The sequence below is a fragment of the Oryza sativa genome, chromosome 10, assembly GCF_034140825.1.
Source record: "Oryza sativa Japonica Group chromosome 10, ASM3414082v1".
In the NCBI taxonomy this organism is placed as follows: Eukaryota; Viridiplantae; Streptophyta; class Magnoliopsida; order Poales; family Poaceae; genus Oryza; species Oryza sativa.
Genome location: NC_089044.1, coordinates 11,888,400 through 11,959,398, shown reverse-complemented (window position 1 = coordinate 11,959,398; position 70,999 = coordinate 11,888,400). Strand labels below are relative to the sequence as shown.

The 70,999-nt window shown below is 41.3% G+C and overlaps 7 protein-coding genes across 9 annotated transcripts in view; 4 read left to right on the top strand and 3 right to left on the bottom strand.

Moving 5' to 3' along the window:
* The window catches only part of LOC136353528 (uncharacterized), a 5,954-nt gene extending 4,237 nt beyond the window's left edge, over positions 1 to 1,717 (top strand). The window contains exon 5 of the mRNA XM_066304534.1: positions 1 to 1,717. This exon is cut by the window's left edge and continues 11 nt beyond it. Coding sequence (XP_066160631.1) covers positions 1 to 1,717 — 1,717 coding nt within the window.
* A 7,204-nt stretch (positions 1,718 to 8,921) lies between these two features.
* Positions 8,922 to 9,509, bottom strand: LOC136353527 (disease resistance protein RGA5-like). The gene has a single exon (XM_066304533.1). The coding sequence runs from the start codon at positions 9,507 to 9,509 to the stop codon at positions 8,922 to 8,924; it is 588 nt and encodes a 195-aa protein (XP_066160630.1).
* An 11,671-nt stretch (positions 9,510 to 21,180) lies between these two features.
* Positions 21,181 to 22,945, bottom strand: LOC112936558 (uncharacterized). Its single transcript, XM_026020588.2, has 2 exons — positions 22,618 to 22,945; positions 21,181 to 21,843 (listed from the first exon to the last, which is right to left on the bottom strand). The coding sequence occupies exons 1-2, from the start codon at positions 22,838 to 22,840 to the stop codon at positions 21,317 to 21,319; spliced, it is 750 nt and encodes a 249-aa protein (XP_025876373.1). The 5' UTR covers positions 22,841 to 22,945; the 3' UTR covers positions 21,181 to 21,316.
* Positions 22,946 to 31,561: 8,616 nt separating this feature from the next.
* LOC136353526 (uncharacterized) lies at positions 31,562 to 36,861 on the top strand. The gene is made up of 4 exons (XM_066304532.1): positions 31,562 to 32,481; positions 33,214 to 33,540; positions 33,982 to 34,168; positions 36,450 to 36,861. The coding sequence occupies exons 1-4, from the start codon at positions 31,572 to 31,574 to the stop codon at positions 36,859 to 36,861; spliced, it is 1,836 nt and encodes a 611-aa protein (XP_066160629.1). The 5' UTR covers positions 31,562 to 31,571.
* An 81-nt stretch (positions 36,862 to 36,942) lies between these two features.
* Positions 36,943 to 40,337, top strand: LOC107279082 (disease resistance protein RGA4-like). Its single transcript, XM_026020629.1, has 4 exons — positions 36,943 to 37,241; positions 38,082 to 38,414; positions 38,747 to 39,482; positions 39,681 to 40,337. The coding sequence occupies exons 1-4, from the start codon at positions 36,943 to 36,945 to the stop codon at positions 40,335 to 40,337; spliced, it is 2,025 nt and encodes a 674-aa protein (XP_025876414.1).
* A 7,527-nt stretch (positions 40,338 to 47,864) lies between these two features.
* On the top strand, positions 47,865 to 60,613 carry LOC4348453 (uncharacterized). The gene is made up of 11 exons (XM_015758913.3): positions 47,865 to 48,069; positions 50,017 to 50,180; positions 50,295 to 50,495; positions 50,614 to 50,736; positions 51,765 to 51,802; positions 51,877 to 51,991; positions 52,652 to 57,205; positions 58,435 to 58,542; positions 58,909 to 59,016; positions 59,104 to 59,246; positions 59,989 to 60,613. Exons 2-11 carry the CDS (start codon positions 50,103 to 50,105, stop codon positions 60,218 to 60,220), a joined length of 5,700 nt encoding a protein of 1,899 aa, XP_015614399.1. The 5' UTR covers positions 47,865 to 48,069; positions 50,017 to 50,102; the 3' UTR covers positions 60,221 to 60,613.
* Positions 60,614 to 61,972: 1,359 nt separating this feature from the next.
* Positions 61,973 to 64,871, bottom strand: LOC4348452 (F-box/kelch-repeat protein At1g22040). Of its 3 annotated transcripts, XM_015759394.3 has the most exons (3): positions 64,745 to 64,871; positions 64,291 to 64,533; positions 61,973 to 63,721 (listed from the first exon to the last, which is right to left on the bottom strand). In XM_015759394.3, exon 3 carries the CDS (start codon positions 63,697 to 63,699, stop codon positions 62,272 to 62,274), a length of 1,428 nt encoding a protein of 475 aa, XP_015614880.1. In that variant the 5' UTR covers positions 63,700 to 63,721; positions 64,291 to 64,533; positions 64,745 to 64,871; the 3' UTR covers positions 61,973 to 62,271. The 3 variants fall into 3 exon arrangements, with proteins under 3 accessions (XP_015614880.1, XP_015614879.1, XP_015614878.1); XM_015759393.3 differs by lacking the exon at positions 64,291 to 64,533 and having other exon boundaries at positions 61,973 to 63,787; XM_015759392.3 differs by lacking the exon at positions 64,291 to 64,533.
* Between the last annotated feature and the right edge of the window lie 6,128 nt (positions 64,872 to 70,999).

Below are 70,999 nucleotides of genomic sequence, written 5' to 3'. Positions count from 1 at the left end.
CCGGCTCAGCAAGTGGGCGGCAGAGCTATCCCTGTTCGACTTACATTTTGTTGCACGCTCCGCCATCAAGTCTCAAGTGCTAGTCGACTTCGTAGCTGAATGGACACCGGTACTTGCCCCCGACCCCGAGCCCGCCGAACAATTCTGGGTGATGTGCTCTGACGGCTCGTGGTCGCACAAGGGAGCAGGCATTGCGGCAGTTCTATTTTCGCCGAATGGTGTGCCGATTCGGTACGTAGCAAGACTGCAGTTCGACACAACCAACAATGCAGCAGAATACGAAGCCGTTCTCCTGGGCCTAAGAAAGGCGAAAGCACTGGGAGTCCGGCGCCTGCTAATTCGAACTGACTCCAAGTTGGTAGCAGGCCATGTTGACAAATCCTTTGAGGCAAAAGAAGAGGGAATGAAGAGGTATCTGGAGGCTGTTCGGTCCATGGAAAAATGCTTCACCGGCATAACGGTCGAACACTTGCCTAGAGACCAGAACGAGGAAGCAGACGCCTTGGCGAAATCCGCTGCTTGTGGTGGCCCACATTCACCTGGCATCTTTTTCGAAGTCCTACATGCTCCAAGTGTGCCCATGGACAGCTCCGAAGTCATGGCAATCGACCAGGAGAAACTGGGCGAAGACCCATATGACTGGCGAACCCTATTTGTGAAACACCTTGAAACTGGCTGGCTTCCGGTAGACGAAGCAGAAGCGAAGCGTTTGCAACTCAGAGCCATGAAGTATAAGATGGTCTCGGGTCAGCTTTACCGCTCCGGGGTATTTCAACCCTTACTTCATTGCATCTCTTTTGCCGAAGGCGAAGAAATGGCAAAAGAGATACACCAGGGACTATGTGGTGCGCACCAGGTTGCAAGAACAGTGGCCTCCAAAGTATTTAGACAAGGAGTTTATTGGCCCACTGTGTTGAAAGTCTATGTTGAGCAAATAAAGAAGTGCGAAAGTTGCCAGCATCATGGCCGAAGCCAAGCCGCGCCCCAGTATGATTTGCAGCCCATTGCGCCAATATGGCCCTTCGCCAGATGGGGACTGGACATCATCGGGCCATTCCCGGTGGCGCGAAACGGGTATAAATTCACAATTGTAGCTGTGGAATATTTCTCTCGATGGATTGAAGCCGAACCCCTTGGGGCAATCACTTCGGCAGCAGTACAGAAGTTTGTATGGAAAAACATTGTTTGCCGTTTCAGAGTGCCAAAAGAGTTCATTACTGACAACGGCAAGCAGTTTGACTCTGATAAGTTCAGAGAAATGTGCGAAGGGCTTAACCTGGAAATCAGGTTTGCGTCGATCGCACACCCGCAGTCAAATAGGGCAGCCGAACGTACAAATGGCAAGATCCTAGAAGCACTAAAGAAAAGACTCGAGGGGGCAGCAAAAGGCAAATGGCCAGAGGAATTGCTATTGGTTCTCTGGGCCCTTCGGACGACCCCCACAAGACCAACCAAGTTTAGTCCGTTTATGCTTCTTTATGGCGATGAGGCAATGACCCCAGCAGAGCTAGGGGCTAACTCACCAAGGGTGATGTTCTCTGGGGGCGAAGAGGGACGCGAAGTATCGCTCGAACTCTTGGAAGGAGTAAGGGTCGAGGCGCTTGAGCACATGCACAAGTACGCCACAAGCACTTCGGCAACTTACAACAAAAAAGCTGATGCCTGGTCATCTCATCCTAAGGAAGAAGGCGAACCCAGTAGCGGTTGGCAAGCTTGAATCAAAGTGGGAAGGACCATACCTCATCAAACACAAGTCCAGGACGGGATCTTTTCGCATAGCGACACTCGGAGGCGAGGAGTTCGACCATTCCTAGAACGCCGCCTCTCTCAAGCGCTTCTATGTCTAGAATGGGTGGCACCCAAATTGCCAAATTGAAAAAATGTACATACTGTCATGTAAGCCCTTCGGCACTATGAAAGCCTTTCGGCAAGAAAAAAAAAGAAGAAAGAGAGAAAAAAGAAAAAAAAACTAAATGTAGGGCTATTATTCACCATGGAGGCCCGAACCAGTATAAAATCTCTTTGTCCGCCTTCTTTTTATTTTTCGTGTGATTGATAATTTGTGGAAAAACCCCAAGGCAAACGCCTGATCAGCGAAAAAGGCCAGGGGGGCGAAATGAATCGGCCGAAGCATTGCTCGCCGAACGTTGAAACCGCAACAGCTTGTCTCGGAAAATAAATAGCCGAACGATCAGCATAAAAGCAAAAGCGTTTCTCTCGACACAGAACGCTACAGATCGAAAACGAACGACGAAAAGCTAAAAAGTCAGTACACCTATTTCGCTAATATATGCAAAGGGGCCAGCATGTTCTGACCTAACAAAAGCACAAAATGTGACGATGCAAACAATAGCGAAAAGGAAATAAAACACGTCTTTATTAACTTCGAAAAAAATAATCGAAGAATAGAAGTTTCACAACACGATACAATTCACCTTACAAGTAAATTACATCTTTGTCCCCATAATCACTATCCCTCCCTAAGGAATGATCAGGCGAACTAGGTTCATCATCACTACTAATACCGTACACAACCTTAAGAGGAGTAGGGGGCGAAACACAGACTAAACTGTAACGACGCTGAAAGATCGTTTCCTGGCGTTTAGTCTTCTGATGGTTTCGCCAAAAGCGAGCCATATCCTCCAAATGTCTTGAATGAACAAGATCGTAATCTTCTAAGGTTCGCCCGGGGTGCGCCCGCAGCCAGTCGGCAACCTTGAAAGCCTTATAGTTGCGACCGTTTATCTCCATTTCGCGATAAACAGGCCGAAATGGACATCGCACTTTCGGCAGACCCTTCACTGCCACAAATTTCTCGTTTTGACTTCGCCAGCTCCCGGAAGAGGGCCGGATGCACGACTTTCGGCGAACCCCCTGATGGACAGTGCAGAAAAAGCAAAACACAGCTTACATAGTAAGAATAGGCGGAAGAAGGGGGAGGTATGGCATAATGCGAGATGAGCGAAATAATAATATGCCAAAGACTTCGATCATCAAAAAGTAATTAAGATTGTCATATATTCCAAATGTACAAAAAAGCCTTTTTTTAAGGTTTGGCGGTAGCCTGCCGAATGTACATCATTCGCCTCTCCAGGCAAACGCAAAAGAGGGAGGAAAACTACAAAAATCTAAGGAAAGGGCAGAGGGCCTCACACCTCTAGGTGATCCTGGGCAGCGCCTCCAACCTCTTCGCCCACCGCGCCCTCTTCTTCGCACCGATCTGCCGCCTCCGCCTTCGCCAGTTGCTCCAGAAGGCGCGCCTTGGCAGCGGACCGGCCGTCTTTCTGCCAGAACTGTTTTCGCCACGCGCGAAGAGCGGGCGAAATGTTCTGCGCACTAATCTCCCAGTCCCCCTTCGCATAGGTAGGGAACTCGGCAATGTGCTCGCAGCCGAACTGCTGCAAAAGGCCTAAGGTGAAGGCCGCCGATACACGTGCACAGCAATCGCCGTACACGGTGGCGCAGTCCGAAACCAATCCGCCAGCCTGCTGGGTCCACTCGGAGAAGTCGAAGGCTGAGGCATCCTCGGCAGGGACCCCTCGCACCTTCGTGCCTATGTCGGTAAGGGCGAGGCGGAGCGTTTGGCAAGCCATTCTCGCGGATTCGGTGGTCTTCGCCATCTCCCGCGAAAACCGCTGCGACTCCTCCGTGGCGCTCGCTTCGGCCCTGCTAGCCTTCTGGCGAAGAGCCTCCATCTTCGGCTCAGTAAGGTTGTAGTAATCGATGAGCACCGCCGAATGGGCCTTCTCCTTCTCCAGTTCGGCCTTGAGGCGATCAACCTCGGCCCTGGCCTCTTTCCCCTTATCTAATTCGGACTGAAGGCGTTTGACTTCAGTCTTCGCCTCCTTGAAGGTGTGGGCCAGGGCCTCCACCTCCAAGTTCTTGCGGCTTATTTCATCATCCTTGGCCCAAAGACGGTTTTTGAAACCGTCAAAACGGGCCCGCACGGTTCGCTCCATCGAACAGTGAGCCGCAAGAATCTAGATGAAAGATAGGAGCAGGCGAAAAGAACAAAAGGTTAATTGTGAGACGTAAAAAAAAGAGGGAAGAGGAAAACGAAGAAGGAAGAAAAGGCATACTCGAACCGCCAAACTTTTAATGGTGGAACACCCCTCGTCGAACTCATTAAGTTCGGTGAACAGGCTCGGGGTGCCGGCAGGCAAGACAAGGTTGCTCACACCCTCCACAAAGGGAATAAGGTCCGCCCGAGTCTCGAAATCACCAGGGGTAAAGTGGGGCGCCGCAAGGGAATACTCCGAGGCAGATGCTTCGGCGGCCGCACACTTCCCCTTCGCCTTGACCAGCGGCGAAATAGCTGGCTCACGCATAGGGCTCCCGAAAACCATCGCCGCGGCCGACACGATCCGTTTGGCGGAGGCGGAAGCCCTGGCGGCGGCACTACCGCCTGCACCAGCAACGCCGAGCGGAGCAAGGGGAGCAGTCGAGAGGTCCAAACTGCGGCCAGCAGGCGAGGTCGGAGTCTCGTCAGAAGACTCATCGTCGCTGAAAACGCGGGCGATGTCGACGAGTCCTTTCTTTTTGGAGATCTTCTTCACCGGACCTCCCTTCGCCACCGTGCCCGAGGAGAACGCAACTAGAGCCTTCGCTCCTTCCAAATCCTTCCGTCGAACGGGGGAGCTGTTCGACTCCACCCCAGTCTCGTTGTGACCGGGACTTGGGGTAGGAGTGTAGCTAGGGGTGTCGACGCGGTCTTCGATCGCCTCGTTCACGGCCTTATCGGCCATGGCCTCCTCCTCTTCCTCCTCCTCGCCGTCGCGTTCTTCGGCATCGTCCTCGTCGTCGGCGTCGGAGTCCGACGAAGCAGGAACCCTTCGCTTCCTAGGGGCAAGCTTCACTTGTCCGCGCATTCGTTTTCACGAAGGCCCTACATCGTCGTCAGCTTTGTGGGTGTTTACCCGAGGAGGCAATTCGCCGTTGTAAACCCGGTTCGCCCGTCCAGCCGCTTGTCGTGTTAACAACTGGCTATACTCGACGACCGACACGTCGCCGATCATCCTACGGGCCTCGTTTTCAGCCTGGTCGAGGGTCAACGCTGCAAAAGTGTGTAGATATGTTAACAGTCAGACAAGGCAAGATAACAAAGCACAACAGTGTATAGCAAGAGAACAGTCTTACTGTTCATCCCCTCAGGAAGAACCAGGTTTGGCAAACCGTCAACCTCTTCGCCTTGATCAACTCTGACTTGCCATGACTGGGAGAGGGGAAAGATACGAAGCATACAGAATTCCTCCACCAAGTCAAGGCAGCTAAGGCGGGAGCAAACCTTCCACAGAAGAACGAACCGCGCCTCCATAGCGCCGTCCACGGCGATCTTGGGTTTCTGGTTAGGCGCGATCGCCCTACGTCGGCAATAGAGGGCTTTCGCCGAGTCAGTGCCAGCCTCAAAGGGGATGGTGTGATAGAACCACCTAGCCATCCATTGGCGGTCCCACTTCGACATGCCAGCGTTCACCGGCCAGAGATCGGACCGCTCGGGACGAACGTTAAAGTTCACGCTCCCGAACACTGTCTTCTTCGTCCCAGCCGGGGTAATCACCTTCTTCGAGTTCACGGTGACGAAAAATATGGCGCCGAAGAGCTCGGCGTTAGGCTCAAACCCGGAAGTCCGGCACGCCCAGTCGAAGATAGCGATCTAAACAAGCGCCGACGGACTCAGCTGTGGAAGTTCCACCTGGAAGAGGCGAAGGATCTCCGGCAACAACACGTTGCAGGGAAACCGTAGCCCTGCCTCAAAAAAGACGGCGAATACCACCGTCCGATTGTCGATAGGTTTCGGCACCACGGCTTTCCCTGGGGCGAAAGCCTGCCCCGCGACCAACGCCCCAGAGCTGACCAGCTTCGCCAGCTCGACGTCGTCTACAAGAGAGACCCCCAAAAAGGCGGTGCTGTCGTCATCGACTCGGCCGGGATCCGGCCCTTTCGCCGAAGCAGGGTTTGGCTTGCGAGAGGCCATGGTGAATGGTGCGTTTGCGGTGGCGAAGAAAAAGAATGGGCGAAACGCTTGAGGGGTCGAGAGATGCTGTGGAAGAAAGAGACGGAGGAAGAGAGCGCACGCGGTAAAATGGCAAGTGTGGCGGTGAAAAGGAAAGAGCGGTGGGAATATATAGCTCACCCGGGCGACCGTTCGCCTACCCACCAATAATAAAGCGCCACGTGTCGCAAGGGTAGGCGAAACGGTAAATTCCCACCGACCGAGCGGCACAGTCAAAAGCCCACGAAGGGAAAGCCCAATACTGTTCGGTTCGGCCCGGGAAAAGAAAATAATAATAACCACCAATCGCAGGAGGCGAAGTGCGGCAAAATAATAATAGCCGCACAAGTAACAAACTTCATTCGCAGGAATAATATAGGTTTCAGCAGGAGCATCGGTCAAAAGGGGGTGCCGCATACCATACCACATGGTTTGCACGGTCTCGGCCAAAGCTCCAATCTCACCCTTGCCCGTGAGGGGCTTGTTGGCGGATGGCATGAGGCCCTTCGACCAAATCTGCCGAAACCCGTGGCGAAGGCTATGGAGCAAGAACGGCGTGAGGCGAAGAGTCGTACGAGTGCCTTGCCAGGCCAGAGGCGTCTCAGGCGAAGGGTTCAACGCAGAGACTATCTGCCGAAGGAAGACGACTTCGCCATGGCAAGTTCGCCCTCGCGAGGGCCGAAGAAGCCTTTCCGGCCCATCAAGCCTAGGGGCTATAGGGCCGGCGATCACCAGACGGCCCATCAGGGGCCCATGAGCCCCTATAACATTATGTACCTCTGTAAATGTCCCTTTCGTTAGGATAATCATGTAAATTCCCCTGTATAACCTAAACCCTAGTAGTAAGAACCTGTAATGGGGCTATAAATAGTCCCCTAGGGCCATGTAATGGGGGGAGAAAAAAAGGAAGAAATTCAAGATTCAATACACTTCGTTTCCTTCCAACCACTGTTGAGTAACCACGTCTTTCGACGTATGCAGTTGTCATTTCGATAACACTTAACCATAAACTTTGTTTCAAATAATTCGTGGTACTGCCATTGCTCTGCTTTCTACATTTGAGAACTTAGCACTTGTTGCACCCAAGTACTTTCATCACGTGCACCTTGTTGGTATCGCTGATTTTGAGCGCCACTCATACCTGTCATTGCAAACACAAAAACAATAACAAACAATGAAGGTTATCCCTAATAATCTGCTACGCGGTGTAGTGGTGCCCCTCAACAACTCAGCCAAATGGAGCACCTTACCAAGCTCTTACAAGTGTCTTACCAGCAATGCTGAGGACGGTACAACCGGTGGCTGGTTCGTGACACCTTGAAGAACGTGATGTGGCGATTGCAAGGATCAAAGCGGTGCTGACCAGAAGTATATATGTGTAGCTTGGGAGGCACAATATATAGTAGCAAAAAAACGCAATTGTGTTAATCAGAAAATGCAAAGTTGAATAATAGTTCAAAGTACTAGTCAATGTGCTGGCCTAGCCTAGACTCAACTCTAGCTCAAGCAAGCACCCGACACCACTAAAGACTAGATATGAATCAATGCACAACTCTGCACTCAGATAACATACTCAAAGGATGAATGATTTTTTTTTCTTTCTTGGTGCGGCTTTTTTTAAGCACCTTTCTGCCTTCTTTTTTCTTTTTTTAGGTGTGGCTTTTTTCTCTTTTTTTTCTTTGCACCTTTCTGCCTTTTCTTTCTTTCTTTATTCTTTTTTTTACTTTTTTTTTCAATAAAAACTGACCACTGACCTCGAATAGGGACTCAAATGTAAATATGAATATTACAGGGACTCAAACGCAAAGTGCAAAACTAAAATTGGATCATCTCAAAAATGGATTGCTCATATCATGTAGGTTCCGTTTTTATAAAAATATCTCAAATCCGCTACTTAACAATTCTATAAAGAGGGAAATACGGACAGCTACGGATAGATCTGATACGGAGTCTCTCCTCATGCGCACACAGTACTCCCCACACGCGCACAGTACACATGCACAGTACGGCAACTCTAAAACCATTTGATAAAAATTTCTCCAAATCACAAAAACGGAAACCCGACGACGAGACGATTCAATTTTTCAAGATCCCGGCAACAACTAACGAGATGAAAAACTGAACCCAAAACTGACGTACAACTCACACACTTGAGTGATGTACCCTAGACCTAAGTGATGAACAGATGCAATACTCAAAACTAAAAATTAAATCTAAAACTAAACCAGTACTCGACACGACGATGCAACCTAGAATTCAACAAAGTTTAGAGTCGGGTTCTTGACGGAATAATCTAAGCAAAACCCGACTCTAAACGATGACGGCTACTGAATAAATGTGATTAGGGACGTCCTAGGGTTGCCCTAGGGTGCACACCCTCTTGGGCTAAGCCCACAACACAATTACAAGGCCCAAAACCCAAGTCAGATTCGGACTGGATGAGATATATGGCTTGTTTTGTAGATTCCCGGCAACTCGGTAGGAATTTTGACATGGGACCAAAACCATCTGAAAGTAGACTCCATAAGCTTTCTAACAAGTACTCATGGGCCCCAAAATTCCTTCTAGATCAGCGGCTAGGTCCGTTTGAAGTTGATGCTGTCACGAGGCCCGAATCCGAATCCAAAACGTGTGGAACTTTATCTCTTGTCTTCTATGGACCAAAAGTGACGTGGTGAAATGAAAGAAGACTTGGAGAAGGTCTTGATATGGTCCCCAATCAACTTCTTTGATCATCCATGAATTCTTTACGCTCGGTCTCTTTTCCTTCGCCCAAGCAAGTACCTCTGCAAACAAAAACACATAAAACTCATTGTGTAGCAACGTTTGTTCAAATATATAGCATGTAAATCTAATGTAGAACATATGCACCTTTGGTTGATTAATACATAAGGTAGTCATAGTTATATCCGAGCTAGTTGTGTCCTCATCAGGCGAGCGCCATCTTACCGGTCCCACCGGCTCCGACGACGCCCGCCACCTTCAGCCCCCACTCCTCGCCGCCGACGTCCGTCGCCCACCTGGCGACCTCATCCGTCGCCGCGACTTCGACGTCGGCGCCGAACCGCGGTGGCGGCCGCCTGGTGGTGATGGACGTCGACGAGCATCTCCGGCGGCTGCTCCGCCTGCTCGTAGGATGGTGGCAGAGGCCGTACCTGGTGCGCCGCCGCCGCTGTCTCGCCTCCTGCGCGCGTTCCCGGAACTTGGATACCTTGCCGGCGATGAGTATGGCGTCGGCGTTGTCGGCGGCGGCGAGGGCGATCTCGTCCAAGAAGTCGTCGACGTCGTAGGACAGCTCGCGCACCTCCTTCATCCAGCACTTGTCCGCCATGGTCGTCTCCTCCAGCTGCGACAGCTTGCGGAGGAATCCATGGCTCTCTTCGATGTCGTCTCTGAACGAGTGGATCCCGTCGTAGGCCGCTTCCATGTGACCACCATCACCAGCCTGTGGCGGCGAATCGAGCTTCCGGAGAAGAGAGCCCATGGCCCCCGTCCAAGCACTGAACCCCATCTCCATGGCTGCGGCTGCCTGCCTCAAGCAAAGCACACCAAAAATACGTGCGACGAAAGGATACAGATACCGCTGGTTGGTTTGACTTCTTCTTACGAAACTTTTCAGAATTTAAGTTACGAGAAAATTCAAGAAATACCATCGACACACCAAAATCCAATACATGTCATCAATGAGTGCGAGTTATATAAAATATCATTGTACAAGCGATTTTATACTAGAAATGTCATCGCTGTTAGGGTTACATCCATCCCGCGTCGTTTAATGCACCACTTAAAACCCTAACAGTGATTATATTTCTGGGATAAAGTCGCTTGTATGAGAACTCGTATTTGTTGATGGTATTTTTTTTTGAAATTTGGTATTTGTCAATTGTATTTCTTGAATTTTTCTTTTTATAAGTTATCTTATGGTAGATAGTGTACTACTCCCTCCGTCTTAAAATATATCAACTTTTAACAATTAGGATTTGTTCCAAAATATAGCAACTTCTCCATCAACATTCTCTTCCCAACAATCGCAACCCTCCACCATTCACTTTTCCTACCTACCTCTCCTTCTCAACCGATCACAACTCCTTTTTATTTAGTTCTACCTACTTTCTTTGTCCAACTCTATAAACTTTTTATATTCTAGGCGGAGGGAGCAGTTGAAAGCGAAGCGCTTAGGATGACTTTATAACAAACTATGTCAGCTCAGCCCAATATCTTGTGCTTCCTCCGTCAAAAAAAAGACGAACCCTGGATTTCTGTGTCCAACGTTTAACTGTCCGTCTTATATGAATTTTTTTATAATTAGTATTTTCATTGTTGTTAGATGATAAAACATGATTAAGAGCAAGTACAATAGCAAGCTATTAGCCAGCTGTAAACATATTTTAATAAGATAAAGGATGAGAGAGAAGAGCAGCAGGCTACATATCTGTAGGTAGCTGCAGCGCGGACTCCAAGACAAGATGTGTGTATGACAGGTGGGACCATATATTAATAGTATAGTAAGTACCTTTTGTATGAATTGACTATTAGATTGGCTATAGATATATTGGAGCTAATAGTGGGCTATACTATTAAACTTGCTCTCATACTTTATGCGTGACTTGTCTTTTTAATTTTTTCCATATTTTTTTCAAATAAGACGGACGATCAAACATTGGATACGGAAACTCAGGGTTTGTCTTTTTTTGGACGGGGGAGTACGTGTTTTCCTAACTTTTCTACGATTAAAGGTCAGGGTGAGCATCTATATTTTTGCTGATTTTTCGTTAAAATAAACTATATTCTTGAGAGCAAATACTAGCTAGTTCAACAAAGGTTTCCGTAATTAAGCTTATTATAACACCTTCCCAAAAAAAGAAAAGCTTATTATCACACCTTACTGTCACAACTCAACAGCACTCAACTATTGTAAAAAAAATCCCTATGTCGCTAACAACAGCAACCGGTATATTCATATATCGTAAGACACACGGCGCACACATCGGTACATCAAATAATTAGGAATATTTGTCAACATACAAGACGAATATATTAAGAAGCCAGAAGATTGAGATAGCACCACACAACAAGCTACCGGCTCTAACAACAACAACGTCTAATTATTTTTCTTTCTTGCGTGTGTCGACACTTTGCTCAGAACCCAGACACTTTCTTTTGCATAATATAATCTCGATCACATTATATATCAAAGAAACGAGTTGTGCTGTGTACATCCGTTGTGAAAGTAGAGGCCGGATTTTAATCCATTTTCTGAAAAAAAATTGAAAGAAACGAGTTATTACTCAGTCTTAATTAATTATTTTTTTTTTGGGATTTGTAATCCAGCTACTACGCGTCTTGGCGAACTCAAGGAGCTCAAAGGCGAAGCGGACTACGTTCATTTGTGGATAGCATAGCTGAAGGACGAACTTTGCACTGCTACACAAAAAGATTTTACTGGACGCCGGCTCCGTTTGGTTCCAGGTGGGCCATAAGTCGCGCCGCCTAGAAAAACTGGAGGACCGGCTCCGGGCCGGCGCCCGCACGGGAAGATGCATTATCTCGTGCGGGCGTCTTAACCCAACCGCACAGGATAATGCGATTATCCCGTGCGGTTGAATTAAGAGGCCCGCACGGGATAATGCATCTTCCTGTGCAGGCCGTTTAATCCGACTGCGTGGCATTTTCTGTCTCCTAAACTTACAAAAATTAGGGGGGTTTCGACCTGACATGATCCATATAAAAGGTGTAATGCTTGTTCAACTCCTTCATTTGCTTCTATTTTTGTCGGTTCTTATCGGTGCAATATGAAGAAATTTGCACTTTTATAAATGGAGTAGTGTAGGCACTTTTTGTGTTTTGTGTCATTTTTGAGCTAACTAGAAAAATGCCTGTGCGTTGCAACGGGTGAAAGCTATTTTAATCTTATTATTGTTCACTCTGAAATCACTACTGGAGAAACGACTATTAACGACCAGAAATTTGGTCGTTAAAAGTCCAAATGTGGTCGTTAAAGGTCATTAACGACTACAGAAGTGTGGTCGTCAGTGGTCGTTAAAGGCTTTGTCGTTAATAGTATTAACGTCCGACCGATTTTTTTCCAGTCGTTAATTTTATTAACGACGGTGTTCTTCTGCCATCGTTGTTTTCATTAACGACGGTGATATCCTGCCATAGTTAATCTCATTAACGACCGTGATAATATGCCATCGTTTTTCATTTTTCTTTTAACGACCGTGCTTTTCCGTCGTCGCTATTTTTATTAACGACCGTGAAACTATACCATTGTTATTTTATAGACTACCGAGAAACTGTAGCCTCCTAATTTTTTTAGTGACCATGATAATGCATCATATAATTATTCACGATGGCATAATGTGTTACCATTAGCAATACATCAATAACACTCACGGATCAGTTTAAACAACCACACCTTGTAATATATTGATTCCCACAGTTGTCCTGTAGCAGCCACGTGTTTACTCGGTGCAAATACAAAATAATAATGTTCACTGCATCCAACTAGATAAATTATTCAGACAGCACCAACATGATGCCTAATTAAACAATCACTAGAACTTATGGTGAACAAAATTTCAATCTGAAATTGGAATTGCAATGGACTATTCTTTCATGTTTTACGAGGAATCAACCCTTCATCAGCAGGTACCATCTTCATTTGCATCATAGTCATCTCTTTCACTGTGGATCCTGCCATGAGCACATATATATTAGATACGCAAGTTAATGAGTACTATATTTCACATATCATATATGAAAGTCATTTTAGGTGCATGAATTTACCTCTCATGACGTCTTTGTGAGCCAGTGTCACTTCTATTTTCACAGTTAGCATAATAATCTCTCCTCATCTCAGCCCATTCATTCTGCATTTGATTTACAGACTCAACAACCTGACTATTTTCTTCTCGAAGCATTTTGTTTTCCCTCTCTGTTGCTCGAAGTCTAGCATGCAATTCAGCTTTGCTAAGTGCTGGGCCTCGTACATCTCTTGCTTTGACACCACCACCAAATCCAATTAAATGATCACGCCGCTTATTACCGTTGTAACATTTATCCATAACTTCAACATTGGAGAGATTAGGATTTGAGCTAACTACATCCACAAGTTCTGCCTGAAATGAACCAATAATAGTGTTGGACAAATGCTACTGTCAATACCAACTAGAAACCATAATGAAACTATGCATTATCTAAGAGGCGTTCACAGGATAGTTATTCTGCACAAAACCTGAATCTTACATGCATCCTAGAAGATTCAACATCCACCAAAGTGTCTCCCTTCTTGCGAGTCTCAAAGAATAACTCATCCAAAGTTGGTGGTCTGTTTTCCTTTCCTCCCTATTCGAGCAGAGAAATGTATATAGTAGAAAACAAGTGTGATTTAATGAAAAATTATGTACATAATTCTTTTATTTATACCATATTGTAGATTATCTCTATGAAGGGTTTGCTTCCAGTGCGATGAGGCATTTTTAAGCCTGCTCTGTTCTGAGAGTTTCTAAGGCTCATTGCCTGTATTTAGTTAACAAACGGACTCATTTTGGGCAAATATAAGTCAAGTAAAATGCATAGAACATACTGGAAAGAGAGGGGACATCATCACTTACAATAAAATCTTTGCTATAAAAATGCTCCTGGACGAGCCATTGCCAATCAGATGGGTCAAAATCCTTTGGCTTATTTTTTATAGCCTGCTGCATAGTTTTTGCCGGTTTCACAAAATGTCGATCCAAATCTCCACGCCAGTTAATCCAAAGAGACTTGGCATGTTCCATTATCTCATCTTTGTATACATCAATTTTAATATCTGGATCTTCATTTTCAAACTTGTCCTGCAAAATTATAAAAACAAATGATTTCAGTGCAAGCATAGTTTTATTGAAAACAAGAGAGAACATTTCATAGGAAGACAGATGCGTACCGTAATCGAGACAAATATGTGTTCCTGCTCTGTGTTACTAATGTCTGACCATTTCTTCACTTTGACCGGAGTAATGTTCCGATCACGAACAATTCTACCCAGATGACGTGAAAAACTATTCGAAAGAGCACGATTGTTGTAAAACTCAACTTTAATTTTTTGGTTCTCCTTGAGTTTGGCAACTTCCTTACATTTGTTCTTGCCACGGCCCTTGTGCTGAACCATTTTAGTACCTGGCAAATTAGATAAACATAAAAATATGAACTCTAGATATGAATTAAACAAATGATAGTTGAATTATCGTGCATACCATTTTGTAAGGTACCATTCAAACTCTGCACCTGGACTCGTTCAATTACATCTTGCTCAGTATCTAACAGATATGTCAAGAAAACAACTATTATAGTAAATTTATTTATTGAATGGAAAAACTTGTATTGAATGTTTTAATATACCTTGTTCTGTATCTTGCAAATTAGGTTGAGTAGAACGTCTTCTCTTTGCAGCAAGGATACTGTTATGTGCATCATCCGAAGCATGGGATCCATTATTGCTATTACTAATATCTACATGACACAACAAATTGATACGAGGACAAAATAAGTAACTTAACAATATTTCATTTTGTTACTAGTTTACTCCTTGAGACGATGCAGTCCTCACATTTGTTTTTGCCACAGCTACTGCGCTTAACTGATTGAGAACCTAAAACAATTGAAAAACAAATTATACTAAGTACTTTATGTAGAAAATAAAATAAATTCTTGTCGTACCATCACTTGGAGCACGTGAATTAGTTTGCGGACGAAGTCTTCTTTTAGCAGCTTGATTACTATTATGTACGCCATCCTCTTCGGTGGTATCATCATTTGCATCGCCCATGTCTACAATACATGTTAATGCTGTTGATATAAAAATATATATGGCATAAGTAGAGTAGATATTGAGAGGGGAATATTCTAACTTTTGGAATTGTTATATTCCCTAGCTCTCCGAAGCCATGTGTCTATTGACTCTTCGTCTGAATCATCCTCCTCTCCTAAGAAAACAAGAAATTAGTTTTAATAAGCATACTAGCTAGCTATTTGTTCAATATTATCAGAAAAGAAGCATATTAATTCTATTGTTACTTGGTAAATATTATTTAATTTTGAATATACATTCATGAAGGATAATTACCAGGTTGTGGCACAGCAGTGTGTTTCTGGTACTTTAGATTGCTCTGCCTTACATAGACATGCTTGCTCTTTCCTTCTTGCACAATAGCTGTAGCTGACACCATGTTCTCTGGTGACCCAAATAAATCATCAGCTGTTGAAGGTGCTGTCCGTCTTGCAACTTGTTGCTGAAGCAGTCCAGGACTAATGAACTTCGAGTTGTTGTTCTGCAGTGCAGACACTCTATTTCTTCCATACCTTCCAGAAATCATCACAACAACATACAAGGCTACACTAGTGTTAAAATAATTAACAATTGTTATCTGATAGCGATCAAAAGATAAAATAAAATGTTTATGTTGTATCAATAAAATTTGAAATGATAAAAGGAAATTATCATTATTATGGATCAATATAATTGTCAGATAAGAACACAGAAGGACTGCGAATGTTCCATCTTTATGCAAACAAGGAATGTAAGGACAAGCATCATCATGGTTTTCTCTTTCTTTTTAGTGATGCTGAGGGAGAATCATCTAGTATGTCTTCTTCATTGCCATCATCTTGCTCAACTTCAGTGCTTTCATCATCTGATTCTCCTGCTGGTACTTGGTAAGTGTCACGTGGTTGCATTTTCTCAATCAAGTGCCAACCTTTGATCTGATTGTCTTTCACAAAAAATACTTGAGCAGCTTGACTAGCTAAAACAAATGGCTCGTCTGTTTGAAGCAACCGCTGTAGGTTAACACTAGTAAGCCCATATTTATCTATCCGTATTCCACGGTCTTTATTAAATACATCAACCCAGTTGCAGCGAAATAACGGCACCCTCCTTCCACCTAAGTACTGAATCTCAAGTATTTCTGTCAAAACTCCATAATATTCCACATCATCACCAAGAACCATCACACCACTGTTTTGTGTACACCTGCGGCTGTCCCGTCTTTCTGTGCGATATCTGAACCCATTCATGTCATATCCAGTAAAGCATGTTATATTCTTCAGCGGACCACGCGACAATGACAAAAGGTCTTCCATGACCTCACTCTTATCATGCTGGTGCTGCTGATATATCTACAGGGCAAAAAGATTAAAAAAAATAACATCAACAAATATACATATTTGAAACAGTTTATTCCATATATGTAATTATATAAATATTACCTTCTCTTTAAACCAGTTGATGAATTTTTTGTTCCATGTTGAGGTAAATTGTACCATTGAAGAACCCTCTGTACTGTTGCAGTACTCACTGCAACATTTTAAATTAGAAATTACATAAGCTTGTGAAATGAATCGTAAGAAACATGACATAAATAAATGCCATTTTTATCAAGGGATACCTGATATATGCTTGGACTTCATCGCAATTCCGCAGAATATAAATATGAGCTTGTTCTGATTCAAGCATATCAAGATCTCGAGTTTTACGAGAACCAATGGGCCTTCCAGCACAGGAGAAGATTGATAAATTAAATTTGTTACCAATAGATGTGTCATGTATTCTTCCTGGACGATTGTGTTTTGTCTCGACATCATCCAAGTACCTAGAGCTTAATGTCATAAACTCATCTGCAATGTATCCCTCAGCAATTGAACCCTCTGGGCGAGCCATATTCCGAACTAGTGATTTTAGGTAGTGAATTTGTCTCTCAAATAAATACATCCATCGATACATGGTTGGTCCACCAATTAGAGCTTCTCTAGCCAAATGAACAGGCAAATGCATCATGACATCAAAGAAGGATGGTGGAAATTCCTTTTCAAGCTTACAAAGAATTACTGGTATTTGAGCATCCATTTCTTCAAGCTGTTCAACTGACAATGCCTTCGAATTTAATTTCTTAAAGAACTGGGATAGCTCCACAAGTGGTTCATAAATATTTTCAGGGAGCAGTCCACGCAGAGCAAGAGGGAGTATATGATTTAAAATAACATGACAGTCGTGGCTCTTCAATCCTGACATTTTCCGCTCTTTCATATTAACGCAACGACTTATATTTGAAGAAAATCCATCAGGAACTTTCAATTCTTTAAAAAAACTAAGCAGTGCTTTTTTTTGATCTGGAGATAACGTGTAAGGCGCAGGTGGCAAAACCACCTTTCCTCCATCATCTACTGGATGCAAGTCTGGCCTCAGGTTCATGAGTTTTAAGTCACTACGGGTATTAATATTGTCCTTGGTCTTCCCTTTGACATTCATTAGTGTTCCAATAATGCTATCACATATATTTTTTTCTATATGCATCACATCAAGATTATGACGTAGCAATAGAGTTTTAAAATATGGTAACTCAAAAAAAATGCTCCTTTTCTTCCAGTTATCTCCCCTATCACTGCGTGATACTTTTGTCTTCTTACTCATATCCTTTGACAATATAATTCCCTGTAAATCCTGCACTTGCTTGAGCACATCATCTCCGGATAACTCCATTGGTGGTCCTCGGCTCTCTTTTGTACCATCAAAAGAAGTTCTGTCATTTCTCCATCTGTGGCTTCTGCGAAGAAAGCACCGATGACCCATGTAGCAAAACTTCTGACCTTTCTTAAGCCACATTGAATTTGTTTCTTTATGACAAACTGGACATGCCAACTTTCCCTTTGTGCTATGGCCTGATATATTTCCATAAGCAGGGAAGTCATGCACTGTCCAAAGAAGAGCTGCACGTAGCTTGAAATTTGTCTTGGTTGATGAATCATATGTGTCAACTCCATCTTCCCAAAGTTCTATCAGTTCCTCTATCAATGGTTGCAGATAAACATCGATTGCATCCCCAGGACCATCAGGTCCTGGTAGTAGCATTGACAACATTACATTTTGTTGCTTAATGCACATCCAAGGAGGCAAATTAAGAGGAACAAGGAATACAGGCCAGATGGAATAGGAGGTTCGCATGTTAGCAAACGGCTGAAACCCATCGCTAGCAAGACAAAGCCTCACATTCCGAGGTTCAGATGCAAATGATGAATGGATTTTATCAAACTCCTTCCATGCTTTTGAATCAGCAGGATGTCGCATAACTCCACCATCAACCCTACACTCTTTGTGCCACTTAGCATATGCGGCCGTTTTCCTACACATAAATAACCTCTGCAATCTAGGTTTTATAGGAAAGTACCGCATAGTTTTATGTGGAATCTTCTTCCCAGCTGAAGAGTGCTTAATTTCCCGTGTGTGTTTTTCTTTCCACCTAGATGATCCACATACCTTGCAGGATTCAGCATCTATATCTTCTTTCCAGTACAGCATGCAATCATTCTTGCAAGCATCAATTTTTATGTAACTTAGTCCTAGTTCACGAATAGTTTTTTTTGCTTCATAATAAGAATTTGGCAGTGTAGAGTCATGAGGTAGAAAGTCCTTGCGCAGCAATTCCAACAATGCGGTGAAGGACTTATTACTCCATTTCCCCAAATTCTTAACATGAAGCAAATTAACTAAGGCAGATAATTTAGAGATTCTGGACCCTTCATACAGTGGTTGGTTGTATTTGTCAAGCAAAGCATAGAACTTGGCCGCATCAGTGTTTGGCTCCTCTTCAGGTCCCTGATCAGTAGATTCATGTGTCGCTTCGTCTCCACCAGGGGTGTTGCACTGAGGAAATAAATCTTCCATCAGGTCTTGCATTCCATTATATCCTTCCCCATTAAATTCCTGTGAATCATACTCATCAACTTCTATGTCATTCTCTTGTTCTGCTAAGACTTCACCATGATGGTACCAAAATGTGTAGCTCCTCAGTATTCCATACGCTTTCAGGTGAGAAGACACTATGTGATGAGGCAAAGAATATGTATTGCAGCACTTGATGCATGGGCAACGTATAACCTGGACACCATCTAATTTACTGAATGCATAATCTATGAACTTCTCTACACCCTCTAAGTACTCGTGATTTAGCCGATCATCCACAAGGCCCATCCATGCCTTGCTTGGAGCCATCCCCTCTAATTGCTAGTTGATATTAAGTTTTATATAACCCTGTATATATAATTAATGTCAAAGAAGAGTTACAATACACTGTTAGGTAAAATGTCAAGACTAGATAGATATCATATAAATTATTATTTGGCAATATGATTAATTGCACTGCATTCTGTTTTTAGTTGACTATAGATGAAATAATTCATACACAAAAAAAGTGACAGCCCAGCGCTATAAAATATGTTTGATTCAAAAAACAACAATTCAGAAATGTCTAACAAATGCGGACATGCAACAGATTGATTAAGGATAGAATCCAAACATCATGGATTGATTAAGGATAGAGGACAGGCACCAGATCAGAAACGACATGATTTCAATGCAAAGGGAGAAGTAGTGACCTGTAGTAGAACTTTCTAGGGTTTGATTGAAGAAGCACTCGGACGGGAACCACCGGATCAGTAGCGCGATGAGGCCACGCGGCACGGTGCCGCGCTGGAGAAGTAGAGGATCAGCCGATCGGCACCAATGATTAGCGCTCCATCCGTGGTTCTCTCAATCTAGTGAGGGAGGGGATGTGAGAGGGGAGAAGATATTGGGTCTATTATGAATGGAGGAGGAGATATGTACATGGACATATGCCTAAAACTCCTCCTTTGAGCGCCAAAAAAAATAAAAAAGGTATGTAATCACCCGCCATAATTTTTTCCATTCATCTGAAATTTTTTTAAAAAGCCACAACTTATTTTCTTTAATGTCCCTGATGTGAAATTGTACTAATAATTTTTTTAGACTCATTTTTTTCATAATCTCACAACACATTTTCTCTGTTCTTTTTAACTCAAAATTCATTTACAATATATATTATTTTAGTACAATATATTTTATTGTGTTTATTCAAAGTTTTATGCACTATATATAATGGTTGTCTTCTTCTATTGTAATAATCTTGTTGGAACAGTCAATCCTCTAACACCTAATGGCTTCTTGAACTATGCCGATATACCCGATGGCGTTAGATCGGTTATGACCTTGTACGAAGGAGTAAACTTTGTAACTATACTCATTTTTGTCATAATCGGACAATACATTTTCTCTGTTCTTTTTTACCTTAAAATTCATTTACAATATACACTATTTTAGTACAATATATTTCACGGCATATATTTTATTGTCTTTTTTGAAAGAAATATAATGGTTGTTTTCTTCTACTATGATAACTAGTTTGAACGGTCGATCCTCTAACACCTAATGCCTTGATGAACTATGCCGAATATACACCCGATGGTGTTGGATCGGTTATGACCTTATACTAAAGAGTACATTTTTATAACTAGACGACAGTGTTGGATTGGTTGTCTAAACCTCTTAACCCAAGAACAAAGATACGCAGGATAGCGACAAATCCATAAACTATACTAAATTTGGTGTTAACATTGTAATTAATAAAAAATATCTTGTTCACATAGAATGATTTTGGAACATATAGTAGATGTATTTTTTTAAAAAAAAAACGTATGGAAAAGAAAGTAAAATCATTAGAAAAACTTTTGTTCAGGGGACTCAAACCCAGCACCAGCACCTTTCTAACTTAAGGTACAACACAATATCCAACTGGGAAAAGCTAGTTTGATGTTTATTTTATTGTATTGCTACTTTATACATATACTAACTGAAATAAAAGGACGACCAGAAAATCGAACACATCATGTTTAGAGCAGAAAAAAAAGGTAAGATGCATTTTCTGAGCTGTAAAGCATAGCTCATGTACAAAAATATTTCGATGTTATGCTTACAGATTTACAGGCTTACAGCATTAGCATACCCTTGAAATACACATAGCAGTGTACAGGCTGCACTTAAATCATGTACAACTTCCTTGAACAAATCGAGCACCCTTCATCTAGACCTGTACTTGAATACTTTACAACTTTGTTGAACAAATCATATTGCACTGTACAATGGATACAAAGTTTAAAAGGGATAGAACAAACAAATCATTGGTAGAGTCCCAGTCCCTGTGGTGTCTAGCATAACTTAAAGTTCCAGTTGAAGTGAAACTTTCAGACTATATATTGTCCAGCAAAGTACTATCTTACTGCTGCAGAGAATGATACTATAAACTGAAACAAGAATGCACACAGTGAACATAGATCAATCAAGTCAGACCCCACAATAAGACAATATATAGTCTTCATTGAAGATACTAAAGTGATAGCAGAGTCACAGATGCATGAGTTATTCTTTGCTAACAAATAACTGGCCATGAACTGGATGCTGATCGAATTTATATATTATCTATCTAACTGAATTTACTTTTTTCTTAGAGTAAAATACAAAGGGACATAAATTTTCAAAAATTCATCTCTAATCTCTTCAAGTGATTTTTCATAACGAGCTTCAGCTTCTTTTCTTTCCAACGCATTTGCCTCATCTCTAGCGAAGATTAATGCACCCTTTTCATATTCTGCCTTCAAGTATTCATCTTCATCACTCTCTTCCATGGTGTCTGTTACCAAGGAGTCTTCTACAACCTGCTGGTCCATGATGTCTGCTCCCACTTGCTGATCCATGGTGTCCTCAACAACTGAAGCTAAGGAGTACCAACCCATATGGTCATCTTCATTAATCTCCTTCTCTTTCATGGTGTCTTCAACAACGTTTGCCATCAAATTAACCTTGGAGTCTCTAAGTAATTCCTTTGGTTCATCTTCATTTACAACTTGGTACATCTTGTCCTCGACAGCATCACCCATAGTGTCCTCAACAACTGAAACAAAGGAGTAGCTATGGTCTTTGGACCCAACTGAATCCAAGGAGAAGCTATGGTCTTCAGACCCTTCAATTGAAGTATGTATAGAGTTAGCTGGATGCAGAACTCAATTTTAAGTAAATAGAAATAACTTGTATTGCTAGCATTATAGCAGAGGTGAAAACAAGAGATGTACACCATTTAAGTAAAGCACTGCTGATACTATAATTATTTCAAATTACAATTAAAATCAACAAACTAGTAGTACCATCATGAAAAACAGTCTAGGAGAAGAATATATGTCAAATTAGGAAGAACTAATGCACATGTAACTATAATTGTTAATTGCACAGAAGTCACACCTAATGTTTCTGTTTATAAAATATAATTATGAATTCATTCTATGAATAAAGCTAGAACACTTGCTGTTCTTGCCTACAAACAAACAAATTGCCTACATTCCTCTATTACTAAGGCTGTGTTTAGATCCAAAATTTGGATCCAAACTTCAGTCCTTTTCCATCACATCAACATGTCATACACACACAACTTTTCAGTCACATCATCTCCAATTTCAACCAAAATCCAAACTTTGGATCCAACTAAACACAGCCTAATGCTAATGAAAGTGCCATAGCTACCACAACAATAAATTGTCAGGACCATATCAAACATTTCAGGTTGAGGGCAGCATAGAAATAATCAGTATCCACCTAGCAAACTTTGCAGCTTTTATTAGTTTCGAAGTGGACAATACAACCAACACTTTAACCTGGCAAGATTTAACATTTAACCTAGCACATAATTCAATATGTTTCACAAATCATATGCAAATGTTTACATTAGGAGATTGAAGAATACCTGTTGTGACTATTTTCGTCGATTGATGAGTCCCAAGTGAACTGGAACAAATAACAGAGTGGCTGGGCAGATCAGGTGGAGAGATGTACTCATGGAGGAGCTTGGCATCAAGATGTTCATTGGTGGGGAGGATTGACATTTGGGAGCCCTGAGGAGACCATGTAGGCCATTCGATGCAGCCCCTAGTTGTCACCTCCGGTGATAAACTGCGGCTACGAGACATGGCGGTGAATCAACACTTCTCTCATCTCTCAACCTCATGATTTATACTGATTTGGGGCGAAATATGTGGGGGTAGCAGAGGGGATCTCGGATTTGGAATCAAAAACTGTTGATTCATATTGATTTGGGGCGAAATATGTTTGGGGAAAAGAGGGGATTTCGGATTTGGAAGGGAGCAGCGGATTGGAGGGGATCTGATAGACTGTTCCTATGCCAATGATGGGGATTCTTCCTCCCGCTGTGCCGCTACCTCCTTTGTATGGCAAAGAGCAGCAAAGAGCAAAGTTATAGGGAGCATGGGCAGCAGCTGCAGGCTTGCAGCTGTGGAGCGAATCGAAGGCGGTGGCCGAAGCCGAGGGCAGCGGCGGCGGCGGTGGCCGAAGCCGAGTGCGGCGGCGGCTGCAGTGGCCGGAGAGCTGAGGACACAGGTCGCTGAGTAATAACGACCATTTGCAATTGCCCATCCAACCTGAGTAAATAACAACAACGACCGCAGCCCACTACACATTAGCGACCACAAAAAACTAGCGTCGTCGGATACCAGAAATCGGCCCAAAGCAGTATCAACGACCAAGATTATGCAGCCGTCGTTAGTTTTTGGTCGTTGACATTCACTATTCTAGTAGTGAATTCACTGTGAGAATTCGCTTAGATATATATTTCTCTAGAAAATCATATCAAGTTAGCATGCGAGTTTTTTTACATAGATTTCTTATACGGCTCCCATCGGATAGCCTAAACAACCAAAGAATAAGCCAAAATTTAAATTTTCAAACTTAATTTTGAGATTGATTTTGAGATATTTTCAACGTAGTTTCTTTTTCAGCATTGGCTTTTAAGTAACTAAAAACACATATATAAAAGTTTTACCTATAAATTCATTTTTATTCCCTGATAAGCCGTTTTGGCTTATTAGGGAAAAAGCCAAACGATGGAGGCTTACGATTCCTTCCATATTTCTAAAAGCAAACGAACTTAAAACGTTAACCCGACTCAAATAAAAATATGTATTTCTAAAAGCAAACGAACTTAAAAACTAACTCATACACGGATGACGTACCAAAATACCGATAAAAACATCTTTAATTTTTATAATACCATAGATAGGTATAGTATAGATATATATGTATAAAGGTAAAGATAAATATAAGGATAGAGATTTTCATCTTATTCAAATTTTTTTATAGTGTTTATGTTCTCTAAAAATCATGAACAAACATAAGAAAATAACTTTAGGGTACATGTCTTAAAAATTGAAATTATATAGGAACAGAAGAATCTTAGGTAGGTGCTATAAAAATTAAAGTTGTGTGTGAACATAAAACTCAGAAACAGTCTTGCTTTCACGGGAACTGGAGGGCATACGTGCATGCGTCAGGGTTGTGCGCACGTGCATGCGTCAAGGCTAGCGCATGGCCCGGACGCGGTGCGCAGCGTGGAATGCGGGAATTGCAATCGGATGCGGAGGGCAGCGAAACGGACAACGTGACCATGGACAAAAAAAAATCGTACGGGACGCAGTCGGACAAGGTGACATACGAAATTTACCAGCAAAAACATCTTAAACTTTTATAATAGGTAAATATATATATTGTTTGTATCACATGATTTTTAAAGTATTTAGTAGTCCGATTCTTTTTTAGGTTTGTCTCCATTAGTTTAATTTGTCATCGGATAAAAGCTAAGAAAATTTTCATTTCTGGAAATGGACATTCTTTTTATTAATGATTAAAAATATCGTATGCATGTTTAAATTTTCCGTAGAACTTAAATTTAATTTTTGTTTAGTTCCCTCCATTTATTTCAAATTTTTTCAGTGGACTTCGAAAAATATATTAGGTTTGCAAATCTAGTAATTCTAAGTAATTTTTAATTTATTAATTTAATGTTATTGGAACCACTAGACCATGAATATTAATATAATGTCTGTTTAAGTTGTATCCTTTTTTCATATGTTAAATATAGTATAATTCGACTCATGAAAGATGTTTTTTGGTAGATGGATCGGGCATAGATGTACGACAAAAAAGAACTCATCCGGCGTTCTTGAAGGAAGCATCCAAATAAATTTGTTGATCAGGCAAAGGCACATGCTTTGAGGGAGAATAGAAGGGACATTTTTTGTCCATTCTTTGATTGCAAGAACGAAAAAGATGATGCAAAACCCGAATGATATTTTGGGGCACATTGTAGAGCGTGGGTTTATGGATGATTACAAGATATGGACTTTGCATGGAGAAGTCACCGATCGTAACGAAGAGGCTGATGATTTTTGCTTTGATGCGGCAGAAAATTTTATAATCGAAGACATGTCACAGGGAACGATCCCGGAATGTGGTGGCTTTGGTATAGATGATGCAGGTATTGATTTTGATCTAGAGGATATGTTGCAGCACGTTGAACCAGAGGTTCTAACTAGTACAAGACGAGGGTTCAACAATTGGGAAGAGTTGGAAAAAGCAGCGAAGGAACTTCTTTACGACGAATCGAAAGGATGTGACAAGGATTATACGGTGTTGTGCTTTGTGCTTGAACTTCTCAAATTGAAGGCCAGACATGGATGGTCGGACACTAGCTTCAATGATTTGATGGATCTTCTGAGAGTTATGCTTCCTAAACCGAACCTGCTGATGTGCACTAGGGTTCCCGATCTTCTGAAAGGTTCTGATAAACAATGATTTGGGCGGAGTCACGACACAAATCGATCCGGCTTCTTGAACACGCACGCTCTTGAGCCCCGCAATCGCAGCACCATGTCTCCTCTGGTTATCACCCGTGTAGAAACGCGGATGACCTCGCCGAGAAGGCTAATCCCTATTTGCCAATCGAAGAACACAAACAAGAACGAGATAGAAAATAACCAAAATTGCAGATGAATGATTAAGCTCACGAGTTGGGGTCTTACAAATCGATCTAGCGGCGAAACTATTCTCGACGGAATAATCTAAGCAAAACCCAAAAACCTAAAGATGGCGGCGGTACTAATATATAGAGTTTAGGGTCGTGCAACCCCCTCTCGACGCAACCCTAATGGGTTCCACACGATACACGGCCCAAAGGCCCAAATACGGTGACGCAACAACGGGACAGATTCTGAATGTCAACTTGTTTGGTCGATTCCCATTGACTCGGAAAGAATTTGGACGTGGGACCAAAACCATTGGAAAAGTTATCTTCTTAGGTTTCCATCCATATAAAGAACGCCCCAATCCTAGCACGTATGCGACCTGGGCGCCCGTTTTAGTGCAGACTGGTCCTGGACTCCGAATTGCACCCGAAGGTCGACTTGGTTTGGGCCTCCACCTTGACTTGGACATCCTCGATGATCCTCCATGGCTCTAAGTCCTTCTCCAAGTGTCTCCTTGCCCCCTTCATTGTTCCTAATCACAATATAATCATTAGGTAGCAATCTATTCTCGAATTCATACAAAGAAGAACATAGGATCGAGCTCACCTCTAAATTCAATTGTCGTGCACGAGCTCTTGTTATTGGTCCTTGAATGACCGTTGGAGGATTGTTGTGTGTATCCGAGGTAGTGATGTCCGCATCACCTGCTGTCGAGGAACACATATCAAGCGAAGAAATTGATATGTCCATTCTCTCTAGGTGTTCAAAAGATTCATGCATGTGAAAATCATTGCATACTGTACCACAAGGAATTCACGGATTTAGACTCTTGCCCAACATGTGGGACAAGTCGGTACAAGACGGGCAACGGAGCCTCGGACGGAGAGGTGGTCGACCAAGATTTATCGGTGGATGCAAAGAAAAAAATTCCGGCTATGGTGATGTGGTATACCTGCCAGTGAAAGATCGTCTGAAGCAGCTGTTTTCAAACCGTAACGATGCCGAGTTGATGAGATGGCATCAGGAGGGTCGGAAAACTGATGGTATGATTCAACACCCCGCCGATGCTCGACAGTGGAAAAACATTGATGCACTACACTCGGAATTTGCAAAGGATCTGAGAAATATAAGGTTTGCCTTGAGCACGGACAGAATGAATCCGTTCGGTGATCTAAGCAGCAAACACAGCACTTGGCTAGTGCTACTCACCATGTATAACTTGCCTACATGGATTTGCCAAAAGCGAAAGTACATTTTGTTGTCTATCCTTATACAAGGGCCAAAACAGTCAGGGATTGACATAGATGTGTTTCTTGAACCATTGATGGAGGACATGCAAGAAATGTGGAAAGAAGGGTTACGAGTGTGGAACAAGTACTGTAGGGAACATTTTACTCTGCGTGCCATCATATTCGTTACCATCAATGACCTGCCGGTGAACTTTTCGCTCTCAGGTTAGTTTAAGAGGAAGTTCAGTTGTCTTATATGTATCAACAACACGTCGTACATGTACCTCACCTCCTCAAGGAAGACGTTGTACATGCGTCACCGTCGGTTCTTACCACAAAGGCACAAGTGGCGTGCAATGGCCAACTTATTCGACGAGTCCTCCTGAAGCATGAACTGGTGTACAAGTCTTCGACACGACCAAGAAGATTAAGGTCGTGTCCAGGAAGGTAAAGAAGAAGGCAGGCAAGAGGAAGAAAGCAAAGGATCAGGATAATACAAATGCGACGGATCAGGAAAATACGTTGCCTTTCAAGAAGCACTCATTATTTTTCAGGTATATGAGTTCTCTCTGGTCTGCTTACCAGCTCCTAACACAACACGGATCACTTTGGAAGCCAGCCGACTATATCTGGATCAAGGCTATCCCCAACAAATGCAGAATCTTCCTATGGTTAGCTTCAGAGACCAAAGGCAACATGGTCAGGAAAAATTGGGACGATGACACTCACTGCTACATTTGCCCATCAATCGAAAACGCTGACCATATTATACTACGATGCAAGGCAGCCACAAGGTTATGGGAAAAATTAGGCCTCCAAGACCTAGCTAACTCCTCTGAATCAACACAAGTGTTCCTAGAAACAATCTGGGACAGTTACACCAACATACAAGGTATTCAGCCAATCTGGTTTGCAGCTTGGTGGCACCGATCAGATGCGATGACCTCGATGTTTTCCTGGGGACTCACAAGTCACAAGAGCAACATTCCCACTAAAATACCTAGGTCTTCCGTTGATGGTAGGACGACTGCACAACACCCACCTACAGCTAGGGGTGAAAACGGTATGAAAATTTCATGACTGTACCGATACTGTTTCCGTAAAACTAATATAATAATAATATTTTTACTGATGGTTACCTTTTTCAAAAATTAGTTTTTTTAATTTCTGTCAGCGTGGCATTGAAGTTAACACTAAATAGATGAATTCATCAATATGAAAATTTTCTAACCGTTTCCGTTCGTTTTTGAAAAAATAATAAAATAATGATACCGTTTCCGACCATTTCCGACTGTTTTCATCCCTACCTGTAGCCTCTCTTCGGTAAGTCAGCAGGGCGCATGGCGGGCTGGAGGGGGAAAAACATGGGTCTGGCAGGGAGAACGACCTTGGTCAAATCAGTGCTCACCTCACAGCCGGTATACCTGCTAACCGCTCTCAAGGTGAACAACGAATCACTAGAAGTCCTGGATAAGCAGTGGAGTCGTTTCCTGTGGGCCGAATCGGGTGACACTACCGAAGGGAAATGCAAAGTCAACTGGGAGAAGACCTCTTCACCAACGGTGAACGGGGGGGGGGTTGGGGATCCTAAACCTCGACAAGTTCTCGAGGGCTCTAAGACTCCGTTAGAGTGGAAATTGCCAGAAAAAGCGTTGGCAGGGATGGAGATGCCGTGTGACCAAAACGACAAACTCCTCTTCACGGCTGTTTCGAAAATTATGATCGGTAATGGGGGCACAATAAGATTCTGGGACAATGTATGGCTTGATGGTCGTTGGCTGAAGGACGTGGCACCACTCGTGTACTCGATATCCAGGCGGAAGAATTGCACATCGGACCGACTAGTAACCCGAGGCTGGCAGAACAACAGCGTTTGCCCGCTATGTTGGCACACTGACGAGACCGCTATATACCTGTTGGTGGAATGCAGATACACTAAGAAAATCTGGGATGCCATTGCCAGCTGGATAGCCTATGCACCCATGGCGCCGACAGATTGGACACAAGCAACCACGGTTCATGAATGGTGGGAATATCTTGCCGCATGCCACGGCGTACCAAAACTTGGGACTATATCCCTAATCCTCATAATGTCCTGGGAAATCTGGAACGAGCAAAACCGACGAATCTTCCGAAACAAGGAGCTAAGCACGGCAGCCCTCATCACGAAGATAAAGGAAGAGTCAAAAACTGGGGCTACGGCGGGAGCCAAATACCTAGCGGAGATGTTGCCTTAGTGCCTGGTCGCCTTTTGTAAATATTACCTTTTCATCTTGTAAATATTGCTCCCTTCTTTATTCAATGAAATGGCAAGCTCTGCCGTAGTTCAAAAAAAAAAATCTGGTTTGCAGCATGTGCATACTCACTTTGGAAGATAAGAAACGTCAGGATTTTCGACAGGCAACAAGCCAGACTATCGGATACAATCCAGCAAATTATCGACTGTCTTGAACTTTGAAAACACCGGGCCAACGCAGCCATTAAAGAGAAACTTTCACTCTGGTGTAACTCAATCACACAGAGTTAATGTAAATACAAACTAGAATGTTTTTTGTTTTTAGGTTTCTTGTATATTCTACTTTCAACTCCTACTTCTCCTGTATCCCCACTCTGTATCTCTATTCCTCTCCATTTTGTTAATGAAATGGCTATAAGGTAGAGCCGGCTCTACCTTCTTATGTCAAAAAAAAAAAACTATGAAATATCAATGTCGCAATAGTTATTCTGCCATTCTGCTGTCTTGGTGTGCTGTTTAGCTGTTTCTTCTGCAATGTAGTATTGTATTGTTTCTTCTTTTCGTCAATGATGTGAAGGTTATGTTTTATACTTGGAATACTCTTTCATTATCTTTCATAATAAATAAATAAATGTATGATTGGGACTCTACCAATAATAATTATAACAGTTGGGCTAACTAGGTTGTTTCCTTTGCCGAGTACACCAGTACAGGTGCAGATTATTCTTGGCTATATGAATGTTGTGTGCTCACTGATCAAAGTTCCATTTCACAGCTGGTTTCTTCGCAGAATCCCCAAATCAACTCCCATCAATCGGGCTCTTTGCCTCTTGGAGGTGCAGTGCAAGTGCGTGATGGATCCAACACCCATCGTGATCAGTCTGTTAGATTGATCTCCAACCTGTCGGGCCCAACGGCACAACGGACCTTGACCGCGCCCTGATCGGGGGCACCCAGCCCAATGGCTGGTGGGCCCTCGTCACACTGCGCCATATAAAGGAGGGGTGGAGGCCGGCACGGCACAAGGTACGAGGTTCGCTGCCGCCGCCAACTCTACCCCACAAACCCTAATCTGATCGAGAGGGGGCGCAGCCAGTGACGGGAAACGCCACCGCCGCGCCACGCCTCATCGTCGGGACATCTACGACCGTCACTGCCGCAGCCGTCATCGCCGTCGACCTTACCGGCGCCGCATCCACGACAACCGAGCGCCAACGACGACGATGGCCGGCACTTCTTCATCCTCCAACACCTCAACCGGTCGGTATCTAAACCCCTCTCCCTTTCATCTATTGTTCAAACATCAACCCAAATAGAATCACCCGACCTAGACCTAACCTAGGTGATCCTAGTGCAAAGTCTAACAATGGTATCAGAGCACCCTAGCGCTTAGATCGGTTCGGGGAAAGAAACCCACAGAGGAAAAGAAAGAATGAAATGCAAACGATCCAACGGATCGAAAAGAAAACCCTAACCCTAATTCTTACCTCGTCGCCGGCCGTCGTCGACGCCGGCAACGGAGGGGGGAGGGGCAAAGAGGCACCGCCGAGGAGCCACTCGACAGCCGTGCACGCACCCGCGGGTGCACGCGCGCGCCGGCGAGGGGGCCCGTGGTGGCGCCGCCATCTCCGTCGTCGTCGTTCTCTCTCTCACACTTCACGCGGGTGGAGGGCGAGAGACGGTGGGAGGAGAAGAGAAGAGAAAAGGCACCGGCCATGGCGCGGCGGGCGCGAAGGTCGCCGGCGACGGCGACGCCGCTCCGTGCGGTCGCGCAAGAGAGAAAAGAAGAGAGGCTAGGGTTCGGTCGGCCGGAGGCTGGGGTCGGGGTTTTGTCCCCCCGATCTCGGCGCCCGGCCGTCGGATCTAAACCCTAGCCGATCGGACGGCCGACGGCGGCTGGGCCGAAAGCGGCCCAAGAGGGGCGCGCGCGCGGCGGTTTCCCAGCCCAGGCCCACGTTGCGGCCTAGGGGGTAAAAAGGGGGAGCGCCCGCGCGGGGCCGACCGGGAAAAGTCCATTTGAGGTCCCTCGGGGGCCGAAAATAAAGAAAAGAGAACAGTAGCAATTTTTCCTTTAAATTTTGTTAATTTTCATGCAAATTTCAATAGAATTTGAATAGATTTTTGCATGTTTTACCTCTGTTTAAATTTGAACCAACGGGAGAATTTTTACAGAGAGTAAATTACAGAGTTTTGCTACTGTTCATATGAATTTTATATAGTTTTTCCGTTGCAAATAGATAAAATTGATGAAAATTAGTGTTTCTAAAATTAAATTTCAAACCAACGGGAGAATTTAATTTTAGGAACATTAATTATGTGCTATGATGTTGTAATTTTCTGACCAACGTTGATAATTGCAATGTTATAGTTATGGTTATATGTGTTATGTCTATTTCTGCCCAACGGTGATGTAGGCTTAATGCATAATATTTTAATGTTAATTTTGTTCTCACCGCACATGATTATTTCAGGTGGCTACTCCTTGATGGGTTGCATTAAAGATATTCTGACCCTAAAAGGAGATAACTACGCAGAATGGAAAAGAAAACTCGACCTTGCTTTTATCTTGGGAGATGTGGACTGGGTGTTGACTACCCCATGTCCTATAGAACCTGCTGAACTTATTAGAGGTGAAAATGAGTCAGATGCTGATTGGCAAAAGAGACAGAGGGACAATGCTCCTCTCGTCATGTCGTATGACATTGAACAAAAGAAATGGTCCTTAGCCAACAAGAAATGTTTGGCTGTGGTAAAGAATACGATTGAGCCAACCATATTGGGCTCAATCCCAGAGTGTGACGCTGTCTCAGAGTACCTTGAAAGAATAAAGAGCCAGTTTACTGGCTCTTCAAAGACTTATGCTACACAGCTGATCAAGCAGCTTGTGACAGAAAGGTACCATGGAGGTGGTGTTAGAGACCACATACTTAGAATGAGCAACATGGCTTCCAAGTTGAAGCCAATGGATTTGGGCATAACAGATGACTTTCTGGTCCATCTGGTTATGGCCTCATTGCCAAAGCAATTTGACAATTTTATTGTCAACTACAACATAAGTCCAGAGAAATGGAACTTTGAGAAGCTCATTGCCAATTGTGTGCAAGAGGAGGAGAGAATCAAAGAGTCAAATGGTTGTTCAATTAACTATGTTAAAGATAACAAAAAAAAGAACCACAAGTCGTCTCCCACCTCAAAAGCTAAACAGTCTCAGCATCTGCCTCAGCAACAACAGTTCGCTGTTGAGAAAGATCAGTGTCTCCACTGCAAGAAGACAGGACATTACAAGAAAGACTGTCCTGACTTCTTGAAAATGATCATGGCAAGGAAAGGTGAGAACATTATTACATTTGTAAATGAATCTCATTATATTGGTTACTCTAGATACACATGGTGGATTGATTCTGGAGCAACTATTCATGCTTGTAATTGTTTAAAGGCATTCCGTTCAACGAGGACTACGCAAAGAAGAGAAAGCTCCATTAGAGTTGCCAATGGAGTTGAAGAAAAAGTTGAAGCTGTTGGAGATCTTCCTCTAGAGCTCGCGAATGGCTTCACACTTTTACTTCGAGATGTCTTTTATGTTCCTTCTTAGCAAAGAAACTTAATAAGTGTATCAAAGTTGGATTTTGATGGATATGATTGCCACTTTGGAAGTGGCAAATGTGAACTATGGTATAATAATGCATGTATTGGTCTTGTTGTGTTGCGAGACGAGCTTTATTTGTTATCTCTTTCTGAGAATGTGAATGTTGTGTCCTCGTTGACAAAAGAAAACAAGAAAAGAAAGCGAACTCCCGATGTCTCATCGAAATTATGGCACTGTCGTTTGGGCCATATTTCGAGGGGGAGAATTGAGAGACTAGTTAAGAATGAAATTCTTCCTCCATTGGAGTTCTCAGACTTAGAACAATGCATAGAATGCATTAAAGGAAAATTTGTAAAGAGCATCAAAAAGGGTGCAAAACGAAGCACAGGAATTTTAGAGATCATTCATACAGATATTTGTGGTTCATTTCCTGTGAAAAGTGTGGATGGCTATGACTCGTTCATAACATTCACAGATCATTACTTCCGCTATGGTTATATTTATCCAATTAAAGAGCGATCAGAAGCATTGGATAAATTTAAGATATTCAAAGCTGAAGTTGAAAATCAACATGATATAAAGATTAAAGTAGTAAGATCTAACCGTGGGGGGGAGTACTATGGTCGACATACACCTTATGGGCAAGTCCATGGACCTTTTGCAAGGTTCTTGCTAGAGAATGGAATAGTAGCCCAGTATTCAACACCAGGCGAACCTCAACAGAATGGGGTAGCTGAAAGGCGCAACCGTACCCTTATGGATATGGTGCGCAGCATGATGAGCTACTCCACACTACCACTGGGTTTATGGATGGAGGCGTTAAAAACCGCCATTCATATTCTCAATAGAGTTCCAAGCAAATCGATGCCCAAAACACCGTATGAGCTATGGACAGGAAGAGTACCCTCCCTAGCTCACCTCCGTGTGTGGGGGAGTCCTGCAGAGGCCAAAGTATTTAACCCAAATATTGGGAAGTTGGATCCCAAAACAGTCAGCTGCCATTTTATTGGCTATCCTGAAAGATCAAAAGGCTATCGTTTCTACTGTCCAAACAGTTATACAAAGTTTGTAGAAACGAGACATGCCGTCTTCTTGGAAGACGAAATGATTAGGGGGAGCTCGGTAGTTCGAGAAATTGATCTTGAGGAGAGGCGGGTGTCTGTACCCGCTCCGTCGACTCAGGAACCTTTCTTCTCTCTACCTGCTGATGTTGTGCCTGCAATACCTGTCATTGATGTACCAGCACCTGTTGTTACCTCTCCTGTGGCAACAATGAATGAAAATGAGGAACCTGTTATACAGGATTCAACAGAAATGGTTGCCACACCAGAGGAGGAGCTGCAACAGCCTCAAATAGATAATGTGCCAGTACAGGAGACTCAACAAGAGCCTCAGGTACAGGATGTGCCAAATGTGCAGGCCCCTAGAAGGTCTGAAAGAGTCAAAAGATCGGCTATCCGTGATGACTATAAAGTTTATAATATAGAAGAGTTGCATATGGAGGATGATCCCACCTCATATGAAGAGGCCATGAGAAGCGCTCGCTCATCTGAATGGTTGGAAGCCATGAAAGATGAAATGAAATCAATGAAACTAAACAATGTTTGGGATTTAGAAGAAATTCCTAAAGGAGCCAAAACAGTAGGCTGTAAATGGGTCTACAAAACCAAATATGACTCCAGAGGGAATATAGAAAAGTTTAAAGCGCGACTTGTGGCAAAAGGCTTCACGCAACGAGAAGGGATTGATTACAATGAGACATTTTCTCCAGTCTCTTGTAAAGATTCCTTCAGGATTATAATGGCACTAGTGGCACATTATGATTTGGAATTACATCAGATGGATGTAAAAACGGCATTTCTAAATGGAGATTTGAAGGAAAAAGTATACATGGCGCAACCGAAAGGTTTTGTCATGAAAAGAAACGAAAATATGGGATGCCGTCTAAAGAGATCCATTTATAGATTAAAGCAAGCTTCGAGACAGTGGTACTTGAAGTTTGATGGGACAATAAAGAAATTTGGGTTTCAAGAGAATGTCGAGGACAACTGTATTTATTCAAAGTTTAAGAATGGGAGATTTATTTTCCTAACTCTGTATGTGGATGACATTCTACTGGCTAGTAGTGATGTCAGTCTACTGCAGAAACAAAGAATTTAAATTCTTGTCCTCAAACTTTGACATGAAAGACCTCGGTGAGGCTTCATATGTTTTGGGCATAGAAATTCACCGAGATAGAACAAAGTATGCATTGGGACTTTCTCAAAAGACATATATAGAAAAGGTGTTGAAGAAATTCAACATGTACAGATGCAGTGCTACACCTGCTCCTATAGTGAAAGGCGAAAAGTATGGGGCATCGCAATGTCCTAGAAATCAGTATGAGCTCAATGAAATGAAAACAAAGCCATATGCGTCAGCTGTAGGAAGCCTACAGTACGCGCAAGTGTGCACATGACCTAACTTGGCATTTGTTACCAGGTTACTTGGCAGATTTCAAAGTAATCCAGGCCCAGAGCACTGAAAATTGGTAAAGAAAGTCTTGTGTGCCTCATGCTGTCTTACAGAAGATCAGAATCGCTCCAGATAGTGGGGTATTCAGATTCTGATTTTGCAAAAGATAATACAAAGTCAACATCGTGATATATGTTCACCCTGGCAGGAGGAGCTATTTCATGGAAAAGCTCAAAACAGACTATCATTGCAGGGTCTACTATGTATGCCGAGTTTATAGCATGCTATGAGGCAACGGGGCAGGTGAACTGGCTAAAGAAGTTCATACCTGGTTTAAAGGTGGTTGACAGTATTGAGAAACCACTAAAGTTATACTGCGACAACGAACCCGCAGTAATGTACGCTCACAACAATCAGTCAAGTGGTGCTGCCAAACACATTGACATAAAGTACTATGTTGTGAAGGACAAAGTCCGGGATCAAATAATCAGTCTCGAGCACATTAGAATAGAAAGGATGCTCGCGGATCCGCTCACGAAAGGCCTACCACCCAACATGTTCAAGGAACATGTAGCCGGCATAGGTTTAAGGGAAGCCTTATGAATCCTGGACTATAGGGCCCAAAAGTAAAGTATCTGTTTCTGAATAGAGATGTGTATAGTGGCTGTCGAATCCATCGGTGATTGACCGTGACGATGAAACATGCTCTATTTACAAATCTGTGATGGAATAGAAAAAGCTAAAAGAAATAGTGAGATCAAGGAGGGGAATGTTAAATTGATCTCTCACCCGTCGGACCCAACGGCACAATGGACCTTGACCGCGCCCTGATCAGGGGCGCCCAGCCCAATGGCTGGTGAGCCCCCGTCACACTGCGCCATATAAAAGAGGGGTGGAGGCCGGCACGGCACAAGGTACGAGGTTCGCTGCCGCCGCCAACTCCACCCCACAAACCCTAATCCGATCGAGAGGGGGCGCAGCCAGTGACGAGAAACGCCACCGCCGCGCCACGCCTCATCATCGGGACATCTACGACCGTCACTGCCGCAACCGTCATCGCCGTCGACCTCACCGGTGCCGCATCCACGACAACCGAGCGCCAACGACGACGATGGCCGGCACTTCTTCATCCTCCAACACCTCAACCGGTCGGTATCTAAACCCCTCTCCCTTTCATCTATTGTTCAAACATCAACCCAAATAGAACCACCCGACCTAGATTTAACCTAGGTGATCCTAGTGCAAAGTCTAACACAGTCTACTGACCACGATCATCCCTAAGCTCTACACGCTCATCAGTGGGCAGTACAATCTGGAGGAGACCATCCGGCAAGACATCCGATCCATCAAGAACGAGCTGGACATGATGTTGAGCGCCATCCAAGATTACAGCAGCTTGCTGATGACAACGCGAAGCGGAGATGGCCGTCATCATCATCAGCTGGGAGCAGGAGCTGTGCAGGCGACATGGATCGAGAAAGTGCGCACCCTGGCTCATCAGATGGAGGACTGCATCGACAGCTACATCTACGATCAGATGGCTCCTCATGGCTCCCGGAGGCAAGGCCCTGCTCGGTTTGCATCCGAGGTCAGGGAGCTCAGGAGCAGATCAGCTGAACTATCCCAGCTGAACCAGCAGTACGGAGCAGCTGTTCTCAGCCGGGAGTAAATCATCATCGGTGACGGTGGTGGTGGTAGTACTCTATCCTCTGCCGCACCGTTGTCGACTTCTCCAGATGAGCTCGTTGGCATGGAGGCTCGCCGGAGGGAGCTCCTGGAGCTGGTAAACGGCGAGGGGCAGCCGGAGCAGCAGCGCAAGGTGATCTCCATCGTCAGCTTCGGTGGGCTAGGGAAGACTGTCCTTGCCAATCAAGTGTATTGCGACACTGACGAGCTGAATTTCAGTCCTCGGGCATGGGTTAGCGCGGCAGAGAAGACAGCTGGGGAGGTTCTCATGGAGATATTGCAGAGATTTGAGGTGCGAGTAAGGGACATGCCTTATTTCGACCAACTCAGCAAGCGTCTCAGGGAACACCTTCGCAACAAAAGGTAAGGCTAATTAATCGGTTTTGCATTTTTTTTTCGTTGGTCGTTTCGTCATTCACCTAAAACTTGCATAGAGTGTAGACTAAACCTTTTTATAAGGTGTATGATATATAAAAACTGCAATTTTTTATACATAACAACTGCAACTTCTTGTTTGCTTTATTTTTTTTATTTTTCTAGATTAATCTAGAATAGTTTTATGCTTATATAGTGAGGATAAACAACAAAGTGTATTCTCTTTACAGTTTAGTTTAGAACATTTTTTTTCACAATAGCGACAAAAAAAATATGCATGAGTTATTGGATATTGATTTGGTGTTAAAGAAAAAAAGAGCTATCGGTAGACAAGGAAAAAATAAATCAGTCACTTCACAAATAAACAGTCCCAATTACTATACACTGCTTCTAGAACAAATAGTGCTCGGGCACTTTATTTACATTAGGCATATGCTCTGTATGAATGTGCACACAATTTTTTTTTCTAGGAGTGAAGTTTAGCCTGTTAATCTATAGACTAGTTCAAATAAGTTTGGATTGAACTTGAAACTATCGATGTCTTTCATTTGCCTTTTTTAGTGCATCATATTGTGAGATGTTCAGTGCAAGAGTCAACAGGTGGGTTTAGGGATGGGGTTAGCTCAGTTTGTCAGAATCTTGTTCTAAAATTCCCAAGTTAAGTTCCAGGATTATATTTAATCAGCAAAGAATGTGATACAAACTAATCAGTTCTACCTAATCTTTTTGTATTTGAGTGTTACCTAAATTCAGAAGTTGTTGTTAGTGCTAAAGCTAAACTCATAGATCAATTTTTCCCCCTCTATGATTGGGAAATTATTCTCGCAGGTATCTCATCGTAATTGATGATATAAGGGTAGAACAGTGGTGTAATATGGAGCCTGCTTTCCCTGCCGATCATGGTATCAGCAGCAGAATAGTGGTGACCACGAGTATTCAATCAATTGCCAATGCATGCAGCATCCCAAAAGGCTACATCTACAAAATGGAAAAACTAGATGCTGAATGCTCCAAAAACCTGTTCTTCAGAAGCGCCTCTATCGAGGAATGCTCACCTGACATAGAGAGAGGTTCAGAATCACTTCGGAAGAAATGTGATGGCCTCCCACTGGCTCTGATCTGCGTAGGCCAGTTCTTGCGCACAGAAGGAGCTCTAACAGGGCATGCAATTACATCTGCAGCAAACTACTCCTTCCGTCCAAAAAAAAAAAAAAAAAAACAAACCCTGGGTTTTCATGTCCAACTTTGACTATCCGTTTTATATGAAATTTTTTTATAATTCGTATTTTCATTGTTGTTAGATGATAAAATATGATTAATATTTTATGCGTGACTTGTCTTTTTATTTTTTTTCATAATTTTTTCAAATAAGACGGACGGTCAAACGTTTGGCACGGAAACCAGGGTTTGTCTTTTTTTGGGACGGAGGGAGTAGGTTACTATCTGGAGAACGACAACAATGCATTAGCAAGAATGCAAGGGTTGCTTGCCAGGAGCTATGCCTGCCTGCCATGCCATGATGCCAAGGCCTGCTTGTTGTACCTAGGCATGTTTCCCAGCAACTACCCGATTCGGAGGAGAAGATTGTTGATGCGATGGCTGGCTGAAGGGCTTGTCAGAAAACGGCCTCACCCTCGGCTTGGCGACGCGGCGGTCAACAACTTCAGGACGTTCATGGACCGGAACATCGTTCATCCTGTCGGTGTGAGCACCAACGACGAGGTGAAGACATGCCAGCTGCCCGGGATGATGCTCGAGTTCATCTTGCACAGGTCCATATCGGAGGGTTTCATCACACTGGTTTCTGATGAGAATGTGATGCCCAGGTATGCCCCTCGTCGTCTCGCTGTCCAACTTAGCACTGCTGCTGTGAAGGACAGGCTAGGACCAAGAAGTGATCTCTCTTTTGTCCGGTCTCTCATGGTCTCCGGCATAGCATCCCAATGTGTTCTGGATTTCAGCAGGTACAAACTGCTCAAAGTCTTGGATCTGGAACAATGTGACGGATTGACGGATCAACATCTCGAAGGCGTATCCAATTTGTTGTTGCTCAAGTATCTTAGCCTCGGGGGAGAAGTTACCATGCTCCCCAAGAAGATTGAAACACTAAGTTTCTTGGAGACACTTGATGTTAGGAGAGCCAAGGTTGATGTGATGGTGTTCCCGGTCGAAGCAATAGTGCTTCCCAAATTAATTCACCTCTTTGGGAAGTTTAAACTTTTCGGTAAGGTATCGGATAAAATACTTAAGTTTTTCGATGCGGGAAAAAGTAAACTACAAACTTTAGCCGGATTTGTCACAGACAGTAACCAAGGTTTTCTGCAACTAATTGGTCATATGAAGAACCTGAAAAAAATTAAGATATGGTGCCGGTCTATACCAGATGGAAACAACTTTCATTTGATTTCAAATGCCATTCAAAACTAGATTGAAGACGGCGATGACTTGAACGATGCCCGTTCTCTGTCTGTCCATTTCAACGAATGCTCTGAAGACATCATGAATTTTTCCCTGCAAGGAGCCTGCAATCTTTCCACGCTGAAGCTCCAAGGTGACCTGCACCAAATACCTCCATTTGTTCCCTCATTGGTAGCTCTCACAGAGCTATCTCTGACATCGACTACTCTTCGGCAGGAACTCTTAACTAGCTTGACTGAATTGAGATGTCTAGTTTATCTCAAACTTGTCGCGCAAAATCTCGAGGGTTTTGTCATAAAAGTTGGGGCATTCCAAAGCCTTCAACGACTATGCATGGTGGTTCAGAATCCATCATTCCTTGAAATCCAGGATGGAGCTCTGCCACAGCTTGTGTCTCTCCAGCTGATGTATGAAAATTTGGCAAACCTTCCTTTAATCAACATTGGGGGCATCAAGCGTCTTAGGGAAGTGGTGCTTGATTCTGCGGTAAATGGAAGATCACGGAAAAACTGGGCGAAGAAGCACGCAAATAGACCCAGAATTTTGTTCATCGAAAGGACGAGAAGGGCCAGATCAGAACATTCTGTTGCACAGGCAGAGAAACCTTCTACACTTCATCGGAATTGGCTACAAAATGGCATACGGAATCTATTTGTAAGAAATTAACAGGTTTCGAGATTTCCAAGATCTCTGCCATGCGTGAAGAAATGGAAAATGAAAAATTAGACAGCTTCCAAGATTTTCTTTTTTTTTTGTTTGGGGGGGGGGTGGCTTCAAACAAAGTACTATTCAGCACAGCAACTAGCACGGATTGTGAAGATTGAGGCTTCATTTTGGTTCCTGCCATCTGACAGTTATGCTTTAAGATCTTCGTTTACGATTTCATAATATGTTGATTGCTGCTTGTAATATTGAAGTCACATTATTGTCGGATGACTCGCTTTTCGATGTTCTATCTACTACTCGTTTCTTTTTGTTAGTTCAAAATTCAACTCCATGCATTTAAAAATAGAGGTAGTAGTATTTTGGTGAACATAATGGTCTTTTATTCCAACTCGCAGAAAACTCTTATGATATTGTATTCTATTTTCCGACTATTCTTGTAATTTAAGAAGCGCTCGTCTCATCAACACTAGGATAAACATGCGGGAATTGAGGGAATTGCAGCTGTTTCTATGCTATTGTCTCATCAACACTGGGATAAACTCGCTGGAGATGAGCTGGTAACGAAGTGCAACCTCACAAATATATTCCATAAGCTAACAAAGTATTTATTTATTTATTTATTTTAATTAAACATAAATTATAGCATGTTAAGTTGTTAGGACTTAAGGTGCACTTTAAGGTTTAGTTTGTTCTTATCATAGTGTTCTGATCTGATGTTGCAGTCCGCAGCTGGTCCTTGTGGCGCCATGAAAGCCTTACACCATCATTTGCCTTGTGCTACCAGAAACACACAGCATTGTATTTATTTTTCCTTTTTGACAAAACAGATCATCCGACTGAGATAGCTGTTCAACAAAAGAGAAGAATTGCATGATTTACCAAACAAGCTATGAATCCTTTATATGTTGAGGTAAGGATGTTTTGGCCATTTTTTCGATATTTTTCAATTCCATTAATGAGGTTATATCCACAAAAGAAGAACTAATATTGCTTGCATTATATTGATTTGAATCTCGTGTAAATACTTGAGCTTAATAATTATGCAAATAAGAGAAGTAGCTCACCTAACTGGGGTCCAAGGAGAAAAGACCCTCTCTATTGAACACAAAGGAAAAGAGATTCTAACGTGCAAAGTATGATGGGTGGTTCAAATAACATCCGGGATGATTATGAAGTGATGTTGTCACTTGACACTGTACCAGCTGATGTTTTTATGGTGTGGTGAAGGCTAGCCGCACAGTAGCCCACATGTTAAGTTTCTATTCCTAACCTTAGCGTATTCTCATCTCTCAGTCGCCACCAACCCAAACTAAGATTGAGTTTTTTTTCTATCAACTCCAAACCGCAACTTTCCCGTTTTCCATTAGCACGCTTTACAAACCGCTAAATGTATAGAAAAAAATATGTATAAAAGTTTCTTTTAAAAAATCAAATAAATTTTCTTTTTCAGGGAAAATAAATCTATTTTTAAAGTTTATAATAATTAATACTCGATTAATCATGTGCTAATAGCTTATCAGGTTTCACGTGCTGCTGAATACCTATCACTAACTGTTGAAAAGAATGCACCTAACCGGAACATGTGACTATCACAAGTCACAACCATCACGTTTTGTATCATAGGCACGTTTTACCTGTCATGGTGAAAACAAACCTATCTAAAACTACCTTCCAAGAGGTTGTCTCTTAGGTAGACCCAGATAATACTTACTTTTAGAGGGTTAAGTAGAATTTTTTTAGGTATTACTAATAAAACAAAAGCTAGCTTAACATGTACTCTCCCAAAGCCTTTCTTTAGCTTTCTTTAAAGCTAATTTATGGCGCCCCTTGATTTAGACCATTAATTAAAGTCATCAAATAGGAATATATCAGTTAAGCTAGTGATAGGAAAATGACGTGGTAGAGAACCTAGCTAAACACAGTTACACAAGCTAGTACAAAATAGCGCAATTTGCCCTTATCCAATGCATAATTTCATCTAGTATTTCTGTCTTAGTGTATATGTCACTAGACTGAAATAATTGAAAGCTTATGCATACGGTACATACAAGAGAGAATACCTTTTATCTATAAGCAATAATGCATTTCAATCATAATTGCTCTAATACGCTAATTAAGCTGATGCATTGAAAACCATATGTGCCAAACTAATCATCACAATTCAAGCCACAATCAAAGCAAAACAAAATTATACATTTGGTCACCACATGTACTACTCTGAAACAATGCCAGCTGGCTGAAGAGCACCTGATCATGTACTTGGGTCTCTGATGCTCATGACAAACACAGTACTTCCTTCCACGTATCTGCTTTAATTTAAACATGTAGTTCCAAGGGTTCAATTATTTGCATGGACACGTTGTAGGATAGGTTCACAAATACTCTGTTATAGTATAAACAAAACCGTACATTGAATTTAATTAATGTAGTACTATGTGTATCACCTGCCACTGCACTATACACATATATAAAATAATTGTGAAAAAAAGGAAATTGGTTACAAGTGCTGTGTTATCTTGGGTTAATTAGAGACTTCAGACAGAGGTGCTGGGTGGTGTTCTACGCAATTGTCTCTTTTTCGGCTTAATTGTTGTGTCCATTTGTTGCCGTCACTATGGAATATTTCATCAGTCCATTTTACTAGCGACCATAGCTGGAAATTTACTACACCATGTGGGCGATTAATTGTCGGAAATAAAATTTGACTTGAGTAATATTATTTACCGCTACTATAATATATGCCAGGAATAACATTCGATATTGTACTAGCATATGTTCAAAGCTACATTTAGCTGTCTAAAATTTATGTCATCAGACCCTTTTGTTGATGAAAATATTTTATACATCAAAGTTGCAGCTCCATCACCAACACTATGAAAGGAAAAAAGAAAGAGTCAAGTACTCCCGTCGTCTATAAATATAAAAGATTTTGAGGCTTAAGATTTATCCATAAATATAAGAGATTTGGAAGTGTTACTTGTTTTATTAATCAACTGCTGCCTCCATTACATAATAATTGTATTTCTAGAGAATCAGAGACAAATTAGCAATAAACACAATTTACTATAATAACCGATGATCACACTGCATGCACATATTTCATACCATACAAATACTTGATTGAAAGGAAGGATGAGACAATAAGCCCACTTAATTACTATTTTTAAACGTGATTAAACGGAAGGTTAGGTCCCACCTCAACAGAAATTTAAATGGTAGAAATATAATTATTTTGGACATAGGTAGTACCATTTAATTTTCTTTCTATCTTACCTTTTAATGAGAAATATTATATATTTTTATATTTTTTCGTAATCTCCCACAAAGAAACCTGACTCCTTATATCAGTTAACGGAGAGAGTACAGAAGAGTGGAGTTGATCATATCAAAAGAAAAAAAAACTCTATTTTCGTGCTTAGCTTGTACTAGTAGCAATATTTGATGATATATGATAGGCACTGGGAAATAAAACAGTGCATTTTTTTTGCATTATTTGAGCCAGTATTTCTCAATATAAAACAGATACTATTAGTATTTGTTTGGCGTTTGGTCAGGTCAAAATCTTGGCTTCTCTTACAACCTTTGTTCTGAAATACAAGTAGTTGGAAAGTCGAACAAATAAGTAAAATTAAATAGAGAGATGTTGTAATTGATTGAAAAGTGAAGGCATGTAAAAAAGTGAATGGTGAAGTGTTATGATTGGTTTGGAAAAGAATGTTGGTAGAGAATTTGTTATATTTTAGAATAAATTTTAAATGATAGAAGTTGTTGTGTTTTGGGATAGAGTGAGTAGTAGATTTCTTGCTTCGGAAAACAACATAATGTTTTTTCTTTACCTACGGTTTGAAGGATGAAGAAATATCCATCATCAAGAGTTGGAATAATGATAACATTCTTAATTGTGTCAATTAATAAAGCAAACCTTCATTAGTACCCTTACCTTACCTGTGAGCTGTCCACCACTAGTTCATCACTACGCAATCAGCCAGTCCACCAGCAACAAAAGCACTACTGCACAACCCCTATATGGCCATATATAGTACTGCTATGACCTATGATCACGCACACAAAAGAAGTGAGCAAGAACAAGTTATAAACCCTTTTAAACTAAAAGCTATAAACATTACTTGCTCCAATTTATGACGCATCAACTATATGAAATATAAAATTTACAAGGATTTCCCTTCAAAAGAAAAGCTGTAAGATTTGATATTGTTCTAAATTTTGATCAACTATATGAATATTATAGAGTAAATTGTGCTAAACCTCAGGTTTTATTATCCAAGTTATGGAAAATCAAAACTCACATAACATATATGTTTTCTTTAGTTTTAGACAATAACATATATGTTTTCAGTAATTAAGGAAACACTCTAAATGGAGGGCCATGACAACCTACCAGCGACTCCATGTGTAAGATAGATAAGATTTGCTTAAGATGAGGTTTCATGAAATAATAATACCAGAAAGTGTGTGGTTATGTGACTTGTGCTAAACCTTATATATGGTTTTATGTATGAAATTTTGCTCAAAATAAAACATTGATGCATTTAAAATGTACCGCCATAATATCATAGATATACGGGTATTTCATAAATGAAACTAACAGTTAAAATTATAGTTCAAAGAATTAATTATATCTAAAATGGAATGAGTATTTTATGAAGAGTAAATTTTATATAAATACTTTAACCAATTTTCGTCAAACTAGAAATACTTTAATCAAATTATCATAAAACTACATACGTAGAAATAAATTTCTCTTAGAAACTGAGGCTGGCTTAGTTGTTTGACGGTGTAGGTGCACGCCTAGACCACCTAAGTTTATCCTCATCGAGAGGAATTTAGTTGTTTGTTTTCTTCTTAAAACAAAGTCAATCTAGTTCCTTCTAGGTTGATCTTATTTTCTTTTAAAAAAAGTAAAATTATCGTGAAACTACATATTAAAATAAAGTATCACAAAATTACAGATTTATTAACAAAATTCATCCTAAAATTACAAGTTTAGCACCAATATAATTACAAAACTATAACACTTACATCTGAAAGATAATATTAGTGCTAATGATTTAATCTCTAAATCCGTAGTTTTATGACATCATCAATATTAAATATGTAGTTTTGTCATCATTTGATTGGTGAAATTTAATGAACTAAGGAATAGAAAATGTCTTTTTCTGCCCTTACTGAACGTATACCCAAATCCTTAATGAGCATAATAAGACTCTGGTTGGCGTGGTATACCTTTTCTCCGATTTGAAGTGATGGACCTAAACAGGGGTAACATTAATGTCAAACAAAGGTGGGAGGGACAACCATTTTTCCCTTGAAATGACAAACTTGACATGCCTCCTGCTCAAACTTCACCTTTTAATAAGATGGACGTAACATATACCAACGACCAACTAATTGAACCAAAATATGAAACGGAAGCCCAACTTAGGCCCTGTTTAGATCATCTGGTAAAATTTTTCACCCAATCACATCAAATATTTGGGTATATGTATAGAGTATTAAATATAAACGAAAAAAATAACTAATTACACAGATTACGTGTAAATTACAAGATGAATCTTTTAAGTCTAATTGCTCCATGATCTGACAATGTGGTGCTACAGTAAATATTTGCTAACGATGGATTAATTAGGCTTAATAAATTCGTCTCGCAGTTTACAGACGGATTCTGTAATGTGTTTTGTTATTAGTCTACATTTAATACTTTAAATATGTGTCCGTATATCTGATGTGATATGGCAAAACTTTACACCCCTAGATCTAAATATAGCCTCAGTAGCAAATATTTTAGCACAAGTTGTTTGGAGCTAGACCAGAATCTTTAGATCTTTTCCGCCGACAAAAAAAAATGACTTGACATCATAGCATGGACTCCATTTGTACCAACCACTAGTGGAAACACCTTTTTTTCCTCATCGAAATGAACATAATATAGTAGAAAAGTAGATAAAATAAAGAAAATCATGCATACTAATTAAATTGTTTGTTTTAAAAAAACTGGTTGTTTAAATCTTGATGCTAGTAAATACTATTACGCACGATGGATTACGCCTTGAAAGAAGTTTACTGATATCATAAATTTGTCGTTCCTCTGTTGAGTGTGTTATCCTCAAATCGTTTTACCAGTTGGCTTATCAGCTGCAGGCCTGCAGCCAAAATTAAATGTAAACAATTGATTTTGCTGTATTCTCATCGTAGTTTATTTCCCGTATCAGTTTTGGATCCCAAACAAACAGATATATGCTATAATTTACCCTTAAGTTATCTTTTGGGTTGCTTCATTAATTTTTCTTAAGCACCCTGTTTGATACTCCCTCCATCTCTATTTCATGTTATAAAACGTTTTGACTTTGGTAACTGGTTCAAGTTTGACTAAGTTTATAGACAAATATAATAATATTTATAATACTAAATAGTGTCATAAAAATCAATAATTGAATATATTTTTATAATAAGTTTTTCTTGGGTTGAAAATGTTACTACTTTTTTCTATAAACTTGGTCAAACTTTAAGCAGTCAAAACCAGGGTTTACGATTCCGACGAAATCCGGTCGGATTTCGCGAAATTTCAACATTTCGACGAGGCTCGAAAGTAGAAACCGTCTGAGATTTCAAGGAGTTTCATCCAAATTCAAATTTGAATTGATAAAAAAAGAAAAAAAGTCAAATAAAATCTTATAAATACTATGATATTCATAGAACATATTGGGATATAGATTTTCAAAAAAAATGTTGTATTGTGTATATTTACTGAAACTTACATCAGGAAAGAAATAATTTCAGTAAATTACCTCTATTATAAATTACTGATCGAAATTTCGATGATTTCGATTGGAATTTCGCCAAAACCGATCGGTTTTCGAGAACTTGTCGGCAAACTCAGGGAATTTGTATCCAAATTTTGGTTTATGAAATTTGTTCGGAATTTACCGGTTTTCCACCGAATTTCACGAAATTCCAAATTCCGCCAGTGCTCGAAACGGAAGGGCCTGTCGGAATTATAAACCCTGGTCAAAACGTCTTATAACTTGAAACGGAGGGAGTAGCTAGCTTCTGAGAATATAGAGAAGCTAGGTTTTTCTAGTTTCTGACTCTAGTTTATTTTCTAGATTTCATAATGTAGATGATAATGTAGACTGTTTAATGAGTTAGAAATTCAATAAAAAACTGCAGCGGTTAGAAACCCAAGAACAATGCATATCAGTCTATCATATCTCAATAGATTAAAGCCTTAATTAGGGGATGTACTGAAAGAAAAATGTTGATTGGGGTAATGAATTGATTAATATAAGCGACCAAACACACAAACAGGCATGATTATGCTGTGGCGGGTGTCGTTCCCTGCCCGGTAAGCAAAGCTCCCTCCCCTCCCTCGTTCATTTCCTCCCTAATCAAAACCCCAAACCACCTCACCTCACCTCTCTCTCTCTCCTCACTCTTTCTCTCTCTACATCTTTCTCTTCTCTCTCTCACTAGCAACTACTACAGCAGCAGCAGCAAGCAGCTGCAGCTAGATCACCCGCTCCAGTAGCCCACCACCACTCTCTCTTCCTCGCCGGAGTCACGGGTGCGGCGTCGCGACGCGTGGGGCGACCGCGGCCGCCGTACGTCTTCTTGTCCGCTGCCGCTGCGGCGGCGGCGGCGGCGTGGACGCGGAGGAGAGGGAGCGGGGGGCCACTCTCCGGCGAGTTCGGCGTCGGCGTCAGTGGAGCGAGAGGTTCGTGCCCAATGCCATCTCCGTCCTTTTGCCCGGTGGTGGTGTCGGTGGGGTGGGGGGCACTTCTCCTTCTCCCCCCGGATTGTTGTTGTTGTTGTTGTTGCTGCTGCTGCTGCTCGTGGGGATTCTTGCAATGGGGGGAGGAGGGGATAAGGGGAGAGGAATGGATGAACAGTAGCGCTCGATCCCTCCTTTACTTTAGTAGATCCGGGGAGATTCCCGCCCAAATCTTGATTCTTTCCACCCCACGGTTCGCCGTCTCCGGGGAATTTTCGCGCAAGCCCGGGTTTTTTTTTTGGATGGATCTGACTGCATTTAATCGATTTAATCAGTGAAATATATATACCAGAGCATTTTGCATCAAGGAAGTGAATTTTGGTTACAGATGTATGCGTACTACTTGGGAGTTGTTGGGGGTGAAACTGTTTAGTGCAGAAAGGTGCAAGTTTTTTGGACTAATTTTACGGCCTTCTCAATTTGTGTGGGGGTCATGGGGTTGTTGTTAGTGGTTAGATTCGGTGCTTTAGTTGGTGTGATTGTTTTTTCTTTTTTCCTTTTGGGATTGTTCAGCCAATGCTGGTGGATGTTCTTGGGGATCTTGATTTACAGCGAAGGAGCTTAGCTACTCTTAATTATAGATGTCTGGGGCCAAGTCTTGTGAACTTTGTGGTGAAATCTTGCCAATGCTGATGAAATTTCCCTGTACTAACAGCTCAATCTTCGGTCAGCTACGTCCTTAAGTGGATCAGGGGGTTTGATTGCGGTGCATTATACGTTTTTAGCATTAAATCTTGTACTTGGTGCGCGGGTGCGGGTCTTTGCTGGTAAATCGCAAGGTATTGGAGCTTTTTTTAGAGGGTCTGGTGGATCTGAGTTGGCTGGGGTTTGCTTCTTGATTAAATTTCAGAGCCTTTTCGGTTAGTTGGATATGCTTTTGGTTGGTTGTTTGTACAGTGCTGATGGCCTCTATTATTCATGGGGCCTTTGGATATGGTACCGTATTAATCTTTAGTGGAAAGATGGAGGCCTTTTGGAGGTAATGCTGAGATTTTGTTTACTTCCGTGGGAAGCAGAATGGTAGATTGTTTTTTTTTTGAATGCAGCCTTTTAGAATTCTTGCATTTAGACTCTTTATGGGTAGCGTAGTGTTAGGATTCTGTTTTGTGGAAAGTGGGAACTTTGCAGATAATTGTGGAATCTTATTTATGCTTGTGTCTCTTCTGCTTTTTATTGGATCTGAACTAAGTCACTAACTAGCTAAAAAGTTAATTTTTTTGTCAGTCTGTCCTTACATGTGCCATTTTTTCACTATTTTTTTACGTTTTAGAAACTGGTAGCCTTGTACATTGTATGAGGTGTGTTAAATTGTTGATTAAGTATGAATGATCCCTTTAGCGAATTCGGTAGCACATGCAACAGTGTGTCGTGCTTGTATTTCTGTTATCTGAGTTCTTCCAGGATATATTTCCATTATACTGAACCTTGTATCAGTTTCATTTGCGAACTCAACAAAAAGGTTTGTTGCAGAGGAATATGTGCCCCCTCCCCTTCCTGAACAGCAATTATCACTTCATCTCCTTTGTGGGATATAGCATTATTGCCTACTGGTTTCTATGCCGCTGAACCAGCTATACATTATAGCCATGAAAATTCCTTGTTACACGGGATAATGGATATTTGTGAACTTATATGTATCTGTGCATATCTTTTGCCTTCATTAGGAAATTAGATATGCTTTAATGATAGTTGGGTGCATTGATGTTTTTGAAAGCTATTATAGGATCAATCCCATTGTGGGAAGTGTAACTTATATGAAGCAGGACCAAAGTCCAGTATTTTTCCTTTTGTACCTCACGACCTCACCTGCATGAAAAGTTCATTTTCACATTTGTTTTTGCATGAATGTTGTTTAAGGACTTTATTTATTCTTTGCTGTTTGCTTTGCAGGGAAAAGAAATCTGACCCTTCTAGAACTGAGATATGTTTAAATTATAAAGTTTCCCCTTTCTGGGAATTGCCTTGATACTGGCACAATGTCAAGGGTACCTAAATGGAAGATCGAAAAAGCGAAAGTCAAGGTAGTCTTCCGGCTACAATTCCACGCTACAAATGTAAGTTGCAATACATTTTTGTTGAAGTCATTTATGTTCTTTCTTGGTGTTTGTTCAATATTTGTTTCATCCATGCTTGAATAATCTTGACATGTGTTCTTGTTTCTTTTGTAGATTCCATCAACAGGGTGGGACAAGCTATTTTTGTCCTTCATTTCTGCTGATACGGGAAAGGTATCTGCAAAGACAAATAAAGCAAATGTGAGGAATGGAAGTTGCAAATGGCCAGACCCTATATATGAAGCAACACGGCTTCTTCAGGATTCTAGGACCAAGACATATGATGACAAACTCTATAAGATTGTCGTGGCCATGGTGTGTTCTAGACATTGTTTTCCCTTCTCCTATATCATCATCTATCAAACATAAGCACATCGGACACATGATTCATTAAGTAATGTTTACCCTTTTTCGCTGTTTCTTGAAAAACCAGGGTACTTCTCGATCTAGTATTCTTGGAGAGCTTGACGTGAATCTTGCCGAATTTGCAGAAGCACTGAAGCCTGTCTCAATAGCACTTCCTCTTCGTGGTTGTGAATTTGGGACAATATTACATGTATGGTTTTAACACAGTATTATCATAATCTAGTCTGATGTTGTTGAGAAAGTGATCTTAACAGTTCTTTGTTTTTAGGGACAATTGCTTATTTGACCCTATTTCAGAGCCTAACTACCAATCTGACCCTACTTTTTTTAGTTTGCTCATTTGACCTTGCTTTTAAAAAATGAAGCTGCCGTCTGACCCTATTTCTATTATACCGTTAGGGTTTCATTTAGGAAAAGAAAAAAAATTCAAATTATTATTCAAACGGACAAAAATACCCTTGAGGACTCAACCCTATCCATTCGCACTCAACCCCATCTCTCTCGGCGCCGGTGAGCAGAGGGCAGCAGCAGCAGCTGCTCCGCATGGAAGAAGGGAGGCGCAGGAGCTCGCCGCCGCCGGGCGCGAAGGGAGGCGCGCGGCGCGGGAGCTCGCCGCCGCCGCGGGGCGCGGAAGGAGGCGCGCGGCGCGGGTCGAGGATGGTGCGGGAGCTCGCCAGCAGGTGTTTGGCTGCTGCTTTGTTTTTGCTGTTGCTGCTGCTCTCCGTTTCTCTCTGGCCTCTCTTTGTTCTTGCCTGGCTGGAGGTAGACGGAGCCGGTCAGGAGGACTGCATGCTGTTGGTGCTGGAGGGATTAAGTGAAATCTAAGTGAATTTTGTCAAAAAAAAAGTTAAATCTATTAAAAACTCGTCAAATCCCTCAAACCTAAGTTAAATTTGTCACTTATCGTAATAAAAAAAATATCACATTTTTAGATAAAAATACACGAAATTAGACAAGCAAAAACTTTGAAAAAGTTGAGTCAAATGAGTGAGGGCATAAAAGCCATTTTTCTCTGAATTAACACCGTTATGTTGGCTTAACGGAATAGGGCCAGACGTAACGTTCATTTTCAAAAAAGAGGGTCCAAAGAGCAAACTTAAGAAAGTAGGGTCAAATTGGTAGTTAGACCTTAAAATAGGGTCAAAAACGCAATTGCCCCTTGTTTTTATTGCCTTCTGATTTTCCTTCTAAGTTATTCTTTAACAAGTACCACTGCAGGTCACAGCACAACTCCTTACAACTAAAACTGGCTTCAGGTTGAGTTACTATGCAACAATGAGATTATTTTGAATTATTGGTTCCGACTCTTATTAATGCTTTCTTACCACAGGGAATTTGAGCAGCAAAGAGAAACTGGTGCCAAAAGTACTCAACAGTTAGTGAACCAAAGAAGTCATGATCCTTCCGAAATTGGTGTGGCTTCATCAGACATTTATAGTCATAAGGTCGGTCAATCTTATTTATTCTCATATAGTGACAATTGTGCGTGGTTCTTTTTCAAACTGCCTTTTAGTTTTACCTGGATGAAAGTTGTTTATTCATGTGAAGTAGGTATTCTCAAAAGTATATTCTCTGTTCTACATTGCAATTATATCCTATCCATGTCAAATATGATAAATCCATATATTGATTTCATTGTAGTTGTAACTTCCGTGGTTTATTAGTAAATATTGTTTCTTTTTTTTTCTCTTGAGATGCAACCAATAAACAGATCAAGATGATACCAATTTGTTTTCTTGGAGGTGACCATGGTAATCTCCATTACATAAACTATGTGGCGTATTAGAAAATTTATATATATTTATTAAACTGTGTGATGGGTATGTTAGGCCTATTGGGTTGCCCTGTCAGCCATAGATTGACAGCTGGTGGGCTTAATCTATATTGAATTATCGATTGTACTAATGCTGGTTGTACTGCCAAACATTATTAGAGAAATCATCTATTATGCCTTGGGTCATGATAACCTGTGGAATATGCCTGTCTTACAGGAGGAGTTTATTTTGAATCATCTCCCTGATTTGTTTGTGTAATCACTGCCTTTTATGTAATTATGTCATTTGATTTTCAGTTACCCACCATAATTATTTGTATTATTTGAATAGGCCAATGCAAGAATCAAGCTGAAAGAAACTTCTTCGGGTTTCCCTTTGGCGGAAGATTCTGCTGGGTCAACTGAAGACTATGAAAACTCATCACACAATTCTGATGGCCTTTTTGCTGAAAAAATTGATTCATATGGTGGTCATGAAGTCAGTAGCTTTAGGGCAACAATGTCAGGTGATCTATCACTTTCAAGTCAAAGTCCTACCCCAGAAAAGGGGTCACTTCGGAGTAAGCACCTTTCACCACAAGGGAGCAATGAGTGGACTTATGGATGGAGTCCTGAGCTTTCCACTGGCCATGATCTAGCTGCTGCTCATGAGGAGAATAATCAACTCAGGACCAGATTGGAGGTGGCTGAGTCAGCTTTTTCTCATCTCAAGTCGGAAGCAACATCTCTGCAGGATTTTACCGACAAGTTAGGTACTGAAACACAAGGTCTTGCTCAACAGCTTGGTGTTGAGCTTATGTCACGGAACCAGCTCAGTGCCGAAGTATCCTCGCTAAGGACAGAGTGTTCCAATCTGAAAAGAGAGCTGCAAGAAATGAAATCTGCTAAACTCTTGCAGCAAAAGGCAAATGGAGAAGATATCATGATGGCCGCAGGCCAAGGGAATATATCAAGTAAGTTTGGAAATGATATTCTTGCAGATACTTCAGTTCATGATCTTCAAACCGAATGGTTGCAAGGATTGCTGCTTCTTGAAAGTAAACTGCAGCAGACCAGAAATAATGCTCTACATGGACTCCAAGCCGCCGATCTTGATTTCCTTCTTGCTGATCTGGGGGCTCTTCAGCGTGTCATTGAGAACCTCAAGCAAGGTGTGCAGAATGGACAGATGAAAGAAAATAACTATCTAGAACACTTGGTTCCACCCACAAATGCTGCTCATCAACCAAGTTTAGGGCGTGATCATGATTCCAACAAGAAAACCTCTGGCAGTGCAGGCACAATGGAGGAGAAAATGTGTGAGCTCTTGCAGAAGTTGGAGGACTCAAAAACTGAGAAGGAGAATCTGTTGGAGAAGATGAGCCAGATGGAGCGTTACTATGAATCTTTTATTCACAAGCTTGAGGAGCGCCAGAAGCAGACAGAAATTGAATTGGAAAACCTCAGGAAAGAACATAATTCTTGTTTCTATACTGTTTCTGTTCTCCAAGCCCAGAAACAGAAAATGCATGAGGAAATGAATGATCAATTAATGAGGTTTGTTGAGGACAGAACAACATTAGAAGCTCAAAATAAGGAGTTTGAGAGGAGGGCTGTTGCTACAGAAACTGCATTAAAGAGGGTTCGATGGAATTATTCTGCTGCTGTGGAGCGTCTACAGAAAGATCTTGAGTTACTGTCCTTTCAGGTTCTCTCTATGTATGAATCAAATGAAACTCTTGCGAAGCAATCCATTGTAGAAGATTTTGAGAGTTCCCCTGAAGAACAGTCTGCAGTAGCAGATTTAGGTGCTAACAAGGAACGCAGACTGTACATGTCTGATCATGAATCCCAAGCATTTTCAGCAGAAAATGGCAGACCAGATAATCTCACTTACAAAATGGATGGCCAGAAAAGTCTTCTTCGGGCCCTTAAAATGGAAGAGATCCGTAATAGATCTGAATTTCAAGTTCGAAGTAATACTAATCTACAGGTTGACTACTCCAAACTTGACAAGCTAGAACAAACCCCTTCAACAACGGAATCTGAGGTTTTAGAAACATATATGGCCAACATAGAGTGGCAAGTATTCTCTGATGTGCTACGTGAGGCTCACTGTACCGCATTGGGTACAATCAAGCTAATGCAGGAAAGACTGCACATGCTGGAAATACAGCTTCGTGACTCTAATGATGCTAGGGATTCTCTAGTGCTGAAGTTGAACGCTGCATTGGATCAAGCCAAAAGTGTGAAAGAAACTGAAGCAGAATACATTTTGAAATGCGATGATTTTATGGTAAAGAACAAAATCTTAGAAGCAAAACTCCAAGATATGTCAGCTGAAAACGCTTTATTAATGGAAAAGCTCACAGAATCTGAACGATATGTTCAGGAACATGAATCTTGTGAAAGCAAGTACAAGGCCTGCACTGAAGATAGGAAGAGATTTGAGGACCTTTTGATGAAAGAAAGTCTGCAAACCAGTCATCTTAAGGATGAGCTCAGATCAGTTGTGGAAAATTTTGAGGCCATGAAAGATGAATTACATAAACAGTCCACATTAAACACTGATATGCAAACTGTCTCTGCATTGCTTCAAGAGCAAATGAACAATGTGTGCAATGGGATTATTTCTTCCAGCAAGGACATTGGCATTTCTGGCTTAGATGAGGCATCTCTGCTACATGAACTTCAAAGAAGGAATTACATTGCTGTCATGGCAAGCTTGGAATTCTTCCAGAAGCAATCATGCCAGGAGGTGGTTCGACTTCGTCAGGAGAAGGAGGCAGCCGAAGAAATGTGCGAGGCTCTCCGAAGTAGACAGGACAAGTCTGAACTAGAGTTGCTTGATATGAAGCAGAAGTATCAACTTGATTTCGATGCGATGAAAGAAAAGCTGAACTTCTCTGAGGAACATATGGAAAAGCTTGAGAAAGAATTACAGGACATGACACACAAGTTTAAGATTAGCTCAGAGGCTCAAGAAAAGTATTCCATTATCAATGCTGACTTAACATCAAGGCTTGCAGAAATGGAAGGTCAACTGCAGCACATTACCAGTGAGAATGAAGCTCTTGTTGAGAAGTTGAAGGATATTGCTGCTATTGTTGAGGAACATGAGAGGACCAAAGTAACTCTTGCAGAATCTGAGGAGGAGAACAAAACTCTTACCCTGTCATTACAATCTAAAGATGAAGCAATGATGCAAATGGAAAATGAAATCAGAAGCTTGCAAGATGAACTGCGATCTAGTGATGATAATTTGCTAAGAGAAAAAAGGCTGATGGAAGAGCTTCAGTCTACCCTCGCAAGTCTGACGTCACAACTTGGTCACAAGGATCAGGCCCTGCTTTCCTTTGATGAGCACAAAACGGAGTTAAATCGTCTGAGGGACCAAGTTTTGGACATGGAAAGGGCAAACAGTTTGATGCAAGATGCTCTTTCACAAAGTGAACAAATCCAGATGGATCTCAATTGTAAAAATATCTCACTCCAGTCCCAGCTTTCCAATGTTGAAGACCGGTTAGCAACAGTTATGAAGGATACAGTCGCCACTGAAACTGAAGCTAGTTATATGAGAAATCTGGTTGAGGAGCTTACTGGGCAACTTGATTCCTTGAGAAATGACCATGAAAAACTCCAGCTTAAGAACAAAGATGCTGATGATTTACTAAGGGTACACATGTCAACTGAAGCAGAATTAGCTGATAGAGTTGCTGCACTCGAAGCAGCTATCCATTCTTTAGAAATTGACCTTGCTAGGGTCAATGAAGAGAAGGAAGAACTTGAGGAGCTTATAAAAAGTAACGAAGAACAATTTGTTCAAGTTGGTACCGACAAGTCTCGAGATATAGTAGAATCAATTGATAGCAGTGAGAGAGTTTTGAAGTATCAAGATGACATTTTGCAGCTTAAAGTCTTACTGACAAATCTTGAAGAGCAAGTTGATGATTTGAGGTCTACAAAAGATGAGGTTGAAATTCTAAACATGGTTCTAAAATCAAAATTGGAGGAACAACGTACTGAAATATTGTCATTGCTCCAGAACTCTGGACACGAGTTGGCCAATTTTAAAGAACAGAACAAGGATCTTACTCAAAAACTTGCTGAACAAACTCTGAAGGCAGAAGAGTTCAAGAATTTGTCTATCCATTTGAGAGAGCTAAAAGAGAAGGCTGAAGCTGGAAGGAAGGAGAAAGAGGGATCATTGTTTGCCATGCAAGAATCCCTCAGAATTGCATTCATTAAAGAGCAGTACGAAACAAAGGTTCAAGAACTGAAAGGTCAGGTGTTTGTTTCCAAAAAGTATGCTGAAGAGATGTTACTGAAGCTACAAAGTGCTTTGGATGAGGTTGAAACTGGGCGGAAAAATGAGATTGCTCTTGCTAAAAGAATTGAAGAGCTATCAATGAGAATTTCTGAAATGGAGTTAGAGATGCAGGATGCATCAGTTGATAAAAGAGACCTGTCTAATGCATATGACAGCATAGTAACAGAACTGGAATGCACAAAACTAAACTTTGATTGCTGCATGGAAGAAAAACAGAAGATTGAGGACACTCTTCAGGAGTGCACTGAGGAACGCAATAGAATAAGGGTGGAGCTTGACCTGGTTAAAAAATTGTTAGAGAACATGGCATTAACTGACAATCCCACTGTGCCTGATAATTCTGGATCATGCACCTCTGGAGCTACATCCATTGGACAAATTCTTGGAGATGCCAAGCCTGGGTCCGCTTCATCAAAGACAACAAAAAATACACCAGAAGTTGATTCTGGATTACAGCAAGATGAAGATAGAATCCAAAGCACGAATGCTTCATCAACTTTGGCAGCAGGGGAGGATGTTAGAAGGTTTAGTGAGCAGGGTGAACATGCCAGATCTGTGCCATCCAAGAACTTAGAGGTAATCAGTCTACACATTATTCTCCTTAGTGTCATGTATACCAATTTAATAAAAAGTAGTGCACATAGTCAAACTTCTAGCAGAACATTTGCCAAGGTTTGTTCCATTGCACATAAATAGAATACAAGTTTTGCTTTAGTGGAAGTCAATGTAATTAACTCGATCAGAAATCTGATTGTCCGATTAGGCTAGATGACGATTAATTTCAGTAGGAATTTTGGTTTGCATGCGAAGTTGGGCCTTGGTAGTATCAGGCCAGCCCATTCCCCATAGGGTTTAGTCACCCAGAAGCCATCACAAATCAAAACTAACAAGTGACCATCTGACCATCAAACTTTATGATTGCTTATACTATGCACTATATAGTATATAGATCTTGGTATATACAGTATCGATTAGCCTCGCTTAATCAACCTGATCGACCTGATCAGTGCCTTGGTGATCAGGGTCAATCAAACGATCAGATAACATTGGTAGAAGTATGTACACATAAACACAACTCTCACGATCTCATCCGGTGTAACTTAGTCTGAGAACCACATCATGACCTTGAGTCCTAGAGAAAGTATATGCTTCAATTTTGAAAAACTAGAACTATGCTTAGAGCACAAAATAGAGAATTCATTGGTGAATTCATTTGTTGATAGTTAAACTCTGGAGTAGGAAAGTGATTGTAAAAGGGAAAAAAATATTACTTCAAGTAAATTGAGTTGTTACACCCCTGTTCCTTTACAACCCTTTTTGCATGTGCCTCCGAATACTTCTCTATTAAGTTTCAGAAAAATTATCTGGGTTTTGGGCTATAGAATGATTAATATGATGTCCATAAGAAGTTTAATCCTCATGCATTGTTAGATCTTTGATAATTTTGGACAGTTTGTTTAACATCAAGTGAGGAATCTAGAGTAAAGTCTAGGTGTTGCCGTGTCAGAACTCAGAGAAAGATGGTATTAGAGACCCTTGCAATATTGTTCCATTCTAGATGATGGTAGTCTGCTTTTTGGTATTTTGCATATAAGTGTCAGTGCACCTTCTGGTTCGTCTTTCATTTGTGTTTTACTGCTCGTACTTTTTTTTTTTTGCTTGTAACAAGCGAAAATAATTAACTGGTATTTATTTTGCACCACATCGACTCTCGCTTTTTTTATTCCTTATTTTGTTTTAGTATAGTATTACAGCAGATTGCTTTCTCAACTTACTTTGTTTTTACTGTTTTGAATAATTGCCAGGAGTGTGAGCCATCTTTAGAGAATCATTCGACTGGTAAAACTTCCATTGAGGATATTTCAATGGAGCATAGGAAATTAGCAGTTGACTTGAATCATTTCCATCAGGAGGTATGTGAAAACTTCTCTTGGTGTATTATTTCTTCAAACACAAATTGCATTCTTACAAGTTTTTAGACGACTGGATATATCCCTGGGTACCTGCTGAAAAAAAATTATGGCTTTTCTTACTTGACAAAAAGCAATATAGTTAGTTGTGTATTCAATTGCCGCATGTCTGGAAGGTTTGTAATTATTTGAGCCTATATCAGGGTGCTGAGATATCGATATATGTATCAGAAATATAAAGTGCTTGTTGTATATGTAACATGCATACCTGTGTGTATACACACAACTAAGGACTATGAAATTTTACAGTATAGACTTGGCATGATACAGATAACAAGTTTATAGACATTTCTTGTGTTGCATATGCAGTTGGAGAGACTGAAAAATGAGAATCTTTCTCCTCTTCTTCCCCTGGACATCAATCTAATTGACCCATCACTCAGTGGTTTGGAGAGGGCATTATCACAGCTTGATATGGTATGCATGTCTCCCCCTTTCTGTTGTACCATTAAACATGAACTGGCATGGCATTTACCTTATTCTTGCTAATATGGCACTTTCTAGGCAAATGAACATTTAAGGAGCATTTTTCCTTCATTTAAAGAGCTTCCTGGTTCTGGCAATGCCTTGGAAAGAGTACTTGCTTTGGAACTCGAACTAGCAGAAGCACTCCAAGCAAAGAAGAAAACAGACATCCTTTTCCAGAGGTAGCTGCTACATTCAGTCATTTTTGTCTCTTCTTTCATGTTTGCTGTTCTGTGGCAAGGCGTATTTTTATGGTTGCTAGCTAAACAAATGCCTGATTGCCCGTGCATATGCAAATGGGTAAGGATGGATTATCCAGGTCTATATTGTTCAAAACCGAGAATGTGGTGCATCAAACATGTCCTTTGGCCTTCGCTCTTTTTTGTTACAAAAGCACTTGATAGCGTTTATACACATAAATTATGAAATTAATTCGTCCATATATATATATATATATATATATATATATATATACAGGTCACTTCAAATGTTTTAGCTTTTCCATGTTAAATTGTGATTTTATAAAGCCAAATAAACAAAAGAATGACACATAGAAGGTGCATTATGTTATATTAAGTTAAGCTCAGGAAATTTAATGGTAAGTGGTGATGTGGCAGATTGACCACCAGCACTACATCAGAAGACACCTTAAAAAAAAAAGAAAAGGTTAGAGAGGTTCGAATAATAAAAAAAATGAGCCTTTGTCCTGTGCTTACCATAGTACACCTAAAAAAAATCATACTATTTATTTAGGAACTCCTGAATTTAGAGAAAATGTGCCTTTCAATTTTCTTGCTGGATCTACATTATACTAGAGTTTTCGTGAAAACAAAACTAGCTAGAGAAAAGGAGAAGTGAAATTTAATTGCATTAGTCGATTCCTATTCAACCGAAGGCTGATCCCTTGCTTTGTTCTCTCATCAGTTCATTCCTGAAGCAACATAATGATGAAGCAGCAGTATTCCAGAGCTTCAGGGACATCAATGAACTGATACAGGATACGATTGAGCTGAAGAGAAGGCAAGTGGCAGTAGAAAGTGAGCTGAAAGACATGCAGGGCAGGTACTCAGAGCTCAGTGTGCAGTTTGCTGAAGTTGAGGGAGAAAGGCAGAAGCTTGAGATGAACCTGAAGAACCGATCACCCATGAGATCATAGCAAAAACATAGAGGAAAAAATGAACAGAAAAATCAAGATCTCGCGGAGTTCGTAAAACGGACTTATTCCGCGACAGCACGGGAATTACTTTTTTTGTAATGTAAATATCAGTAGAATCTCAGCATGTGGAATATCAGTTGTAGAGTTGTGTGTGTGTCATATACATAAAATGTAACATCTTGTACAAGCCCCTTCATGTTCAGAAAACATTCTTGTTAATCTAACTGTTATTATATGCCAAAAAACCAGCAGCCTTTTCCAGAGTGTATTCACATCTGTTGTTGACTGTATCGCACAGTTTTTTTAGGGTGTTTTCAGCAATAGACTTGTTGTACAGACCTTGTTTTGCTGTTGTTAATTTAATGGCTAATACAAGAAAGAAGCTTCTAATTATTTATTTACCTTCCATGTATGTTCTGATGTGAAAAAGAAACATCCTAATGCAATACTGGCATCTTTGACATGTGTATAGTTTCTGTGAGCATGATTCTGCCAATTTCTTTTGTCAACCAGTCTTGGTATCAAAATCAGTAGTTTAATACGATGAATTATACTACTACAGTTGTCAATCTTGATGATTATTATCAACCATTGACAAGTCTACAGTGTAGACAACCCGAGAGCTTCCATTTTTGACCACACAGGTTTCAAGGCAAGCCAGTGACTGAACTTCTGAAGCAATCATGTGTAAAGCATCAGGCATCACAGATGCGTTTCATACTGGTAATCCGTACTTTCTTTTGATGCTGTTAGTGATAATATACTATCCAAAGCATACGTCATCTGCTTACATATCACAATATTCTGATGCGTACAAAATACCCCCTTGGGTTATTAATAGACGAAGCTATAAAGTTTTTTTAGGTAGATCTAAAGCCACATTACACAATCGAATTATGTTGGATAATGTCATCATCAAGAATAGACCTGGTTGTCGGTGCTCCGACGCTATTCACATTTGAACATACGTTTTAACTATTCGTATTATTAAAACATATATATACAAATATGTAAAAATATAAGTGTAAAGTTACAATAAAATAAATAATAATTACATATTTTTTTTAAAAAAATAAGAGGCATAATCAAATCTATATCCAGAAGTTGACGGCGTCATCTTTTAGAACCAGGCGTCATCTTTTAGAACCAGACGTAGTATTTTAAAGATGTTACATAGATGAAAAGAAGATGACAGATTCTAGACAATGGCAGTAGGTAAAGAGTGGAATTTCAGAATGAAAAAGGGAAAAGCATTGCTGATGCATGATGCAAAGTTGCATTCAGAGATCTGGTGCTAACTTCGGATGGGGACACAATAATCGATACCATATTTTGTCAAAGATTCAGGCTATGAAACTTTGACACGCCAAAGGAAAGTAAACAGATACTCATATACATATCATTTCCAGTGGAACAAAGAGATTTAATATTTGTTAGATAGAAAAAGTGCAGGTCAGAATTTGCCTTTTTCCAGGTTGTGGAAAGAGCTTCAATTGGATAATACCGGTCTCAGCATGCAGCTCACAACAATGGAAGTTATATTTACTTGAGAAAGTTTCAACAACTTCTGCGTTTTCGAGAAAAAAGGAAGTTTCAAGTTTCAACAACTCAGAACATAAACTTATCAGCACATTTATTAGTTTTTATATGAAGTGTCACATCTAAAACAGTTTACAAACGAGGATTAACTGATTGAAAGCACATCTATCCATCAAGAAGTGGGAAAGAAAATGCTGAGCTTTACCAATGGAATGACAATGAAAAAGGTTAATATATTTGGCAGTGCTGATGGAGATAGCACTGTTGTCTTGAGAACTGAAGAAACCAGCATGGTTTTCTCTATCTTATGTGATGTATTACAGAGTTGAATTACACACAGATTACATATAAATATGTACATTGCCGTTTGAATTGATTTCTGCAGCTCATTACTCACATCCAAACCATACACAGATAATGATCATTTTCACTTAAGGTGATAGCCTCTACCGTTGACTTGATCAGATGTTGGTAGAAGCACATCTACTCAACAAAAGTAAACACATAACAAGTTATATGTTGAGCACCTGACAACTGACTAATTCAGCGGCTGCAAGATTTTTCGACACGATGACTTTCCACAAATTAGTTTCCTGTTCTGAAGAAAGTTGTTGATTTTGGCATGTTGGACCATTTCCAGGGGCTGACAACTCCACAGGCTTCAGAACATCGGTTTGCATTATATTGATCTTGCTATCTACATCTTTGATGATCAAATTGAGCTTGCCAAGAAATCCTGCAAGTAAGTATGGACATTCCGACTCTGCAAAGTCACCCACTGGTACCTGGCCAATGGCAACCTTCCAAGCATCCTCCTGAGGATCATAAATCTTGATCTTACCTCTATCAGAAGAAGTTGATGGCTCCAAAGCATACAAGTCCCCATCTATGACAGCACTTAACTTCGTACCAGCCTGCCTCGCTGGCCAGCCCTCGCCCATTCCTACAGGCATTTCCGCCCATGAATTTGTCTCCGGATCAAAGATCTCCCCACCAACATCAACAAAGAATGGCCAGGAATACAGACTTTGAGGAACATAAAGCTTGCCTCCAAATGAGGTCATTCCTGTCGCAATGGGCTTCAGCAGCTCAGCCAAGAAGGCAGTTGGTAGAGCTTGCGCTTTCGAGAACGGGATGTCAGGCACCTCCACCCAAATTCCTGTCCTTGGGTCAAACACCTCGGCGGATTGGAGCGGAGCTAACCCGTTCTTGCCTTTGCTGACACCACCAACAACATACAGCTTGTTGTTCAGCAGGCTAGCCTTGCAGAATGCGCGCCCGGTGCTCATCGAGCTAACCTCCTGCCACGCATTGACAAAAGGATCATACCTCCATACACATTTCATCGCCGAGCCTCTAGAGAATCCACCTAAAACATAGATGCACCCGTTGACTGTCCCAATTGCACAACCGCAGAACGGAAGCCTATCCAATGAATCCCTTTGGCCAAGCCAGCCTCTAATAACATCAGAGACCCTGATGCCGGCGCTCAACAAATCCCCTAACCACAACCCAGGGATGCCCCTCTTGCATTCTCCTCCATGGCTGATCCCCGGCATCAGTGGCAGCCTCTGCCATTGGCCACAAACCGGATCGAATGCATTCCACACTAGCTTCCCATCATCTGACTTGGTAAGCATGTACAGCCATTCCTCACTCACACCCAGCTCCTTCCTCACCCGGTACAGCTCCACGCCAGTGATCGCAGCCTTCCAGCTCCTCGAAACCATCTTTGCATTCAGATAACCCATCCGGGGCATCCTTGCGAGGATCTGCAGCGAGATCTCATCCGGGAGCCCCGGGATCAGCCCGGGGTGGTCGTAGCCACCGGACAGAGGCGGCGCCGACATCCGCAGCTTCTTGGAGGAATCTGCCTTTGAAGCTTCACCATGCTCCCATGGCTGGTTCTTGCTGTTGGGGGAGCTCAAAAGGGCCCCCATTTTGAGCACTTCTCCTTTCTATCTGCAAATTCCCAAAGAGAACAGTAATCTCAGCATGGTGTTAAAGCTCACAACTTCCTTCTCTAACCTGTGGAGAAATCAATATTTCGCAACATGAATAGCAAGATAATATGAAAGGGAAACTGGGTACGTCAAATTCAGAAGATACCACGAAAAAAAAATCCCACTTTATCCACGAAAGCGGCGGCAATGGATGGATGATTGGGTACAAGAGGAGACGAGATTGGGAGGAGGAAGGAGATGGGGATTAATCAAGAACAGCCCAAGTGTACTACAGGTTCAACTGGATGCGACAATATCGTCCAGGTTTAACGTCGTTTGCATCAAACAATAACATCCAATTGCAATTGAATTAGCATCGAGATCTCTCTCTTTGCTCCTAATCACCACCCCAAGATTCGATTCCGAACAAACCCCAGTAGGCGGTTCGTCAGAAGAATCTTCCGAACATCAAAGAACACCACCTCCTCACCCAACAAAAAAAAAATAAAGATGCAATTTTTGGCCATAAAATCCCAAGAAAATCGCACCGGGCGAGGCCGCATTTACCAACCAAAGTGATGCTTCTACCTTGCAAGATAAGATGGTGCTGCAGTAGTGGTGCGGCTGCGGCAAGCTTTCCCATTCGAATGAGCTGAGCTACGAGCCTGGGATGGAGGGCGTGTATTTATCTTCTCTTATACATGTTTTTTTAATCTTAACTAATTAAAATATTCGTAATTTCCCTTTCATCACACTCCGATTCGTCTGTGTTATTCCGTTGTCCGCATCGCGTGCACCTCCTCTCCGCTTCTCTGTCAACGCGCGTCCGCTCTGAACATCCCACAACCAATCACAAATCTAACCCAAAAAACTAAAATCCCAATTCAATCGGAATCATCCGAAAATAAATCCAATCCAATCGGAATCACAGAATAAATCACACATAAGGTGAGAGAAGAGAAGATGTGGAAATCACAAAATAAATCATATCAGATAAGAGGTGAGAGGAGAGGGAGGGGTGAAAGGGAGGACGCCGCCGCACCTCCTTGCCGGACCTCCTCCTCGCCGCTGTGCCGCCGGGAAGCCGTTGCGTTGTGTAGCCGCAGCGCCGGGGAGGAGGAGGAGCGGGCGGGCTGAGAAGTGTGGAGCCGCAGCGCCGGGTTCCTCGCGTGTTGAGGGAGCTGTGGAGTAGTGTGGATAAGGGGGAGCTGTGGTTGCTTTGGGTCGGTTTTGGCTCCGGTTTTTTTTTCTGAGTAATTTAGAACCATACCATTATAATTTTTTAAAGTTTAAGATATGCCATCGGTATCTCAATGATATGTAGGACTCATATTAGTCAATGACATGTGGGTCAGGATGGCATATCTTAAATTTTACAAAATTATAATGGCATGGTTATAATTTTCCATTTTTTATAGGAATCTTTTTTTTAAAGAAAGGACACTGTACGATAAGTTAAAAACTAGGAACTACAAATATATTATGTCGTTTTTTAAAAAAAAATATATTATCTTAACTATATAATTAAAAAAATCCATAATTTTCTGATTGTCACCTTTTCTTTTCGGTTTGTAAGTCCGAGAGTCCGTACGTCATCCTCCCCCGTTCAAGAAAAATCGAACAAAAACAGGAAGGGCGAATACAAGTTCAACACAAAAGATACAGGTGGATTTGATTTGGACTCGAAAACGAATAAAACCAACCCCATAATTATAACAAAGATTCCACGGATCTAACCTGGCGGCGGCCCTCACCAGCGAGGCTCTCAGGTGTCGAGGTGTTGAGAGAGCATCGCCCAAGACACCGGGAGGCGATTCCCCGCAGCAGCGACTCCCACGGGCAGTGATGTCGAGGAAGCAGGCAGCGGCAGCAACTTCGAGAGGCAGCCGCTAAAACTCAGCCGCCTCCGCACCCTCGAGCCTCCCCCGCCGCCGGATCCTTCGCCCACCACCCTCGCCGCCACCCTCGAGCCTCTCCTGACGCCGGATCCGTCGCCCACCAGTCCCGCCGCTACCCGCGCACCTTGGCTATCGCCGAGAGGTCACCGGATCCGCCCCTCATGTCACCGTCGACAGCGGATCCGCGTGAGAGGTAGGTGAAGAGACGGCAGGATCCAAGTGCCCGTGGTGGATCCACGCGAGCAGCAACAATGGCTTGGAGCCAGTGGTTGATCTGGTCGGCGACAACTCGGGTAGAGGAGGGAGACAGATGGATTAAAGCTGGATCGCCGCCATCCACTCTCTTGCGTTGCCAGAGATTGGATTAGGGAGAGTAGGGGAGAAAGGGGATTTCATCGGCTGGCGATTTCATTGGAGAATAGGGTTTTCGGAACCCCCCTCGGCCGGTGATTTCATCGACGCGGGACCGATCCGTGCCGTCCAACAGATCGGACGGCTCAAATCGGCCCCACTCGGGCCGGCACCGTTGTTGGCCCACCTAATCATTGGGCCATGGAAGACAACTGGACTGCGCTTAGTTCGCCCCGCGTCGGGCTATCGCTGGTAGATGAGCCGCGTGGGTGCTAAACGGGACGGGCCAATTTTTTTGTCTAGTTACGGAAGTAATGGGCCCAAATAAGATTGATCTATCTATCTATACCTATACTGATTGGGCACTTCCTAGGAGCTCCCACGTTAATTAGAAAAATCCAACCGTTTATTAGATTAGTTATATAATTAGAACCGTAGATTAAAATGATTTCAACGTGATAAAAGGATTCCACATCGTGGGTCCTAGGCCAAACTGAATAGCCTCTTTAACTATGTGGGCCCTTTTCAATGTCTATAACTGCAGCACACTCAGATGGGAATTAAACAACCATCGGTCTATCTCCAAGCGCATCATATACGGAACCCTAACGTCAATGGAATTTCTGTCATACTCGTCGATGGTATTTCTTAGATTTGGGTAGTTGTCAATGGCATATTTCTTAGATTTTCTCAAAAAAATTATGTAATTTTTAATTTTAAAAATAAAAAAAAATTGTTCCAAAATAATTTTACTTCTATTCATTTTGATCCATGTATAAAAGTAAATTTATTTTGGGATGAAGGTAGTATAGTACTGATTTTTTTAAGATAATGAGTATAGTACTGATTAATTCCATAAAACTATCATCGTTAATGTGGTAGAACATGACTATGGCATTAAATTAGAAACATATGGTGAAAAGGTGAGACCACAACGTGGCAAATAGATTTTACTTGACCCTTAAGCATTTGCAATGCAAAATGATCTCATGACACAGTCTAGCGAGAGAGCATGTGTTAAGACCGACACTTTTCAATATAGCAACCACGACAACAGAATTGTTTGCCTAATATGATTTCTAGAGAATGACTTTGCGAGCCAAGCTACTCCCTCCGTCCCATAATATAAGAGATTTTGAGTTTTTGCTTGCACTGTTTAACCACTCGTCTTATTAAAAAAAAAATTGAAATTATTATTTATTTTTTTACTTACTTTATTATCTACAGTAATTTAAGCACAACTTTTTGTTTTTTATATTTGCACAATTTTTTTAATAAGACGAGTGGTTAAATAATGTAAAAAAAACTCAAAATTCCCTGTATTATAGGACGGAGGGAGTATTTTATAAGACGTGGCTCATGTACCTTCGTCATGGCGCGTATTTCCCTGTGAGGCCACTCTCCTAATCGAGGTGGTAGCTCGAGTCCAATGTAAAAACACGAGGGCCCTAGCTATATCATCATGTCATCGTAAATATCCTTTAGCACATCTTAGTTGTTAAGTTATTAAAGTTTGGACTAGAAATCTGTAATATTCATGCTAAACTTAGCATGGGAGCTAAGTATTTTAGCTTTAGCATGCATGAAGAACTCATGCTAGCATTTTCTCCCACGTTTAATACCATCTTAGCACCTAGGGATGCACATGCATTCTCTAATGGATGCTTGACCATTTCTCTTTTTTTTTCTCTTTATAAACCAAAAAATCGTGTTCCATATTTTTTTCCTAATTTTTCAGCCACATGAAGTGATCCACTCGAAGTGACCGTTTTGTCCCTAAGACAGTGGGGCCCACCTCATAGGATACTTGTCCTGGCTCAACCCCAAATTATATTTCTACAATTGGGTTTTCTATCGTACTAGTAGAAAATATCAAAACTGAACAGTACTCCGCCAAGAATCTAAGGCACCATTCGAATTAGCTCTTGAGCTGAACTTTTTAACAGCACGGGAAACGAAACAAATCATTGTACATAATTAACGAATTATTAATAATTATAAATTTAAAAATGGATTTTATTTGATTTTTTAGAAAAACTTTGATAGAAAATGTTTTTTTTAAAAAAATTACTCAACTTGCGAAGTGTGTAAAAAACGAGGATAACTCTCATTCAATAAGTTTATCCAAGTTGCTAAAATTTGCTAGTGTTAGAGAAAATGACGTTGCAACTCAATTTGCAGGAAAAAAATATATGCTAAGATAATTTTAACTATGTACGAATAAGTAAAATGTGATGTTTTTATCCCCGTGAAAAAAAAGCAAAAATGGATATATGGAGCTAGCTATTTCATGCTTAAAACTGTATTTCTTTTTCTTACATGATCGTAGCACACATACGCACCACCAGTCCACCACTCCATCTATAAACTATACCCGTGCTAGGATTTGCAATTTCGGTTGCCGCCAAAATTTCTAAAATTTCGGTGGTTGCCGAACATTTGAAAATTTTGCTATTTTCAGGTTTTTCTGACCGAAGTTATTTCAATATTTAACATATTTTGACTGAATCTGAACAAAATTTAACCAAATTTTATTTGTCTAAAAACCAAAAATTTTAGGGAGATTTGTGCTTGCTGGTGGGAGCCGAAATCACCGAATTTCGAACTAAAATTTCAAACCATGACCCGCGCACCCATAAATGTAATTTGCTTAACACAGGTTCAAAAATAGACAGAGAGCTACGATACATTTTTTTTCCAGTAATTAAGTTCAGCTATACTTCCTCCGTTTCATATTATAAAACTTTCTAGCATAACATCTATATGAATGTGGGCAATGATAGAAAGTCTTATAACCTGAAACGGAGGTAGTATATATATATATATATATATATATATATTAATTTATGTGACAAGTTTGCACATGAGTACGTGATATGTCGTCTTCTACTACTATGTTTGTAAATTTGTCCCAAAGATTGGGCTGGAATTAAAGAAAAAATTACGGCATGTTGCTAAGCATATGGGTACATGATTAAGCAGGTCGTCGTCGTCGTCTCGATCGGAATAAAACAAGTCCAGTGTGTACTGAAAGTCAAGCACAAAACTTTGGGATTAAGGATCTAACTAGCTAGCTAGGCTTCTTCACCAATAAAAACTAATTAAAAGATATGCACAATTTAATTACCTGGATTCTAGAACTAGAAAGTCAAGAAGTGACAGAGGCAAATACACGTATGTACCTTCGTCATCCTAATGACGTTATCATGCAGAAGGGTGATATTTTTGTTTTTAAAAAAGGTGATATGGAACAATAATAATTAATAAGCATTGGTTAGTTATCTTGCTGGGCCTGCTAAAACTAACTAAATCAATAAACTTGTGAATATAGCCAATTTAGCCCTTCAAATGGAAGGCAAATATGATTAATTGCGCATCACATTTCATCAATCACTGTCTTTATTAATTTCACCTGGAATTCCCTCTGTCTCAAAAGCATTTATAACATGTGAGAATATGACTAATAATTAAACTAATAATATCAATATAAGTGATGCAGTTGTATTAGTATTTTGAAAATATTTTTATATGATGTTTATCATATCGCTTGCTTTCCATAGTCCGCCTTTCATCTTATAAGCCACTACCAATGAAAATTTAATTTAGGAGTTGATTTTAGATTTTTTTCATCGTAGTTTATTTTTTACATTAGCTTTTAAATCATGAATTATAAAAGTTTTACCTATAAATTATTATTTTTAAGAAACACAGTACAAACGCAAGCGCTCACAACGCGCACACACATAACTTACGCATATGAGCACCTCCAGAAAACTGGGCTGGTATATTTGAGATTGATGTAGTCACCACGGTCGTCTTGCTATCAACAAGTAAGTCATCTACCACTGTAAGAATAATTAGCCTAATTAGCTAAGACTTGGACCTGGGTGGTCTGGTTCCACCAAGGAGCCTAATCAATTGAGTTACGCTCACTTCATCATAAATTATTATTTGGTTGATTATAGTTGTTGATAATATATTACCAAAGAAATTAATAGTCAAAACACAATACTGGAGGTCTTGTCTAAAGCTAATACTGGAGGTCTTATCAAGAAAAAAATAGTATCTCATATTGTACCATAAATAATCAAGCGATCTTAGCTAATTTATTTAACTTTATGTGATACTACTTGCTTTAATTTGGAGACAATAGCTGATATTACAAGTAGGTTCCACATAACCAAAGAACTGAGAAATTGAACCCAATAATTCCGAGGGCTAGCTAAAAAGTTTTGGGTACATTGAAATTCCACAGAAATTTCACGAGAAGCTTTTTGAAAGCTGTTGCAATTTCTGCTGTGTGCAGTGTGCTCCAACCAAACAGGTGATATTTTTGTTCTTGCAGAAGCAATATCTTAGCCTCGTATCGTTTGAAGCACAACCACCTGTAGTTTGGTATGTTGCTGTCACTTGTCCTTCTCAAAAAAAATCCCAATCACACACTGCCCATCAATCAATTAAGTGCCCCAAGTGGCACTCCGTTGATCCTGCCTACTAAGTCCTTTAACCCCATTAGTAAGTTGGCATGACAGAATGGTACAGATCATGTCCACATTGCTGTGACAGAGACCCTTTTTCTAGTTATTTTTCTCTCTTGTCATTTGTTAATGATCTAGTGCCAAATCATTCTCAAATTAAGAGCTTGGTAAGTAAGGTACAGAATTATGTACTGGAAAGATACATCCCAAAGGAATCTAATACCTTTCTCTTTATTTTTTAAAAAAAGAAAAAAGATGATGTCATGGTAAAATTTAGTGAGTTTAGGTATACACACGGACTTTCGATGTTACATAACCAATTTCCTATCTTTCTTTTTCCCGCAAGAGTGCAACTTGAGGACCTCCACACCTGTTGCACACGCACATAAACGCGCGAAAGTGATATACTGCTGAAAACTTCACTATATTCCAATAAGAGTTTAACTGTTTCTAGAAATTCATACATTCCAAAAACACGCTTTAAACATGAATCGTACTGTAATTTAACCGTTGGTGAATACTATAGCAACTAGGCTACAAAGCATTTTCTTACACACTTGTTTTCATTGT

Coding starts and splice junctions, on each gene's coding strand:
- LOC136353527 (XM_066304533.1), bottom strand. CDS start 9,509: ATGGAGATGGGGTTCAGTGCTTGGACGGGGGCCATGGGCTCTCTTCTC.
- LOC112936558 (XM_026020588.2), bottom strand. CDS start 22,840: ATGTCTCGTAGCCGCAGTTTATCACCGGAGGTGACAACTAGGGGCTGC. Junction 21,844..22,617: donor GACGAAAATAGTCACAACAG/GTATTCTTCAAT, acceptor CTTCAATTGAAG/GGTCTGAAGACCATAGCTTC.
- LOC136353526 (XM_066304532.1), top strand. CDS start 31,572: ATGCATAATATTTTAATGTTAATTTTGTTCTCACCGCACATGATTATT. Junction 32,482..33,213: donor AATGATCATGGCAAGGAAAG/GTGAGAACATTA, acceptor TAACATTCACAG/ATCATTACTTCCGCTATGGT. Junction 34,169..36,449: donor AATGTGCAGGCCCCTAGAAG/GTCTGAAAGAGT, acceptor AGTCTAACACAG/TCTACTGACCACGATCATCC.
- LOC107279082 (XM_026020629.1), top strand. CDS start 36,943: ATGGAGGCTCGCCGGAGGGAGCTCCTGGAGCTGGTAAACGGCGAGGGG. Junction 38,415..38,746: donor ACAGAAGGAGCTCTAACAGG/GCATGCAATTAC, acceptor GTTGCTTGCCAG/GAGCTATGCCTGCCTGCCAT. Junction 39,483..39,680: donor AGTTTAAACTTTTCGGTAAG/GTATCGGATAAA, acceptor ATTCAAAACTAG/ATTGAAGACGGCGATGACTT.
- LOC4348453 (XM_015758913.3), top strand. CDS start 50,103: ATGTCAAGGGTACCTAAATGGAAGATCGAAAAAGCGAAAGTCAAGGTA. Junction 50,181..50,294: donor TACAATTCCACGCTACAAAT/GTAAGTTGCAAT, acceptor TTTCTTTTGTAG/ATTCCATCAACAGGGTGGGA. Junction 58,543..58,908: donor TGAATCATTTCCATCAGGAG/GTATGTGAAAAC, acceptor TTGCATATGCAG/TTGGAGAGACTGAAAAATGA.
- LOC4348452 (XM_015759394.3), bottom strand. CDS start 63,699: ATGGGGGCCCTTTTGAGCTCCCCCAACAGCAAGAACCAGCCATGGGAG.